General features: G+C 42.1%; 1 long non-coding RNA gene across 1 annotated transcript; it reads left to right on the top strand.

Moving 5' to 3' along the window:
- The first annotated feature begins 18,990 nt into the window (after positions 1-18,990).
- LOC141574876 (uncharacterized) lies at positions 18,991-45,498 on the top strand. The gene is made up of 6 exons (XR_012502005.1): positions 18,991-19,550; positions 24,255-24,824; positions 29,529-30,098; positions 34,803-35,372; positions 40,077-40,646; positions 45,351-45,498. It is a non-coding gene; the product is annotated as an uncharacterized LOC141574876 (long non-coding RNA).
- The last annotated feature ends 26,591 nt before the right edge of the window (positions 45,499-72,089 follow it).

Raw genomic sequence — 72,089 nt, 5'->3', positions numbered from 1 at the left:
CCTGCTTTGTCTTAACCCATGATTCAACAGTGATGTTAGCATTGGTATGCACTTGCTTTTCTGTGTCTTCTTCTGATCGAGGGTTTTCTGTTCCCCTGTCCTCTCAGACATTCACGAGTCCCATGCATTAAGTAGTCTTCTTAGGATTGACTTTAGTCAAGTTTTTATCTCATCCATTTAGTTTTCTGATACTATTGGGTTCTTCTTTAGAATTTCTCTTCCCCTTTTCTGGTATTCTGCCTTTTGTTATTCTGAGGCACAGTGGTTCATCTGTGTTTTCCTCACCTCCAATTTCAGAGCTTACTCTGGTATCATTTTGCTGTCTAGTTGTTTGAAATCTTATTTTTTGGGCCTTCCAATCTTTGGAACTGGAAATGGTACTTCTTGTTGCTTTAACTATACTTCTTTTACTCTACAGGTCAGGTACTGTCATGTATCTAATATAGACTTATAGGGCTTTGTTAAGTGCAAACTTTATACTCTTTGGTGTACACAATTCCAAGTTAGTTCTGTGAGGACAATTTTCCCTAGTCCTTGATGCCATGCCCTGTTCCAGTGTATGTGTTGGCTGGTATATCTCTAAATCCTGGTATTGACTTTGTTGTGATGAACACACCATACTGTTTCAGTTATTAGAACCTCATTTTTATTACACTAATCTCACAATTCTGAAAGGGCACAGGGCATTTCCTCTAGTGGAAATGAAGCTTCTATAGGTTTTCAGCTCTGCATTCTTCTGTATGTCATTTTCAAGTGTCTCCAAAACAGCCTACAGAGAGTGCGCTTGTACTTTCTACTGCCATGTGAATGTCCCAATGTTACCATTTCTTCCCAGAGCTTCTCTGTCTACAGAAACACCAGTGGAAGCATATGTATGGATGTCATACTTCAGGGCCTGCTGGGATGATCCGGCAGACCGACCTATGTGTCCACGTTGCAGTACCCTGTCATTGCTGTCCAAAATATAGCATCTGCATTTGGGTGATAATGCTGTAAGAAATGCTTCATCTTCTCATGCTGTGGACTTTGACCACTCTTCCTAGTTCTCTCATTCTTGAGTTATGGGATCACCAAGGCAACCACAGAGCTGTTCCCCATCCTCTGCCTCAAACCAGACTGTAATCCCAATCCAGGTTATGAATGTAGCCGTTCCTAAATCTTTTAATACTGATTTCAATCCCAACACACACAGGAACCCTCAGTCCAGATGCATGATACCTCTGATTGAGCCCCACACGTGCTCTATTGTGAAAATGTCAAATTGGGCCCTGGTCCTGCAGATGCAGTTGATGTGGCCTAAGGACATATCGATAATCTCAAACTCACGAGCCAGTGCAGTTGCTATCTCACAGTGTTCACAGTTCTCTTTGCTCTCTTGAAAGTACCCACCAAAACCCACAACGCACTCTAGATCCCTGATTTGTGCGAGAGCCATCATCTGTTGCCCTACTTCTCTTTTTCCGCTGCCTCTGCTTGCTCAGATTTGGCAGCTCGGATCTTGGTCTCAGATTCAATTGTGGGGATATTTTGAGCTGATTTCTTTGAGTTCTGTCAGCCATGCATCTGCTGTTCACTCTGCTAATTCTCAGTGCATTAACTTCAATCCCATGCCTGCTGCCCGCTTGAGAGTGTGCTTCCAAGTAAACAGAGTTTCATCTTTGATGCTGCATTACCAGAGGTCAGATCCTGCACTGCTTTCCATTCTCTACTTTGCCTTTTCCTGCTTCCGGTTTATCTGAGACCTCATCCTGACTTTGGAAGTAACAGAGCACTCTTAGGAAAGTGTCCTTGCCAAGGGCTGGGTGAGAGGTTGTTTAAAATATTTTGTGTATGGTAGCTAGTGAGAGCAGTTTGCACTGGTTCTCCTCCTACTGGGCATCGACAAATCAACACTTTTCACAAATAATTCACAGAAATTGGATATTTCTTTTGCTCCGTTTTTTTTACAGCCATCGTCCTTGGGTTTTTCCGAAGACTCCAGCTTTGACCATATGTTGACAAGGCAGTTGGAAACTTTAAGAAAGTTAACAGTATCGATTTACATGTTTTAGGATTTATATGAAAGTGAAGTTATTTTTTGAAAATTACCAAATCAACCTAGAAGCCAGACTTGACAATTTCTGTAAGATTTTGTCAGCTCTAAGGAAAAAACAGACAGACTCAATGTAAAATAGCAGTCCAAAAGTTTGAAGGGGACATGCCAACTCTTTTCTCTTGAAGCCTCCAACAACTAAGGGAACAATGAAATGCCTATTGGAACCATGAAATAACCCCCATCCTGGGTTTCCCTTGTGCACCTGGTGCCCTTTATTCCCAAAGACACATAATAGGCAATGTTGTCATTTCAAGGGTTAACATTCCTCTCTAGGAATAATCTAGAAAATCTAAACAGAATATACACATTTAGGCTTGATTCCAAAAGCACCTAGAGGCATTTATCTATGAGAATCCTGCTGCAGCTATGCTAGGCTATTGAGAACCTGGTGTTCTTCTATCAGTGCTGAGAAGCCTTAATCATCAGATCATAAAGGGTAATGCAATTTAACACAACCAAGTCTGCACCTCCAAGATATAGTGCACCCGGGGCTTAACGGAAGTGAATGAATGTCCACATAACTTGTGTTTTTAATGTGTTTGGCGAATTTTACTGTTCAGTACACTATCTGACTTCTAATATTTTCCTGTAATGTCTTGAAAAACTGAGGCCTAATACATATTCAAGTTCATTCAAAGATTCCCCTCACTTCCCACACACTATTCAGCCCAAAGTATACATAACCCCAGCATTTCCTGAATCTAGGCGAAGGTCATCATTTCTTTGTGTGAGCTAAGTATTCAATTCCTATCTATTTCAGTCGAGAGTATTTGACCTTTATGGAGTTCAATTTGTTCACATAGTGTGAAGGAGTAGGAACTCTGTTTGTAGTAGGGGCTTACTCTCCTCCTACTGGATTCATTGCAGCTCAGGTTCTGATCCTTCGAAATGGATGCCTGAGTGGAGTGGAGGGAAGAGCATGTGATTGATAGCTAGGCACAAACGTGGGAATAGGCTTACCTGGACTTGGTGCATTTCGGTCTGAATGATTCATAAATGTCCCTTGGGATGTGTGGATTCTCACGATCACTTTCAAGAACATGATCGCTTTTATCATATCTGCCATCTCTTCTCTTCAGATGTCAGGAATCTTGGACCCGTTCTTGGAGCAGAGAATCGAGTAAATTTCTCAAGGGCACGTTGACTCTCCGTATGTTTCTGCCAGTATCAGCGAGGTACTGTAGCTCTCATAAATGTCTTTCGAGCCTGGTATGCTCTAGAGATGTCTCCATGCCGATAATCTAAACTGTAGCAGAACAACTTTCATCAATGTGTCCGCACATCTCCTCAATCCATGCAGCCACTTTTTCTGCCAGCTTCTCTTCGTGTCTCCCATATAGTCGACCTCAACAGGACTGGGCAAGTCTGAAAATACCTCGGAGCCTCACCCGTAAGCTGATGACAGGCAGATCTTCCACTGTCTGCCCTTTCAGATTCTGGAAACTGACCCGTGAACTCAGGTCTTGGGGCAGCAGCAGTATCTCGAACTTAATCATTTGCTCGAACAAAAGGCATAAGCCAATCCCCACATAGGGCAGCAGACCCACCATCAAACTGATCCACCCACAGATTTCTGCCCGGTTTCCTTGGATCCACCAGCCGAAACAAGCCTCGTGGTACACACCAACATTCCACCTGGAATCCAACCGGTAACTGCCATCCCCAGTGGTTGATGCATCAAGTCCATGTTGGGGGTGATGCTGCATTAGATGAGAGTTTCCTAAATTATACGTGATTCTATCCAGAAGGGTCCCATGGTCTTTTTATCTTCCCTCTTTCCTTTTGTTCAGATCTGTATACACAATACAAATGGAGGGAAGTGTGTCGATGTTCAGTTTATGGATTCACACCTCTTTAAACTTTCTAACAGTTCACAGTACACAGAGACCCACTCAAGGAAACTCATGTTTGTGTAATATCCATTCACCAACATAACATATCCGTCTGTTGCTTTCTGCTGTAACACCCACACTCTCAGCACATGGATCCATTTGTTTCATCGGGGCTGAAATTCCTAGAAATGAAACCAATCCCAACGTGCACTTTCCTGTCTGTCTCTTTTGCACCTAGTTCAATTTTGCTGAGCGACTTGTCTTTGTTATAGGTTTCTGCCATTCTTCTCTACGTAGGGTAAAATTAGGCATTCGTTCATCCTATTGGAAGCCTTGTAAGTCTATATCCCGTTCTATGACCCACTCTTATTCAAAACCGTTATTTGTGTTGTCTCACTATATGCACTTCAGGATCAGTATCTATGAATATTAATGCACGCGTCTGTTTTATGAATACAAGTTTGTTGAGTAGATTGTAACTGCGGTAATAAGTCGATGCGTTCTGAATGATTCTTGACATCAGTTTGAGTATTTTGTCTTGAATAATCATGTTTGTTGGGTATATGTCAGCCAACTGTAAACTTTTTGTGTTTGTTTGTTTGTCTGATTGTTTGTTTTGCAAACACATTAGGCGATATATCTCTCCTTTTGCTTCAGTCAGACAGTCATGTAAGCTGATTCACTTAAGACTGTGCTTAACATCTCCTATGATTTCTTGCTACCCTCTCCCATCTTTAGGATTTTGATGTCCTCCTTGCCTTCTTCTTCTTACTTCTTTGCAACTCAGGCTCTTCTTGCATTTGCAATAATGGTTTAGTTATTTCCATTTTATCTTGCTACTTTTAAATTCAGGGTAGGATTCTCAATATTTGTTTTAGGATCAGTCTCTAAGTGCTGAATTCTTTTAAGAATGGCCGGTCAGTGAATTTCCCTAGCTCTGCCGTTGTTATAAACGGCGGTCATTTGGCATAGGCTACCCTAGATTGCAGCTTTTTCTCATTCAGGATATGGTCTATGTCCTGGCACTCCTCCCCGTGCTCAAAATTTCTGCCGAGATATCAGCTGAAACCCCTCTGGAGGTTCTGTTCTGACTAAGATGTTTCCTCGAGGTGCTTTGTATATCACTGTGATGATCATGAACTTTTTTTACTTGAATTCTACAGCTGCTTTTTGGTCTATTGGTATTCCACCTCTTTTGGATGCTGTGTACTTCCTGAATTCATATAGATGATACTTTCTTGGCTTTCAGCAAATTTCATTCTGATTTTTCTACAAATTCCTTTTCAGAAATTATTATTTTATCTCTTGCTTTTCCATTTGGGAATCCTATGAGCCCTATTCATACCTGCTTTGTCTTAACCCAGGATTCAACAGTGATGTTAGCGTTGGTTTGCACTTGCTTTTCTGTGTCTTATTCTGATCGATGGACTTCTGTTCCCCTGTACTCACAGTAATTCTCGAGTCACTCTGCATTATGTAGTCTGCATAGGATTGACTTTAGCCCAGTTTTTATGTCATTCATTGAGTTTTCTGATATTATTGTGTTCATCTTAGGGTTTCTCTTCCCCTTTTCTGGTATTCTGCCTTTTGTGAATCTGAGGCACTGTGGTTCATCAGTGTTTTCCTCACTTCCATTTTCAGAGCTTGCTCTCGTAACGTTTTGCCGTCTAGTTGTTTGAAAGCTTATTTTTTGGGCCTTCAATCTCTTTGGAACTGGAAATGGTACTTCCTGTTTCTTTTCATCTACTTCTTTAATCTTCATTTCAAGTACTATCATGTATCAAATATAGACTTATATGGCTTGCTTAAGTGCAAACTTTAGACACTTTGGTGTACGCAATTACATGGTATTTTTGTGTGGATAATTTTCCCTAGACCTTGATGCCATGCCCCGTAACTGTGTGTGTTATCTGGTATATCTCTAAATCCTGGTGTTGCCTTTGATGTGAAGAACACACCATACAATTTCAGTTATTAAAACATCGTTTTTATTACAGTAATCTCACAATTCTGAAAGGGCACAGGGCTCTTCTTCTAATGGAAATGAAGCTTCTATAGGTTTTCAGCTCTGCATTCTTCTGTATGTCATTTTGAAGTGTCTCCAAAACAGCCAACAGAGAGTGCGCTTGTATTTTCTACTGCCATTGGAATTTCCCAATGTTACCAGTTCTTCCCAGAATTTCTCTGTCTACAGAAACACCAGTGGAAGCATATGTATGGATGTCATTCTACAGGGACTGCTGGGATGATCCCGCAGACTGACCTATGTGTCCTCGTTGCAGTAAACTCTCAGTGCTGTCCAAAATATAGCATCTTTATTTGGGTAATTATGCTGTAAGGAATTCTTCATCTTCTCATGATGTGGAATTTGACCACTCTTCCTAGTTCTCTCACGCTTGAGTCATGTGTTCACGAAGCAACCAAAGGGCTGTTCCACATCCTCTGCCTCAAACTAGACTCTAATCCCAATTAAGGTTAAGAATGTAGCGGGTCCTAAATCTTTTAATACTGCTTTCAAACCCAATGCCCCCTGGAACCCTCAGACCAGATGCATGATTCCTCTGAGCCCCACATGTGCTCTATTGGCAAAATGTAAAATTGGACCCTGGTCCTGCAGATGCAGTGGATGTGGCCATAGGACATATCGATAAACTCAACCTCACGAGCCAGTGCGATTCCTGTATCACTGAGTTCACAGTTATTTTTGCTCTCTTCATAGTACCCACCAAAACCCACAATGCACTCTAGATCCCTGAGTTCTGTGAGAGCCATCATCCGAAGCCCTATCCCTCTTTTTCTGCTGCCTCTGCTAGCTCAGATTTCTCAGCTCGGATCTTGGTCTCAGATTCAATTTTGGGGATATATTGTGCTGATTTCTTTGAGTTCTGTCAGCCAAGCATCTGCTGTGCACTCTTCTAACACTCAGCGCATCTCCATCAATCCCATGCCTGCTGCCCGCTTGAGAGTGTGCTTCCAAGGATAACAGAGTTACACCTTTGATGCTCCATTACCACAGGTCAGTCCCTGCAATGGTTCCAATTCTCTACTTTGCCTTTTACTGCTTCCAGGTTTTCTGAGGCCTCATCTTGTCTTTGGATGTAACAGACCACTCTTCAGCAAGTGTCCTGTGCCAAGGGCTGGTTGATTGGATGTTTACAAAGTTTTGTGTATGGGAGCGAGTGAGAGCAGTTTGCACTGGTTCTCTGCCGACTGGGCATAGATAAATCAACACTTTCCACAAATAATTCACAGAAATTGGATATTAGTTTAGCTCCGTTTTGTTTACAGGCATGGTCGGAAGTTTTTTCCGAAGACCACATCTTTGAAATTAGGTTGATATGGCAGTTGCAGTCTTTAAGAATATTAATAGTATCGATTTAGGTGTTGTGGGATTTATATGAAATTGAAGTTAGTTTTTGAAAATTACCAAATCAACAAAAAGCCAGACTTGACAATTTCTGTAACTTTTGTCTTCTCTAAAGAAAAAACAGACAGACTCAATGTAAAATAGCTGTTCAAAAGCTTGAAGGGGTCATGCCAAGTCTTTTCTCTTGAAGCCTCCAACAACAAAAGGAACAATGAAATACATATTGGAACAATGAAATATCGCCCAACCTGCGTTTCCCTTGTGCACATGGTGCCCTTTACTCCCAATGACACATACTAGGCAATGTTGGCATTTCATGGGGTAACATAATTCTCTAGGCATATACAAGAAAATCAAAACAGAATATATACATTTAGGCTTGATTCCAAAAGCACCTAGAGGCATTTAACTATGAGAAACCTTCTGTAGCTATGCTAGGCTATTGAGAAACAGGTGTTGTTCTATCAGTGTTGAGAAGGCTTAATTATTGAATCATGTTGGGTAAAGCACTTTAACACAACCAAGTCTGTACCTCCAAGATATAGTGAAACCGGTGTTTGACGGAAGGGAACGACGGTCCACAAAACCTGTGCTTTAATATGTTCGGCGACTTTTACGGTTCAGTTCACTATCTGACTTCTAATATTTTCCTGTACTGTCTTGAGAAACTGAGGCCTAATATATATTCAAGTTCAGTCAAAGATTCCCCACACTTCCCACACTCCTTTCAGCCCAAAGAATACATAACCCCCGCATTTGCTGAATCTAGGGGAAGGTCATCATTTCTTTGTGTGAGCTAAGTATTCAATTCCTATCTATTTTAGTCGAGAGTATTTGACATTTAAGGATTTCAATGTTGTTCACCGAGTGTGAAGTAGGAGGAACTCTGATTCTAGTAGGGGCTTGCTTTCTCCTACTGGATTCATTGCAGCTCAGGTTCTGATCCTTTGAAATGGATGCCTGAGTGGAGTGGAGGGAAGAGCATGTGATTGATAGCTAGGCACCAATCTGGGAATAGGCTTAACTGGGCTTGGTGCATTTCGGTCTGAATGATTCATAAATGCCCGTTGGGATGTGTGGATTCTCACGACAACTTCCAAGAACATGAGCGCTTTTATCATCTCTGCCATCTCTTCTCTTTTAGACGTCCGGATTCTTCGACCCGTTCTTGGAGCAGAGAATCGAGTAAATTTCTCAAGGGCACGTTGAAACTCCGTATGTTTCTGCCAGTATCAGCGAGGTTCAGTAGGTCTCATGAATGTCTTTCGAGCCTGGTATGCTCTAGAGATGTCTCCATGCCGATATTCTCCACTGTAGCAGAACAAGTTTCATCAATGTGTTCGCACATCTCCTCAATCCATGCAGCCAGTGTTTCTGCCATCTTCTCTTCGTGTGTCCCATAAATTAAACGTCAACAGGACAGGGCACGTCTGAAAATACCACGGAGCCTAACCAGTAAGCTGATGACAGGCAGATCTTCCACTGTCTGCCCTTTCAGATTCTGGAAACTGACCCGTGAACTCAGGCCTTTGGGCAACAGCAGTATTTCAAACTTACTCAGGTTCCCGAACAAAAGACCTAAGCCAATTTCCACATAGGGCAGCAGACCCACCATCAAACTGATCCACCCACAGAATTCTGCCCAGTTACCTTGGATCCACCAGCCGCAACAAGCCTCGTGGTACACACCAACATTCCACCTGGAATCCAACCGGTAACTGCCATCCCCAGAGGTTGATGCATCAAGTTCGTTTTGGAGGTGATGCTACATTAGACGAGAGTTTCCTAAGGGAAATGTGATTCTATCCAGAAGGGTCCCATGGTCCCTTTCTCTTTCCTCTTTCCTTTTGTTCAGATCTGTATACAGAGAACAAACGGAGGGAAATTTGTCCATGTTCAGTTTATGGATTCACACCTCTTTAAACTTTCTAACATTTCACAGTACACAGAGACCCACTCAAGGAAACTCATGTTTGTGTAATATCCATTCACCCAGATTACATATACGTGTGTTGATTTCTGCTGAAACACCCACACTCTCAGAACATGGATCCATTTGTTTCATGGGGGCTGAATTTCCAAGAAATGAAACCAATCCCAACGTTCACTTTCCTGTCTGTCTCTTTTGCACTTAGTACAATTTCGCAGAGCTACTTTTCTTTGTTATAGGCTTATGCCATTACTTCCCTACGAAGCATAGTATATGGCATTCATTCATCCAGTTTGAAGACTTGTAAGACTATATCCCTTTCTATGACCCACACTTATTCAAAACCGTCATTTGTGTTGGGTCACGATATGCACTTCTGGATCAGTACCTATGAATATTAACGCACGCATCTGTTTCCTGAATACAAGTTTGTTGAGTACATGCTAGCCGTGATAATGGTTCGATGCGTGCTGAATGATCCTTGACATCACTTTGAGTATATTTTTTTGAATATTCATGGTTGTTTGGTATATGTCAGCCAACTGTAACCTTTTGGTGTTTGTTTGTTTGTCTGATTGTTTTTATGTTTTGCAAACACATTATTCCATGCATCTCTCATTTTGCTTCAGACAGACTGTCATGTAAGCTGATTCACTTAAGATAGTGCTTAAATTCACCTGTGATTTCCTGCTACCCTCTCAGATCTTTAGGATTTTGATGTCCTCCTTGCATTCTTCTTCTTACTTCTTTGCAACTCAGGCTCTTCTTGCATTTGCAATAATGGTTTTGTTATTTCCATTTCATCTTACTTCTTTTCTACTCAGGGTAGGATTCTCAATTTTTGTTTTAGGATCAGTCTCTAAATACTGAATTCTTTTAAGGTTTGCCAGTCAGTGAATTTCCCTAGCTCTGCCGTTGTTATAAACGGCGGTCATTTGGCATAGGCTACCCTAGACTGCAGCTTTTTCTCATACAGGATACGTTCTATGTCCTGGCACTCCTCCATGTGCTGCAAAATTGCTGCCGAAATAACAGCTGAAATCCCTCTGGAGGTTCTGTTGTGACTAAGTTGTTTCCTCGAGGTGCATTTTACATCACTGGGATGATCATGAACATTTTTTACTTGAATTCTATAGCTGCTTGTTGGTCTATTGGTATTCCACCTGTTTTGGATGCTGTGTAATTCCTGAATTCGTATAGATGATACTTTCTTGGCTTTTAGCAAGTTCCATTCTGATTTTTCTACAAATCCTTTTCAGATTTATTATTTTATCTCTTGCTTTTCCATTTGGGAATCCTATGATTCTTATTCTTACCTACTTTGTCTTAACCCATGATTCAACAGTGATGTTAGCGTTGGTATGCACTTGCTTTTCTGTGTCTTATTCTGATCGGAAGATTTCTATTCCCCTGTCCTCTCAGTCATTCACGAGTCCCATGCATTAAGTAGTCTGCTTAGGATTGACTTTAGTCAAGTTTTTATCTCATCCATTGAGTTTACTGGTACTATTGGGTTCTTCTTTAGAGTTTCTCTTCCCCTTTTCTGGTATTCTGCCTTTTGTGATTCTGAGGCATGGTGGTTCATCAGTGTTTTCCTCATCTCCATTTTCAGAGCTAACTCTGTTATCGTTTTGCCGTCTATTTTTTTGAAAGCTTATTTTTTGGGCCTTCAATCTCTTTGGAACTGGCAATGGTACTTCCTGTTTCTTTTACTATACTTCTTTTAATCTACAGGTCAGGTACTCTCATGTATCTAATATAGACTTTTAGGGCTAGGTTAAGTGCAAACTTTAGATTCTTTGGTGTAAGCAATTCCAAGTTAGTTCTGTGAGGACAAATTTCCCTAGGCCTTGATGCCATGCCCCGTACCTGTGTGTGTTGTCTGGTATATCTCTAACTCCTGGTGTTGCTTTTGATGTGATGAACACATCATACTGTTTCAGTTAGTAAAACCTCGTTTTTATTACACTAATCTCACAATTCTGAAAGGGCACAGGGCACTTCCTCTAGTGGAAATGAAGCTTCTATAGGTTATCAGCTCTGCATTCTTCTGTATGACTTTTGAAGTGTCTCCAAAACAGCCAACAGAGAGTGCGCTTGTAATTTCTACTGCCATGGGAAAGTCTCAAAGTTACCACTTCTTCCCAGAGCTTCTCTGTCTACAGAAACAACAGTGGAACCATATGTATGGATGTCATACTTCAGGGCCTGCTGGGATGATCCCACAAACCTACCTATGTGTCCTTGGTGCAGAAACCTGTCAGTGCCCTCCAAAATGTAGCATCAGTTTTTGGGTGATAATGCTGTAAGAAATGCTTCATATTCTCATGCTGTGAACTTTGACCACTCTTCCTAGTTCTCTCACGCTTGAGTCATGAGTTCACGAAGGCAACCACAGAGCTCTTCCGCATCTTCTGCCTGAAACCTGACTGCAATCCCAATCCAGGTTAAGAATGTAGCGGATCCTAAATCTTTTAATACTGATTTCAAACCCAAGGCCCCCTGGAACCCTCAGACCAGATGCATGATTCCTCTGAGCCCCACATGTGCTCTATTGGCAAAATGTCAAATTGGACCCTGGTCCTGCAGATGCAGTGGATGTGGCCATAGGACATATCGATACACTCAACCTCACGAGCCATTGCGGTTGCTGTCTCACTGAGTTCACAGTTATCTTTGCTCTCTTGATAGTACCCACCAAAACCCACAACGCACTCTAGATCCCTGAGTTCTGTGAGAGCCATCATCCGTAGCCCTATCCCTCTTTTTCCGCTGCCTCTGCTAGCTCAGATTTGGCAGCTCAGATCTTGGTCTCAGAAAAAATTGTGGGGATATTTTGTGCTGATTTCTTTGAGTTCTGTCAGCCAAGCATCTGCTGTGCACTCTTCTAACACTCAGCGCATCTCCTTCAATCCCATGCCTGCTGCCCGCTTGAGAGTGTGCTTCCAAGGATAACAGAGTTACACATATGATGCTCCATTACCACAGGTCAGACCCTGCAATGGTTTCCATTCTCTACTTTGCCTTTTACTGCTTCCAGGTTTTCTGAGGCCTCATCCTGTCTTTGGATGTAACAGACCACTCTTCGGCAAGTGTCCTGTGCCAAGGGCTGGTTGATTGGTTGTTTACAAAGTGTTGTGTATGGGAGCGAGTGAGAGCAGTTTGCACTGGTTCTCTGCTTACTGGGCATAGATAAATCAACAATTTCCACAAATAATTCACAGAAATTGGATATTAGTTTAGCTCCGTTTTGTTTACAGCCATGGTCAGAGGGTTTGTCCGAAGACCCCATCTTTGACATTAGGTTGATATGGCAGTTGTAGTCTGTAAGAAGATTAATAGAATCGATTTACGTGTTGTGGGATTTATATGAAATTGAAGTTAGTTTTTGAAAATTACCAAATCAACAAAAATCCTGACTTGTCAATTTCTGTAACATTTTGTCAGATCTAAGTAAAAAACAGACAGACTCAATGTAATATAGCAGTCCAAAACCTTGAAGGGGTCATGCCAAGTCTTTTTCTGAAGTCTCCAAAAACAAAAGGAACAATGAAATAATTATTGGAACCATGAAATAACGCCCAACCTGCATTTCCCTTATGCACGTGGTTCCCTTTAATCCCAATGACACATACTAGGCAATGTTGGCATTTCAAGGGGTAACATTATTCTCTAGGGATATACAAGAAAATCTAAACAGAATATATACATTTAGGCTTGATTCCAAAAGCACCTAGAGGCATTTAACTATGAGAAACCTGCTGCAGCTATGCTAGGCTATTGAGAACCAGGTGTTCTTCTATCAGTGCTGAGAAGTCTTAATCATCCAATCATGTAGGGTAAAGCAATTTAACACAACCAACTCTGCACCTCCAAGATATAGTGAACCTGGGTCTTGACTGAAGTGAACGACGGTCCACAAAACCTGTTTCCTTATTGAGTTTGGCGACTTTTACTGTTCAGTTCACTATCTGAGTTCGAATATTTTCCTGTACTCTCTTGAGAAACTGAGGCCTAATACATTTTCAAGTTCAGTCAAAGATTCCCCACACTTCCCACACTCCTTCAGCCCAAAGAATACATAAACCCCGCATTTGCTGAATCTAGGTGAAGGTCATTATTTCTTTGTGTGAGCTAATTATTGAATTCCTATCTATTTCAGTCGAGAGTATTTGGCATTTAAGGAGTTCAGTGTTGTTCACCGTGTGTGAAGGAGGAGGAACTCTGATTCTAGTACGGGCTTGCTCCCCTCCTACTGGATTCATTGCAGCTCAGGTTCTGATCCTTTGAAATGGATGCGTGAGTGGAGTGGAGGGAAGACCATGTGATTGATAACTAGGCACAAACGTGGGAATAGGCTTACCTGGGCTTGGTGCATTTCGGTCTGAATGATTCGTAAATGCCCCTTGGGATGTGTGGATTCTCACGACCCCTTCCAAGACCATGAGCGCTTTTATCATCTCTGCCATCTCTTCTCTTTTAGACGTAAGGAATCTTGGACCAGTTCTTGGAGCTGAGAATCGAGTAACTTTCTCAAGGGCACGTTGAAACTCCGTATGTTTCTGCCAGTATCACCGTGGTTCAGTAGGTCTCATGAATGTCTTTCGAGCCTGGTATGCTCTAGAGATGTCTCCATGCCGATATTCTCCACTGTAGCAGAACAAGTTTCATCAATGTGTTCGCACATCTCCTCAATCCATGCAGCCAAGTTTTCTGGCAGCTTCGCTTCGTGTCTCCCATAAAGTCGACATCAACACTACTGGGCAAGTCTGAAAATAACTCGGAGCCTCACCAGTAAGCTGATGACAGGCAGATCTTCCACTGTCTGCCCTTTCAGATTCTGGAAACTGACCCGTGAACTCAGGTCTTGGGGCAGCAGCAGTATCTCGAACTTACTCACCTTCCCGAACAAAAGACTTAAGCCAATCTCCACATAGGGCAGCAGACCCACCATCAAACTGATCCACCCACAGAATTCTGCCCAGTTACCTTGGATCCACCAGCTGCAACAAGCCTCGTGGTACACACCAACATTCCACCTGGAATCCAAACGGTAACTGCCATCCCCAGTGGTTGATGCATCAAGTTCGTGTTGGAGGTGATGCTGCATTAGACGAGAGTTTCCTAAGGGAAATGTGATTCTATCCAGAAGGGTCCCATGGTCCTTTTCTCTTCCCTCTTTCCTTTTCTTCAGATCTGTATGCACAGTACAAACGGAGGGAAGTGTGTCCATGTTAAGTTTATGGATTCACACCTCTTTAAACTTTCTAACAGTTCACAGTACACAGAGACCCACTCAAGGAAACTGATGTTTGTGTAATATCCATTCACCCAGATTACATATCCGTCTGTTGCTTTCTGCTGTAACACCCACACTCTCAGCACATGGATCCATTTTTTTTCATGGGGGCTGAAATTCCTAGAAATGAAACCAATCCCAACGTGCACTTTCCTGTCTGTCTCTTTTGCACTTAGTACTATTTCGCAGAGCTAATTGTCTTTGTTATAGGCTTATGCCATTTCTTCCCTACGAAGCATAGTATATGGCATTCATACATCTTGTTGGAAAACTTGTAAGACTATATCCCGTTCTATGACCCACACTTATTCAAAACCGTCATTTGTGTTGGCTTACAATATGCACTTCTGGATCAGTATCTATGAATAGTAATGCACGCATCTGTTTTCTGAACACAAGTGTGTTTAGTACATGCTAGCCGCGATAATGTTTCGATGCGTGTTGAATGATACTTGACATCACTTTGAGTATATTGTTTTGAATATTCATGGTTGTTTGCTATATGTAAGTCAACTGTAACCTTTAGGTGTTTGTTTGTTTGTCTGATATTTTGTATGTTTTGCAAACACATTAGGCCATTCATCTCTCATTTTGCTTCAGACAGACAGTCATGTAAGCTGATTCACTTAAGATAGTGCTTAAAATCACCTATGATTTCCTGCTACCCTCTCCCATCTTTAGGATTTTGATGTCCTCCTTGCCTTCTGCTTCTTACTTCTTTGCAACTCAGGCTCTTCTTGCATTTGCAATAATGGTATTGGTATTTCCATTTCATCGTGCTACATTTCTACTCAGGGTAAGATTCTCAATTTTTGTTTTAGGATCAGTCTCAAAGTGCTGAATTCTTTTAAGGTTTGCCGGTCAGTGAATTTCCCTAGCTCTGCCGTTGTTATAAACGGCAGTCATTTGTCATAGGCTACCCTTGATTGCAGCTTTTTCTCATTCAGGATATGTTCTATGTCTTTGCACTCCTCCCCGTGCTTCAAAATTTCTGCCGAGATATCAGCTGAAACCCCTCTGGAGGTTCTGTTCTGACTAAGTTGATTTCCTCGAGGTGCATTTTACATCACTGGGATGATCATGAATTTTGTTTATTTGAATTCTACAGCTTCTTGTTCGTCTATTTGTATTCCACCTCTTTTGAACGATGTGTACATCCTGAATTCGTATAGATGATACTTTCCTGGCTTTCAGCAAGTTTCATTCTGATTTTTCTACAAATTCCTTTTCAGAATTTATTATTTTATCTCTTGCTTTTCCATTTGGGAATCCTATGAGTCTTATTCTTACCTGCTTTGTCTTAACCCATGATTCAACAGTGATGTTAGCGTTGGTATGCACTTGCTTTTCTGTGTCTTCTTCTGATCGTGGGTTTTCTGTTCCCCAGTCCTCTCAGTCATTCACGAGTCCCATGCATTAAGTAGTCTGCTTAGGATTGACTTTAGTCAAGTTTTTATCTCATCCATTGAGTTTTCTGATACTATTGGGTTCTTCTTTAGATTTTCTCTTCCCCTTTTCTGTTATTCTGCCTTTTGTGATTCTGAGGCATTGTGGTTCATCAGTGTTTCCCTCATCTCCATTTTCAGAGCTAGCTCTGTTATCGTTTTGCCGTCTATTTTTTTGAAAGCTTATTTTTTGGGCCTTCAATCTCTTTGGAACTGGCAATGGTACTTCCTGTTTCTTTTACTATACTTCTTTTAATCTACAGGTCAGGTACTCTCATGTATCTAATATAGACTTTTAGGGCTTGGTTAAGTGCAAACTTTAGATTCTTTGGTGTAAGCAATTCCAAGTTAGTTCTGTGAGGACAAATTTCCCTAGGCCTTGATGCCATGCCCCGTACCTGTGTGTGTTGTCTGGTATAACTCTAACTCCTGGTGTTGCCTTTGATGTGATGAACACATCATACTGTTTCAGTTAGTAAAACCTCGTTTTTATTACACTAATCTCACAATTCTGAAAGGGCACAGGGCACTTCCTCTAGTGGAAATGAAGCTTCTATAGGTTATCAGCTCTGCATTCTTCTGTATGACTTTTGAAGTGTCTCCAAAACAGCCAACAGAGAGTGCGCTTGTAATTTCTACTGCCATGGGAAAGTCTCAAAGTTACCACTTCTTCCCAGAGCTTCTCTGTCTACAGAAACAACAGTGGAACCTTATGTTTGGATGTCATACTTCAGGGCCTGCTGGGATGATCCCGCAAACCTACCTATGTGTCCTTGGTGCAGAAACCTGTCAGTGCCCTCCAAAATGTAGCATCAGTTTTTGGGTGATAATGCTGTAAGAAATGCTTCATCTTCTCATGCTGTGGACTTTGACCACTCTTCCTAGTTCTCTCACGCTTGAGTCATGAGTTCACGAAGGCAACCACAGAGCTGTTCCGCATCTTCTGCCTGAAACCTGACTGGAATCCCAATCCAGGTTAAGAATGTAGCGGATCCTAAATCTTTTAATACTGATTTCAAACCCAAGGCCCCCTGGAACCCTCAGACCAGATGCATGATTCCTCTGAGCCCCACATGTGCTCTATTGGCAAAATGTCAAATTGGACCCTGGTCCTGCAGATGCAGTGGATGTGGCCATAGGACATATCGATAAACTCAACCTCACGAGCCAGTGCGGTTGCTGTCTCACTGAGTTCACAGTTATCTTTGCTCTCTTGATAGTACCCACCAAAACCCACAACGCACTCTAGATCCCTGAGTTCTGTGAGAGCCATCATCCATAGCCCTATCCCTCTTTTTCCGCTGCCTCTGCTAGCTCAGATTTGGCAGCTCAGATCTTGGTCTCAGAAGCAATTGTGGGGATATTTTGTGCTGATTTCTTTGAGTTCTGTCAGCCAAGCATCTGCTGTGCACTCTTCTAACACTCAGCGCATCTCCTTCAATCCCATGCCTGCTGCCCGCTTGAGAGTGTGCTTCCAAGGATAACAGAGTTACACCTTTGATGCTCCATTACCACAGGTCAGACCCTGCACTGGTTTCCATTCTCTACTTTGCCTTTAACTGCTTCCAGGTTTTCTGAGGCCTCATCCAGTCTTTGGATGTAACAGACCACTCTTCGGCAAGTGTCCTGTGCCAAGGGCTGGTTGATTGGATGTTTACAAAGTTTTGTGTATGGGAGCGAGTGAGAGCAGTTTGCACTGGTTCTCTGCCTACTGGGCATAGATAAATCAACAATTTCCACAAATAATTCACAGAAATTGGATATTAGTTTAGCTCCGTTTTGTTTACAGCCATGGTCAGAGGGTTTGTCCGAAGACCCCATCTTTGACATTAGGTTGATATGGCAGTTGTAGTCTTTAAGAAGATTAATAGTATCGATTTACATGTTGTGGGATTTATATGAAATTGAAGTTAGTTTTTGAAAATTACCAAATCAACAAAAATCCTGACTTGTCAATTTCTGTAACATTTTGTCAGCTCTAAGTAAAAAACAGACTGACTCAATGCAATATAGCATTCCAAAAGCTTGAAGGGGTCATGCCAAGTCTTTTTCTGAAGCCTCCAAAAACAAAAGGAACAATGAAATAACTATTGGAACCATGAAATAACGCCCAACCTGCGTTTCCCTTATGCACATGGTGCCCTTTACTCCCAATGACACATACTAGGCAATGTTGGCATTTCAAGGGGTAACATTATTCTCTAGGGATATACAAGAAAATCTAAACAGAATATATACATTTAGGCTTGATTCCAAAAGCACCTAGAGGCATTTAACTATGAGAAACCTGCTGCAGCTATGCTAGGCTCTTGAGAACCAGGTGTTCTTCTATCAGTGCTGAGAAGTCTTAATCATCCGATCATGTTGGGTAAAGCAATTTAACACAACCAAGTCTGCACCTCCAAGATATAGTGAACCCGGGTCTTGACTGAAGTGAACAACGGTCCACAAAACCTGTGTCTTTATTGAGTTTGGCGAATTTTACTGTTCAGTTCACTATCTGAGTTCGAATATTTTCCGGTACTGTCTTGAGAAACTGAGGCCTAATACATTTTCAAGTTCAGTCAAAGAATCCCCACACTTCCCACACTCCTTCAGCCCAAAGAATACATAAACCCCGCATTTGCTGAATCTAGGGGAAGGTCATCATTTCTTTGTGTGAGCTAAGTATTGAATTCCTATCTATTTCAGTCGAGAGTATTTGACATTTAAGGAGTTAAGTGTTGTTCACCGAGTGTGAAGGAGGAGGAACTCTGATTCTAGTAGGGGCTTGCTCTCCTCCTACTGGATTCATTGCAGCTCAGTTTCTGATCCTTTGAAATGGATGCGTGAGTGGAGTGGAGGGAAGAGCATGTGATTGATAGCTAGGCACAAACGTGGGAATAGGCTTACCGGGGCTTGGTGCATTTCGGTCTGAATGATTCGTAAATGCCCCTTGGGATGTGTGGATTCTCACGACCCCTTCCAAGACCATGAGCTCTTTTATCATCTCTGCCATCTCTTCTCTTTTAGACGTCAGGAATCTTGGACCAGTTCTTGGAGCTGAGAATCGAGTAACTTTCTCAAGGGCACGTTGAAACTCCGTATGTTTCTGCCAGTATCACCGTGGTTCAGTAGGTCTCATGAATGTCTTTCGAGCCTGGTATGCTCTAGAGATGTCTCCATGCCGATATTCTCCACTGTAGCAGAACAAGTTTCATCAATGTGTTCGCACATCTCCTCAATCCATGCAGCCAGGATTTCTGGCAGCTTCGCTTCGTGTCTCCCATAAAGTCGACATCAACACTACTGGGCAAGTCTGAAAATACCTCGGAGCTTCACCAGTAAGCTGATGACAGGCAGATCTTCTACTGTCTGCCCTTTCAGATTCTGTAAACTGACCCTTGAACTCAGGTCTCTGGGCAGCAGCAGTATCTCGAACTTACTCAGCTTCCTGAACAAAAGACTTAAGCCAATCTCCACATAGGGCAGCAGACCCACCATCAAACTGATCCACCCACAGAATTCTGCCCAGTTACCTTGGATCCACCAGCCGCAACAAGCCTCGTGGTACACACCAACATTCCACCTGGAATCCAATCGGTAACTGCCATCCCCAGTGGTTGATGAATCAAGTTCGTGTTGGAGGTGATGCTGCATTAGACGAGAGTTTCCTAAGGGAAATGTGATTCTATCCAGAAGGGTCCCATGGTCCTTTTCTCTTCCCTCTTTCCTTTTCTTCAGATCTGTATACACAGTACAAACGGAGGGAAGTGTGTCCATGTTCAGTTTATGGATTCACACCTCTTTAAACTTTCTAACAGTTCACAGTACACAGAGACCCACTCAAGGAAACTCATGTTTGTGTAATATCCATTCACCCAGATTACATATCCGTCTGTTGCTTTCTGCTGTAACACCCACACTCTCAGCACATGGATCCATTTTTTTTTCATGGGGGCTGAAATTCCTAGAAATGAAACCAATCCCAACGTGCACTTTCCTGTCTGTCTCTTTTGCACTTAGTACTATTTCGCAGAGCTAATTTTCTTTGTTATAGGCTTATGCCATTTCTTCCCTACGAAGCATAGTATATGGCATTCATTCATCTTGTTCGAAATCTTGTAAGACTATATCCCGTTCAATGACCCACACTTATTCAAAACCGTCATTTGTGTTGGCTCAAGATATGCACTTCTGGATCAGTATCTATGAATAGTAATGCACGCATCTGTTTTCTGAACACAAGTGTGTTGAGTACATGCTAGCCGCGATAATGGGTCGATGCGTGCTGAATGATCCTTGACATCACTTTGAGTATATTGTTTTGAATATTCATGTTTGTTTGGTATATGTAAGTCAACTGTAAACTTTTGGTGTTTGTTTGTTTGTCTGATATTTTGTATGTTTTGCAAACACATTAGGCCATACATCTCTCATTTTGCTTCAGACAGACAGTCATGTAAGCTGATTCACTTAAGATAGTGCTTAAATTCACCTATGATTACCTGCTACCCTCTCCCATCTTTAGGATTTTGATGTCCTGCTTGCCTTCTTCTTCTTACTTCTTTGCAACTCAGGCTCTTCTTGCATTTGCAATAATGGTTTTGTTATTTCCATTTCATCGTGCTACATTTCTACTCAGGGTAGGATTCTCAATTTTTGTTTTAGGATCAGCCTCAAAGTGCTGAATTCTTTTAAGGTTTGCCGGTCAGTGAATTTCCCTAGCTCTGCCGTTGTTATAAACGGCAGTCATTTGTCATAGGCTACCCTAGATTGCAGCTTTTTCTCATTCAAGATATGGTCTATGTCCTGGCACTCCTCCCCGTGCTTCAAAATTTCTGCCGAGATATCAGCTGAAACCCCTCTGGAGGTTCTGTTCTGACTAAGTTCATTTCCTCGAGGTGCATTTTACTTCACTGGGATGATCATGAATTTTGTTTATTTGAATTCTACAGCTTCTTGTTCGTCTATTTGTATTCCACCTCTTTTGAACGATGTGTACATCCTGAATTCGTATAGATGATACTTTCCTGGCTTTCAGCAAGTTTCATTCTGATTTTTCTACAAATTTCTTTTCAGAATTTATTATTTTATCTCTTGCTTTTCCATTTGGGAATCCTATGAGTCTTATTCTTACCTGCTTTTTCTTAACCCATGATTCAACAGTGATGTTAGCGTTGGTATGCACTTGCTTTTCTGTGTCTTCTTCTGATCGAGAGATTTCTATTCCCCTGTCCTCTCAGTCATTCACGAGTCCCATGCATTAAGTAGTCTGCTTAGGATTGACTTTAGTCAAGTTTTTATCTCATCCATTGAGTTTTCTGATACTAATGGGTTCTTCTTTAGAGTTTCTCTTCCCCTTTTCTGGTATTCTGCCTTTTGTGATTCTGAGGCATGGTGGTTCATCAGTGTTTTCCTCATCTCCATTTTCAGAGCTAGCTCTGTTATCGTTTTGCCGTCTATTTGTTTGAAAGCTTATGTTTTGGGCCTTCAATCTCTTTGGAAGTGGAAATGGTACTTCCTGTTTCTTTTACTATACTTCTTTTAATCTACAGGTCAGGTACTATCATGTACATAATATAGACTTTTAGGGCTTGGTTAAGTGCAAACTTTAGACTCTTTGGTGTACGCAATTCCAAGTTAGTTCTGTGAGGACAAATTTCCCTAGACCTTGATGCCATGCCCCGTACCTGTGTGTGTTGTCTGGTATATCTCTAAATCCTGGTTTTGCCTTTGATGTGATGAACACATCATACTGTTTCAGTTAGTAAAACCTCGTTTTTATTACACTAATCTCACAATTCTGAAAGGGCACAGGGCACTTCCTCTAGTGGAAATGAAGCTTCTATAGGTTATCAGCTCTGCATTCTTCTGTATGACTTTTGAAGTGTCTCCAAAACAGCCAACAGAGTGTGCGCTTGTAATTTCTTCTGCCATGGGAATGTCCCAAAGTTACCAGTTCTTCCCAGAGCTTCTCTGTCTACAGAAACAACAGTGGAACCATATGTATGGATGTCATACTTCAGGGCCTGCTGGGATGATCCCGCAAACCTACCTATGTGTCCTTGGTGCAGAAACCTGTCAGTGCCCTCCAAAATGTAGCATCAGTTTTTGGGTGATAATGCTGTAAGAAATGCTTCATCTTCTCATGCTGTGGACTTTGACCACTTTTCCTAGTTCTCTCATGCTTGAGTCATGAGTTCACGAAGGCAACCACAGAGCTGTTCTGCATCTTCTGCCTGAAACCTGACTGGAATCCCAATCCAGGTTAAGAATGTAGCGGATCCTAAGTCTTTTAATACTGATTTCAAACCCAAGGCCCCCTGGAACCCTCAGACCAGATGCATGATTCCTCTGAGCCCCACATGTGCTCTATTGGCAAAATGTCAAATTGGACCCTGGTCCTGCAGATGCAGTGGATGTGGCCATAGGACATATCGATAAACTCAACCTCACGAGCCAGTGCGGTTGCTGTCTCACTGAGTTCACAGTTATCTTTGCTCTCTTGATAGTACCCACCAAAACCCACAACGCACTCTAGATCCCTGAGTTCTGTGAGAGCCATCATCCGTAGCCCTATCCCTCTTTTTCCGCTGCCTCTGCTAGCTCAGATTTGGCAGCTCAGATCTTGGTCTCAGAAAAAATTGTGGGGATATTTTGTGCTGATTTCTTTGAGTTCTGTCAGCCAAGCATCTGCTGTGCACTCTTCTAACACTCAGCGCATCTCCATCAATCCCATGCCTGCTGCCCGCTTGAGAGTGTGCTTCCAAGGATAACAGAGTTACACCTTTGATGCTCCATTACCACAGGTCAGACCCTGCACTGGTTTCCATTCTCTACTTTGCCTTTTACTGCTTCCAGGTTTTCTGAGGCCTCATCCTGTCTTTGGATGTAACAGACCACTCTTCGGCAAGTGTCCTGTGCCAAGGGCTGGTTGATTGGATGTTTACAAAATTTTGAGTATGGGAGCGAGTGAGAGCAGTTTGCACTGATTCTCTGCCTACTGGACATAGATAAATCAAAACTTTCCACAAATAATTCACACAAATTGGATATTAGTTTAGCTCCGTTTTGTTTTCAGCCATGGTCGGAAGGTTTTTCCCAAGACCACATCTTTGACATTAGGTTGATATGGCAGTTGCAGTCTTTAAGAATGTTAATAGTATCGATTTACGTGTTGTGGGATTTATATGAAATTGAAGTTAGTTTTTGAAAATTACCAAATCAACAAAAATCCTGACTTGTCAATTTCTGTAACATTTTGTCAGCTCTAAGTAAAAAACAGACTGACTCAATGCAATATAGCATTCCAAAAGCTTGAAGGGGTCATGCCAAGTCTTTTTCTGAAGCCTCCAAAAACAAAAGGAACAATGAAATAACTATTGGAACCATGAAATAACGCCCAACCTGCGTTTCCCTTATGCACATGGTGCCCTTTACTCCCAATGACACATACTAGGCAATGTTGGCATTTCAAGGGGTAACATTATTCTCTAGGGATATACAAGAAAATCTAAACAGAATATATACATTTAGGCTTGATTCCAAAAGCACCTAGAGGCATTTAACTATGAGAAACCTGCTGCAGCTATGCTAGGCTCTTGAGAACCAGGTGTTCTTCTATCAGTGCTGAGAAGTCTTAATCATCCGATCATGTTGGGTAAAGCAATTTAACACAACCAAGTCTGCACCTCCAAGATATAGTGAACCCGGGTCTTGACTGAAGTGAACAACGGTCCACAAAACCTGTGTCTTTATTGAGTTAGGCGAATTTTACTGTTCAGTTCACTATCTGAGTTCGAATATTTTCCGGTACTGTCTTGAGAAACTGAGGCCTAATACATTTTCAAGTTCAGTCAAAGAATCCCCACACTTCCCACACTCCTTCAGCCCAAAGAATACATAAACCCCGCATTTGCTGAATCTAGGGGAAGGTCATCATTTCTTTGTGTGAGCTAAGTATTGAATTCCTATCTATTTCAGTCGAGAGTATTTGACATTTAAGGAGTTAAGTGTTGTTCACCGAGTGTGAAGGAGGAGGAACTCTGATTCTAGTAGGGGCTTGCTCTCCTCCTACTGGATTCATTGCAGCTCAGTTTCTGATCCTTTGAAATGGATGCGTGAGTGGAGTGGAGGGAAGAGCATGTGATTGATAGCTAGGCACAAACGTGGGAATAGGCTTACCGGGGCTTGGTGCATTTCGGTCTGAATGATTCGTAAATGCCCCTTGGGATGTGTGGATTCTCACGACCCCTTCCAAGACCATGAGCGCTTTTATCATCTCTGCCATCTCTTCTCTTTTAGACGTCAGGAATCTTGGACCAGTTCTTGGAGCTGAGAATCGAGTAACTTTCTCAAGGGCACGTTGAAACTCCGTATGTTTCTGCCAGTATCACCGTGGTTCAGTAGGTCTCATGAATGTCTTTCGAGCCTGGTATGCTCTAGAGATGTCTCCATGCCGATATTCTCCACTGTAGCAGAACAAGTTTCATCAATGTGTTCGCACATCTCCTCAATCCATGCAGCCAGGATTTCTGGCAGCTTCGCTTCGTGTCTCCCATAAAGTCGACATCAACACTACTGGGCAAGTCTGAAAATACCTCGGAGCTTCACCAGTAAGCTGATGACAGGCAGATCTTCTACTGTCTGCCCTTTCAGATTCTGTAAACTGACCCTTGAACTCAGGTCTCTGGGCAGCAGCAGTATCTCGAACTTACTCAGCTTCCTGAACAAAAGACTTAAGCCAATCTCCACATAGGGCAGCAGACCCACCATCAAACTGATCCACCCACAGAATTCTGCCCAGTTACCTTGGATCCACCAGCCGCAACAAGCCTCGTGGTACACACCAACATTCCACCTGGAATCCAATCGGTAACTGCCATCCCCAGTGGTTGATGAATCAAGTTCGTGTTGGAGGTGATGCTGCATTAGACGAGAGTTTCCTAAGGGAAATGTGATTCTATCCAGAAGGGTCCCATGGTCCTTTTCTCTTCCCTCTTTCCTTTTCTTCAGATCTGTATACACAGTACAAACGGAGGGAAGTGTGTCCATGTTCAGTTTATGGATTCACACCTCTTTAAACTTTCTAACAGTTCACAGTACACAGAGACCCACTCAAGGAAACTCATGTTTGTGTAATATCCATTCACCCAGATTACATATCCGTCTGTTGCTTTCTGCTGTAACACCCACACTCTCAGCACATGGATCCATTTTTTTTTCATGGGGGCTGAAATTCCTAGAAATGAAACCAATCCCAACGTGCACTTTCCTGTCTGTCTCTTTTGCACTTAGTACTATTTCGCAGAGCTAATTTTCTTTGTTATAGGCTTATGCCATTTCTTCCCTACGAAGCATAGTATATGGCATTCATTCATCTTGTTCGAAATCTTGTAAGACTATATCCCGTTCAATGACCCACACTTATTCAAAACCGTCATTTGTGTTGGCTCAAGATATGCACTTCTGGATCAGTATCTATGAATAGTAATGCACGCATCTGTTTTCTGAACACAAGTGTGTTGAGTACATGCTAGCCGCGATAATGGGTCGATGCGTGCTGAATGATCCTTGACATCACTTTGAGTATATTGTTTTGAATATTCATGTTTGTTTGGTATATGTAAGTCAACTGTAAACTTTTGGTGTTTGTTTGTTTGTCTGATATTTTGTATGTTTTGCAAACACATTAGGCCATACATCTCTCATTTTGCTTCAGACAGACAGTCATGTAAGCTGATTCACTTAAGATAGTGCTTAAATTCACCTATGATTACCTGCTACCCTCTCCCATCTTTAGGATTTTGATGTCCTGCTTGCCTTCTTCTTCTTACTTCTTTGCAACTCAGGCTCTTCTTGCATTTGCAATAATGGTTTTGTTATTTCCATTTCATCGTGCTACATTTCTACTCAGGGTAGGATTCTCAATTTTTGTTTTAGGATCAGCCTCAAAGTGCTGAATTCTTTTAAGGTTTGCCGGTCAGTGAATTTCCCTAGCTCTGCCGTTGTTATAAACGGCAGTCATTTGTCATAGGCTACCCTAGATTGCAGCTTTTTCTCATTCAAGATATGGTCTATGTCCTGGCACTCCTCCCCGTGCTTCAAAATTTCTGCCGAGATATCAGCTGAAACCCCTCTGGAGGTTCTGTTCTGACTAAGTTCATTTCCTCGAGGTGCATTTTACTTCACTGGGATGATCATGAATTTTGTTTATTTGAATTCTACAGCTTCTTGTTCGTCTATTTGTATTCCACCTCTTTTGAACGATGTGTACATCCTGAATTCGTATAGATGATACTTTCCTGGCTTTCAGCAAGTTTCATTCTGATTTTTCTACAAATTCCTTTTCAGAATTTATTATTTTATCTCTTGCTTTTCCATTTGGGAATCCTATGAGTCTTATTCTTACCTGCTTTTTCTTAACCCATGATTCAACAGTGATGTTAGCGTTGGTATGCACTTGCTTTTCTGTGTCTTCTTCTGATCGAGAGATTTCTATTCCCCTGTCCTCTCAGTCATTCACGAGTCCCATGCATTAAGTAGTCTGCTTAGGATTGACTTTAGTCAAGTTTTTATCTCATCCATTGAGTTTTCTGATACTAATGGGTTCTTCTTTAGAGTTTCTCTTCCCCTTTTCTGGTATTCTGCCTTTTGTGATTCTGAGGCATGGTGGTTCATCAGTGTTTTCCTCATCTCCATTTTCAGAGCTAGCTCTGTTATCGTTTTGCCGTCTATTTGTTTGAAAGCTTATGTTTTGGGCCTTCAATCTCTTTGGAAGTGGAAATGGTACTTCCTGTTTCTTTTACTATACTTCTTTTAATCTACAGGTCAGGTACTATCATGTACATAATATAGACTTTTAGGGCTTGGTTAAGTGCAAACTTTAGACTCTTTGGTGTACGCAATTCCAAGTTAGTTCTGTGAGGACAAATTTCCCTAGACCTTGATGCCATGCCCCGTACCTGTGTGTGTTGTCTGGTATATCTCTAAATCCTGGTTTTGCCTTTGATGTGATGAACACATCATACTGTTTCAGTTAGTAAAACCTCGTTTTTATTACACTAATCTCACAATTCTGAAAGGGCACAGGGCACTTCCTCTAGTGGAAATGAAGCTTCTATAGGTTATCAGCTCTGCATTCTTCTGTATGACTTTTGAAGTGTCTCCAAAACAGCCAACAGAGTGTGCGCTTGTAATTTCTTCTGCCATGGGAAAGTCCCAAAGTTACCAGTTCTTCCCAGAGCTTCTCTGTCTACAGAAACAACAGTGGAACCATATGTATGGATGTCATACTTCAGGGCCTGCTGGGATGATCCCGCAAACCTACCTATGTGTCCTTGGTGCAGAAACCTGTCAGTGCCCTCCAAAATGTAGCATCAGTTTTTGGGTGATAATGCTGTAAGAAATGCTTCATCTTCTCATGCTGTGGACTTTGACCACTTTTCCTAGTTCTCTCATGCTTGAGTCATGAGTTCACGAAGGCAACCACAGAGCTGTTCTGCATCTTCTGCCTGAAACCTGACTGGAATCCCAATCCAGGTTAAGAATGTAGCGGATCCTAAGTCTTTTAATACTGATTTCAAACCCAAGGCCCCCTGGAACCCTCAGACCAGATGCATGATTCCTCTGAGCCCCACATGTGCTCTATTGGCAAAATGTCAAATTGGACCCTGGTCCTGCAGATGCAGTGGATGTGGCCATAGGACATATCGATAAACTCAACCTCACGAGCCAGTGCGGTTGCTGTCTCACTGAGTTCACAGTTATCTTTGCTCTCTTGATAGTACCCACCAAAACCCACAACGCACTCTAGATCCCTGAGTTCTGTGAGAGCCATCATCCGTAGCCCTATCCCTCTTTTTCCGCTGCCTCTGCTAGCTCAGATTTGGCAGCTCAGATCTTGGTCTCAGAAAAAATTGTGGGGATATTTTGTGCTGATTTCTTTGAGTTCTGTCAGCCAAGCATCTGCTGTGCACTCTTCTAACACTCAGCGCATCTCCATCAATCCCATGCCTGCTGCCCGCTTGAGAGTGTGCTTCCAAGGATAACAGAGTTACACCTTTGATGCTCCATTACCACAGGTCAGACCCTGCACTGGTTTCCATTCTCTACTTTGCCTTTTACTGCTTCCAGGTTTTCTGAGGCCTCATCCTGTCTTTGGATGTAACAGACCACTCTTCGGCAAGTGTCCTGTGCCAAGGGCTGGTTGATTGGATGTTTACAAAATTTTGAGTATGGGAGCGAGTGAGAGCAGTTTGCACTGATTCTCTGCCTACTGGACATAGATAAATCAAAACTTTCCACAAATAATTCACACAAATTGGATATTAGTTTAGCTCCGTTTTGTTTTCAGCCATGGTCGGAAGGTTTTTCCCAAGACCACATCTTTGACATTAGGTTGATATGGCAGTTGCAGTCTTTAAGAATGTTAATAGTATCGATTTACGTGTTGTGGGATTTATATGAAATTGAAGTTAGTTTTTGAAAATTACCAAATCAACAAAAATCCTGACTTGTCAATTTCTGTAACATTTTGTCAGCTCTAAGTAAAAAACAGACTGACTCAATGCAATATAGCATTCCAAAAGCTTGAAGGGGTCATGCCAAGTCTTTTTCTGAAGCCTCCAAAAACAAAAGGAACAATGAAATAACTATTGGAACCATGAAATAACGCCCAACCTGCGTTTCCCTTATGCACATGGTGCCCTTTACTCCCAATGACACATACTAGGCAATGTTGGCATTTCAAGGGGTAACATTATTCTCTAGGGATATACAAGAAAATCTAAACAGAATATATACATTTAGGCTTGATTCCAAAAGCACCTAGAGGCATTTAACTATGAGAAACCTGCTGCAGCTATGCTAGGCTCTTGAGAACCAGGTGTTCTTCTATCAGTGCTGAGAAGTCTTAATCATCCGATCATGTTGGGTAAAGCAATTTAACACAACCAAGTCTGCACCTCCAAGATATAGTGAACCCGGGTCTTGACTGAAGTGAACAACGGTCCACAAAACCTGTGTCTTTATTGAGTTAGGCGAATTTTACTGTTCAGTTCACTATCTGAGTTCGAATATTTTCCGGTACTGTCTTGAGAAACTGAGGCCTAATACATTTTCAAGTTCAGTCAAAGAATCCCCACACTTCCCACACTCCTTCAGCCCAAAGAATACATAAACCCCGCATTTGCTGAATCTAGGGGAAGGTCATCATTTCTTTGTGTGAGCTAAGTATTGAATTCCTATCTATTTCAGTCGAGAGTATTTGACATTTAAGGAGTTAAGTGTTGTTCACCGAGTGTGAAGGAGGAGGAACTCTGATTCTAGTAGGGGCTTGCTCTCCTCCTACTGGATTCATTGCAGCTCAGTTTCTGATCCTTTGAAATGGATGCGTGAGTGGAGTGGAGGGAAGAGCATGTGATTGATAGCTAGGCACAAACGTGGGAATAGGCTTACCGGGGCTTGGTGCATTTCGGTCTGAATGATTCGTAAATGCCCCTTGGGATGTGTGGATTCTCACGACCCCTTCCAAGACCATGAGCTCTTTTATCATCTCTGCCATCTCTTCTCTTTTAGACGTCAGGAATCTTGGACCAGTTCTTGGAGCTGAGAATCGAGTAACTTTCTCAAGGGCACGTTGAAACTCCGTATGTTTCTGCCAGTATCACCGTGGTTCAGTAGGTCTCATGAATGTCTTTCGAGCCTGGTATGCTCTAGAGATGTCTCCATGCCGATATTCTCCACTGTAGCAGAACAAGTTTCATCAATGTGTTCGCACATCTCCTCAATCCATGCAGCCAGGATTTCTGGCAGCTTCGCTTCGTGTCTCCCATAAAGTCGACATCAACACTACTGGGCAAGTCTGAAAATACCTCGGAGCTTCACCAGTAAGCTGATGACAGGCAGATCTTCTACTGTCTGCCCTTTCAGATTCTGTAAACTGACCCTTGAACTCAGGTCTCTGGGCAGCAGCAGTATCTCGAACTTACTCAGCTTCCTGAACAAAAGACTTAAGCCAATCTCCACATAGGGCAGCAGACCCACCATCAAACTGATCCACCCACAGAATTCTGCCCAGTTACCTTGGATCCACCAGCCGCAACAAGCCTCGTGGTACACACCAACATTCCACCTGGAATCCAATCGGTAACTGCCATCCCCAGTGGTTGATGAATCAAGTTCGTGTTGGAGGTGATGCTGCATTAGACGAGAGTTTCCTAAGGGAAATGTGATTCTATCCAGAAGGGTCCCATGGTCCTTTTCTCTTCCCTCTTTCCTTTTCTTCAGATCTGTATACACAGTACAAACGGAGGGAAGTGTGTCCATGTTCAGTTTATGGATTCACACCTCTTTAAACTTTCTAACAGTTCACAGTACACAGAGACCCACTCAAGGAAACTCATGTTTGTGTAATATCCATTCACCCAGATTACATATCCGTCTGTTGCTTTCTGCTGTAACACCCACACTCTCAGCACATGGATCCATTTTTTTTTCATGGGGGCTGAAATTCCTAGAAATGAAACCAATCCCAACGTGCACTTTCCTGTCTGTCTCTTTTGCACTTAGTACTATTTCGCAGAGCTAATTTTCTTTGTTATAGGCTTATGCCATTTCTTCCCTACGAAGCATAGTATATGGCATTCATTCATCTTGTTCGAAATCTTGTAAGACTATATCCCGTTCAATGACCCACACTTATTCAAAACCGTCATTTGTGTTGGCTCAAGATATGCACTTCTGGATCAGTATCTATGAATAGTAATGCACGCATCTGTTTTCTGAACACAAGTGTGTTGAGTACATGCTAGCCGCGATAATGGGTCGATGCGTGCTGAATGATCCTTGACATCACTTTGAGTATATTGTTTTGAATATTCATGTTTGTTTGGTATATGTAAGTCAACTGTAAACTTTTGGTGTTTGTTTGTTTGTCTGATATTTTGTATGTTTTGCAAACACATTAGGCCATACATCTCTCATTTTGCTTCAGACAGACAGTCATGTAAGCTGATTCACTTAAGATAGTGCTTAAATTCACCTATGATTACCTGCTACCCTCTCCCATCTTTAGGATTTTGATGTCCTGCTTGCCTTCTTCTTCTTACTTCTTTGCAACTCAGGCTCTTCTTGCATTTGCAATAATGGTTTTGTTATTTCCATTTCATCGTGCTACATTTCTACTCAGGGTAGGATTCTCAATTTTTGTTTTAGGATCAGCCTCAAAGTGCTGAATTCTTTTAAGGTTTGCCGGTCAGTGAATTTCCCTAGCTCTGCCGTTGTTATAAACGGCAGTCATTTGTCATAGGCTACCCTAGATTGCAGCTTTTTCTCATTCAAGATATGGTCTATGTCCTGGCACTCCTCCCCGTGCTTCAAAATTTCTGCCGAGATATCAGCTGAAACCCCTCTGGAGGTTCTGTTCTGACTAAGTTCATTTCCTCGAGGTGCATTTTACTTCACTGGGATGATCATGAATTTTGTTTATTTGAATTCTACAGCTTCTTGTTCGTCTATTTGTATTCCACCTCTTTTGAACGATGTGTACATCCTGAATTCGTATAGATGATACTTTCCTGGCTTTCAGCAAGTTTCATTCTGATTTTTCTACAAATTCCTTTTCAGAATTTATTATTTTATCTCTTGCTTTTCCATTTGGGAATCCTATGAGTCTTATTCTTACCTGCTTTTTCTTAACCCATGATTCAACAGTGATGTTAGCGTTGGTATGCACTTGCTTTTCTGTGTCTTCTTCTGATCGAGAGATTTCTATTCCCCTGTCCTCTCAGTCATTCACGAGTCCCATGCATTAAGTAGTCTGCTTAGGATTGACTTTAGTCAAGTTTTTATCTCATCCATTGAGTTTTCTGATACTAATGGGTTCTTCTTTAGAGTTTCTCTTCCCCTTTTCTGGTATTCTGCCTTTTGTGATTCTGAGGCATGGTGGTTCATCAGTGTTTTCCTCATCTCCATTTTCAGAGCTAGCTCTGTTATCGTTTTGCCGTCTATTTGTTTGAAAGCTTATGTTTTGGGCCTTCAATCTCTTTGGAAGTGGAAATGGTACTTCCTGTTTCTTTTACTATACTTCTTTTAATCTACAGGTCAGGTACTATCATGTACATAATATAGACTTTTAGGGCTTGGTTAAGTGCAAACTTTAGACTCTTTGGTGTACGCAATTCCAAGTTAGTTCTGTGAGGACAAATTTCCCTAGACCTTGATGCCATGCCCCGTACCTGTGTGTGTTGTCTGGTATATCTCTAAATCCTGGTTTTGCCTTTGATGTGATGAACACATCATACTGTTTCAGTTAGTAAAACCTCGTTTTTATTACACTAATCTCACAATTCTGAAAGGGCACAGGGCACTTCCTCTAGTGGAAATGAAGCTTCTATAGGTTATCAGCTCTGCATTCTTCTGTATGACTTTTGAAGTGTCTCCAAAACAGCCAACAGAGTGTGCGCTTGTAATTTCTTCTGCCATGGGAAAGTCCCAAAGTTACCAGTTCTTCCCAGAGCTTCTCTGTCTACAGAAACAACAGTGGAACCATATGTATGGATGTCATACTTCAGGGCCTGCTGGGATGATCCCGCAAACCTACCTATGTGTCCTTGGTGCAGAAACCTGTCAGTGCCCTCCAAAATGTAGCATCAGTTTTTGGGTGATAATGCTGTAAGAAATGCTTCATCTTCTCATGCTGTGGACTTTGACCACTTTTCCTAGTTCTCTCATGCTTGAGTCATGAGTTCACGAAGGCAACCACAGAGCTGTTCTGCATCTTCTGCCTGAAACCTGACTGGAATCCCAATCCAGGTTAAGAATGTAGCGGATCCTAAGTCTTTTAATACTGATTTCAAACCCAAGGCCCCCTGGAACCCTCAGACCAGATGCATGATTCCTCTGAGCCCCACATGTGCTCTATTGGCAAAATGTCAAATTGGACCCTGGTCCTGCAGATGCAGTGGATGTGGCCATAGGACATATCGATAAACTCAACCTCACGAGCCAGTGCGGTTGCTGTCTCACTGAGTTCACAGTTATCTTTGCTCTCTTGATAGTACCCACCAAAACCCACAACGCACTCTAGATCCCTGAGTTCTGTGAGAGCCATCATCCGTAGCCCTATCCCTCTTTTTCCGCTGCCTCTGCTAGCTCAGATTTGGCAGCTCAGATCTTGGTCTCAGAAAAAATTGTGGGGATATTTTGTGCTGATTTCTTTGAGTTCTGTCAGCCAAGCATCTGCTGTGCACTCTTCTAACACTCAGCGCATCTCCATCAATCCCATGCCTGCTGCCCGCTTGAGAGTGTGCTTCCAAGGATAACAGAGTTACACCTTTGATGCTCCATTACCACAGGTCAGACCCTGCACTGGTTTCCATTCTCTACTTTGCCTTTTACTGCTTCCAGGTTTTCTGAGGCCTCATCCTGTCTTTGGATGTAACAGACCACTCTTCGGCAAGTGTCCTGTGCCAAGGGCTGGTTGATTGGATGTTTACAAAATTTTGAGTATGGGAGCGAGTGAGAGCAGTTTGCACTGATTCTCTGCCTACTGGACATAGATAAATCAAAACTTTCCACAAATAATTCACACAAATTGGATATTAGTTTAGCTCCGTTTTGTTTTCAGCCATGGTCGGAAGGTTTTTCCCAAGACCACATCTTTGACATTAGGTTGATATGGCAGTTGCAGTCTTTAAGAATGTTAATAGTATCGATTTACGTGTTGTGGGATTTATATGAAATTGAAGTTAGTTTTTGAAAATTACCAAATCAACAAAAATCCTGACTTGTCAATTTCTGTAACATTTTGTCAGCTCTAAGTAAAAAACAGACTGACTCAATGCAATATAGCATTCCAAAAGCTTGAAGGGGTCATGCCAAGTCTTTTTCTGAAGCCTCCAAAAACAAAAGGAACAATGAAATAACTATTGGAACCATGAAATAACGCCCAACCTGCGTTTCCCTTATGCACATGGTGCCCTTTACTCCCAATGACACATACTAGGCAATGTTGGCATTTCAAGGGGTAACATTATTCTCTAGGGATATACAAGAAAATCTAAACAGAATATATACATTTAGGCTTGATTCCAAAAGCACCTAGAGGCATTTAACTATGAGAAACCTGCTGCAGCTATGCTAGGCTCTTGAGAACCAGGTGTTCTTCTATCAGTGCTGAGAAGTCTTAATCATCCGATCATGTTGGGTAAAGCAATTTAACACAACCAAGTCTGCACCTCCAAGATATAGTGAACCCGGGTCTTGACTGAAGTGAACAACGGTCCACAAAACCTGTGTCTTTATTGAGTTAGGCGAATTTTACTGTTCAGTTCACTATCTGAGTTCGAATATTTTCCGGTACTGTCTTGAGAAACTGAGGCCTAATACATTTTCAAGTTCAGTCAAAGAATCCCCACACTTCCCACACTCCTTCAGCCCAAAGAATACATAAACCCCGCATTTGCTGAATCTAGGGGAAGGTCATCATTTCTTTGTGTGAGCTAAGTATTGAATTCCTATCTATTTCAGTCGAGAGTATTTGACATTTAAGGAGTTAAGTGTTGTTCACCGAGTGTGAAGGAGGAGGAACTCTGATTCTAGTAGGGGCTTGCTCTCCTCCTACTGGATTCATTGCAGCTCAGTTTCTGATCCTTTGAAATGGATGCGTGAGTGGAGTGGAGGGAAGAGCATGTGATTGATAGCTAGGCACAAACGTGGGAATAGGCTTACCGGGGCTTGGTGCATTTCGGTCTGAATGATTCGTAAATGCCCCTTGGGATGTGTGGATTCTCACGACCCCTTCCAAGACCATGAGCTCTTTTATCATCTCTGCCATCTCTTCTCTTTTAGACGTCAGGAATCTTGGACCAGTTCTTGGAGCTGAGAATCGAGTAACTTTCTCAAGGGCACGTTGAAACTCCGTATGTTTCTGCCAGTATCACCGTGGTTCAGTAGGTCTCATGAATGTCTTTCGAGCCTGGTATGCTCTAGAGATGTCTCCATGCCGATATTCTCCACTGTAGCAGAACAAGTTTCATCAATGTGTTCGCACATCTCCTCAATCCATGCAGCCAGGATTTCTGGCAGCTTCGCTTCGTGTCTCCCATAAAGTCGACATCAACACTACTGGGCAAGTCTGAAAATACCTCGGAGCTTCACCAGTAAGCTGATGACAGGCAGATCTTCTACTGTCTGCCCTTTCAGATTCTGTAAACTGACCCTTGAACTCAGGTCTCTGGGCAGCAGCAGTATCTCGAACTTACTCAGCTTCCTGAACAAAAGACTTAAGCCAATCTCCACATAGGGCAGCAGACCCACCATCAAACTGATCCACCCACAGAATTCTGCCCAGTTACCTTGGATCCACCAGCCGCAACAAGCCTCGTGGTACACACCAACATTCCACCTGGAATCCAATCGGTAACTGCCATCCCCAGTGGTTGATGAATCAAGTTCGTGTTGGAGGTGATGCTGCATTAGACGAGAGTTTCCTAAGGGAAATGTGATTCTATCCAGAAGGGTCCCATGGTCCTTTTCTCTTCCCTCTTTCCTTTTCTTCAGATCTGTATACACAGTACAAACGGAGGGAAGTGTGTCCATGTTCAGTTTATGGATTCACACCTCTTTAAACTTTCTAACAGTTCACAGTACACAGAGACCCACTCAAGGAAACTCATGTTTGTGTAATATCCATTCACCCAGATTACATATCCGTCTGTTGCTTTCTGCTGTAACACCCACACTCTCAGCACATGGATCCATTTTTTTTTCATGGGGGCTGAAATTCCTAGAAATGAAACCAATCCCAACGTGCACTTTCCTGTCTGTCTCTTTTGCACTTAGTACTATTTCGCAGAGCTAATTTTCTTTGTTATAGGCTTATGCCATTTCTTCCCTACGAAGCATAGTATATGGCATTCATTCATCTTGTTCGAAATCTTGTAAGACTATATCCCGTTCAATGACCCACACTTATTCAAAACCGTCATTTGTGTTGGCTCAAGATATGCACTTCTGGATCAGTATCTATGAATAGTAATGCACGCATCTGTTTTCTGAACACAAGTGTGTTGAGTACATGCTAGCCGCGATAATGGGTCGATGCGTGCTGAATGATCCTTGACATCACTTTGAGTATATTGTTTTGAATATTCATGTTTGTTTGGTATATGTAAGTCAACTGTAAACTTTTGGTGTTTGTTTGTTTGTCTGATATTTTGTATGTTTTGCAAACACATTAGGCCATACATCTCTCATTTTGCTTCAGACAGACAGTCATGTAAGCTGATTCACTTAAGATAGTGCTTAAATTCACCTATGATTACCTGCTACCCTCTCCCATCTTTAGGATTTTGATGTCCTGCTTGCCTTCTTCTTCTTACTTCTTTGCAACTCAGGCTCTTCTTGCATTTGCAATAATGGTTTTGTTATTTCCATTTCATCGTGCTACATTTCTACTCAGGGTAGGATTCTCAATTTTTGTTTTAGGATCAGCCTCAAAGTGCTGAATTCTTTTAAGGTTTGCCGGTCAGTGAATTTCCCTAGCTCTGCCGTTGTTATAAACGGCAGTCATTTGTCATAGGCTACCCTAGATTGCAGCTTTTTCTCATTCAAGATATGGTCTATGTCCTGGCACTCCTCCCCGTGCTTCAAAATTTCTGCCGAGATATCAGCTGAAACCCCTCTGGAGGTTCTGTTCTGACTAAGTTCATTTCCTCGAGGTGCATTTTACTTCACTGGGATGATCATGAATTTTGTTTATTTGAATTCTACAGCTTCTTGTTCGTCTATTTGTATTCCACCTCTTTTGAACGATGTGTACATCCTGAATTCGTATAGATGATACTTTCCTGGCTTTCAGCAAGTTTCATTCTGATTTTTCTACAAATTCCTTTTCAGAATTTATTATTTTATCTCTTGCTTTTCCATTTGGGAATCCTATGAGTCTTATTCTTACCTGCTTTTTCTTAACCCATGATTCAACAGTGATGTTAGCGTTGGTATGCACTTGCTTTTCTGTGTCTTCTTCTGATCGAGAGATTTCTATTCCCCTGTCCTCTCAGTCATTCACGAGTCCCATGCATTAAGTAGTCTGCTTAGGATTGACTTTAGTCAAGTTTTTATCTCATCCATTGAGTTTTCTGATACTAATGGGTTCTTCTTTAGAGTTTCTCTTCCCCTTTTCTGGTATTCTGCCTTTTGTGATTCTGAGGCATGGTGGTTCATCAGTGTTTTCCTCATCTCCATTTTCAGAGCTAGCTCTGTTATCGTTTTGCCGTCTATTTGTTTGAAAGCTTATGTTTTGGGCCTTCAATCTCTTTGGAAGTGGAAATGGTACTTCCTGTTTCTTTTACTATACTTCTTTTAATCTACAGGTCAGGTACTATCATGTACATAATATAGACTTTTAGGGCTTGGTTAAGTGCAAACTTTAGACTCTTTGGTGTACGCAATTCCAAGTTAGTTCTGTGAGGACAAATTTCCCTAGACCTTGATGCCATGCCCCGTACCTGTGTGTGTTGTCTGGTATATCTCTAAATCCTGGTTTTGCCTTTGATGTGATGAACACATCATACTGTTTCAGTTAGTAAAACCTCGTTTTTATTACACTAATCTCACAATTCTGAAAGGGCACAGGGCACTTCCTCTAGTGGAAATGAAGCTTCTATAGGTTATCAGCTCTGCATTCTTCTGTATGACTTTTGAAGTGTCTCCAAAACAGCCAACAGAGTGTGCGCTTGTAATTTCTTCTGCCATGGGAAAGTCCCAAAGTTACCAGTTCTTCCCAGAGCTTCTCTGTCTACAGAAACAACAGTGGAACCATATGTATGGATGTCATACTTCAGGGCCTGCTGGGATGATCCCGCAAACCTACCTATGTGTCCTTGGTGCAGAAACCTGTCAGTGCCCTCCAAAATGTAGCATCAGTTTTTGGGTGATAATGCTGTAAGAAATGCTTCATCTTCTCATGCTGTGGACTTTGACCACTTTTCCTAGTTCTCTCATGCTTGAGTCATGAGTTCACGAAGGCAACCACAGAGCTGTTCTGCATCTTCTGCCTGAAACCTGACTGGAATCCCAATCCAGGTTAAGAATGTAGCGGATCCTAAGTCTTTTAATACTGATTTCAAACCCAAGGCCCCCTGGAACCCTCAGACCAGATGCATGATTCCTCTGAGCCCCACATGTGCTCTATTGGCAAAATGTCAAATTGGACCCTGGTCCTGCAGATGCAGTGGATGTGGCCATAGGACATATCGATAAACTCAACCTCACGAGCCAGTGCGGTTGCTGTCTCACTGAGTTCACAGTTATCTTTGCTCTCTTGATAGTACCCACCAAAACCCACAACGCACTCTAGATCCCTGAGTTCTGTGAGAGCCATCATCCGTAGCCCTATCCCTCTTTTTCCGCTGCCTCTGCTAGCTCAGATTTGGCAGCTCAGATCTTGGTCTCAGAAAAAATTGTGGGGATATTTTGTGCTGATTTCTTTGAGTTCTGTCAGCCAAGCATCTGCTGTGCACTCTTCTAACACTCAGCGCATCTCCATCAATCCCATGCCTGCTGCCCGCTTGAGAGTGTGCTTCCAAGGATAACAGAGTTACACCTTTGATGCTCCATTACCACAGGTCAGACCCTGCACTGGTTTCCATTCTCTACTTTGCCTTTTACTGCTTCCAGGTTTTCTGAGGCCTCATCCTGTCTTTGGATGTAACAGACCACTCTTCGGCAAGTGTCCTGTGCCAAGGGCTGGTTGATTGGATGTTTACAAAATTTTGAGTATGGGAGCGAGTGAGAGCAGTTTGCACTGATTCTCTGCCTACTGGACATAGATAAATCAAAACTTTCCACAAATAATTCACACAAATTGGATATTAGTTTAGCTCCGTTTTGTTTTCAGCCATGGTCGGAAGGTTTTTCCCAAGACCACATCTTTGACATTAGGTTGATATGGCAGTTGCAGTCTTTAAGAATGTTAATAGTATCGATTTACGTGTTGTGGGATTTATATGAAATTGAAGTTAGTTTTTGAAAATTACCAAATCAACAAAAATCCTGACTTGTCAATTTCTGTAACATTTTGTCAGCTCTAAGTAAAAAACAGACTGACTCAATGCAATATAGCATTCCAAAAGCTTGAAGGGGTCATGCCAAGTCTTTTTCTGAAGCCTCCAAAAACAAAAGGAACAATGAAATAACTATTGGAACCATGAAATAACGCCCAACCTGCGTTTCCCTTATGCACATGGTGCCCTTTACTCCCAATGACACATACTAGGCAATGTTGGCATTTCAAGGGGTAACATTATTCTCTAGGGATATACAAGAAAATCTAAACAGAATATATACATTTAGGCTTGATTCCAAAAGCACCTAGAGGCATTTAACTATGAGAAACCTGCTGCAGCTATGCTAGGCTCTTGAGAACCAGGTGTTCTTCTATCAGTGCTGAGAAGTCTTAATCATCCGATCATGTTGGGTAAAGCAATTTAACACAACCAAGTCTGCACCTCCAAGATATAGTGAACCCGGGTCTTGACTGAAGTGAACAACGGTCCACAAAACCTGTGTCTTTATTGAGTTAGGCGAATTTTACTGTTCAGTTCACTATCTGAGTTCGAATATTTTCCGGTACTGTCTTGAGAAACTGAGGCCTAATACATTTTCAAGTTCAGTCAAAGAATCCCCACACTTCCCACACTCCTTCAGCCCAAAGAATACATAAACCCCGCATTTGCTGAATCTAGGGGAAGGTCATCATTTCTTTGTGTGAGCTAAGTATTGAATTCCTATCTATTTCAGTCGAGAGTATTTGACATTTAAGGAGTTAAGTGTTGTTCACCGAGTGTGAAGGAGGAGGAACTCTGATTCTAGTAGGGGCTTGCTCTCCTCCTACTGGATTCATTGCAGCTCAGTTTCTGATCCTTTGAAATGGATGCGTGAGTGGAGTGGAGGGAAGAGCATGTGATTGATAGCTAGGCACAAACGTGGGAATAGGCTTACCGGGGCTTGGTGCATTTCGGTCTGAATGATTCGTAAATGCCCCTTGGGATGTGTGGATTCTCACGACCCCTTCCAAGACCATGAGCTCTTTTATCATCTCTGCCATCTCTTCTCTTTTAGACGTCAGGAATCTTGGACCAGTTCTTGGAGCTGAGAATCGAGTAACTTTCTCAAGGGCACGTTGAAACTCCGTATGTTTCTGCCAGTATCACCGTGGTTCAGTAGGTCTCATGAATGTCTTTCGAGCCTGGTATGCTCTAGAGATGTCTCCATGCCGATATTCTCCACTGTAGCAGAACAAGTTTCATCAATGTGTTCGCACATCTCCTCAATCCATGCAGCCAGGATTTCTGGCAGCTTCGCTTCGTGTCTCCCATAAAGTCGACATCAACACTACTGGGCAAGTCTGAAAATACCTCGGAGCTTCACCAGTAAGCTGATGACAGGCAGATCTTCTACTGTCTGCCCTTTCAGATTCTGTAAACTGACCCTTGAACTCAGGTCTCTGGGCAGCAGCAGTATCTCGAACTTACTCAGCTTCCTGAACAAAAGACTTAAGCCAATCTCCACATAGGGCAGCAGACCCACCATCAAACTGATCCACCCACAGAATTCTGCCCAGTTACCTTGGATCCACCAGCCGCAACAAGCCTCGTGGTACACACCAACATTCCACCTGGAATCCAATCGGTAACTGCCATCCCCAGTGGTTGATGAATCAAGTTCGTGTTGGAGGTGATGCTGCATTAGACGAGAGTTTCCTAAGGGAAATGTGATTCTATCCAGAAGGGTCCCATGGTCCTTTTCTCTTCCCTCTTTCCTTTTCTTCAGATCTGTATACACAGTACAAACGGAGGGAAGTGTGTCCATGTTCAGTTTATGGATTCACACCTCTTTAAACTTTCTAACAGTTCACAGTACACAGAGACCCACTCAAGGAAACTCATGTTTGTGTAATATCCATTCACCCAGATTACATATCCGTCTGTTGCTTTCTGCTGTAACACCCACACTCTCAGCACATGGATCCATTTTTTTTTCATGGGGGCTGAAATTCCTAGAAATGAAACCAATCCCAACGTGCACTTTCCTGTCTGTCTCTTTTGCACTTAGTACTATTTCGCAGAGCTAATTTTCTTTGTTATAGGCTTATGCCATTTCTTCCCTACGAAGCATAGTATATGGCATTCATTCATCTTGTTCGAAATCTTGTAAGACTATATCCCGTTCAATGACCCACACTTATTCAAAACCGTCATTTGTGTTGGCTCAAGATATGCACTTCTGGATCAGTATCTATGAATAGTAATGCACGCATCTGTTTTCTGAACACAAGTGTGTTGAGTACATGCTAGCCGCGATAATGGGTCGATGCGTGCTGAATGATCCTTGACATCACTTTGAGTATATTGTTTTGAATATTCATGTTTGTTTGGTATATGTAAGTCAACTGTAAACTTTTGGTGTTTGTTTGTTTGTCTGATATTTTGTATGTTTTGCAAACACATTAGGCCATACATCTCTCATTTTGCTTCAGACAGACAGTCATGTAAGCTGATTCACTTAAGATAGTGCTTAAATTCACCTATGATTACCTGCTACCCTCTCCCATCTTTAGGATTTTGATGTCCTGCTTGCCTTCTTCTTCTTACTTCTTTGCAACTCAGGCTCTTCTTGCATTTGCAATAATGGTTTTGTTATTTCCATTTCATCGTGCTACATTTCTACTCAGGGTAGGATTCTCAATTTTTGTTTTAGGATCAGCCTCAAAGTGCTGAATTCTTTTAAGGTTTGCCGGTCAGTGAATTTCCCTAGCTCTGCCGTTGTTATAAACGGCAGTCATTTGTCATAGGCTACCCTAGATTGCAGCTTTTTCTCATTCAAGATATGGTCTATGTCCTGGCACTCCTCCCCGTGCTTCAAAATTTCTGCCGAGATATCAGCTGAAACCCCTCTGGAGGTTCTGTTCTGACTAAGTTCATTTCCTCGAGGTGCATTTTACTTCACTGGGATGATCATGAATTTTGTTTATTTGAATTCTACAGCTTCTTGTTCGTCTATTTGTATTCCACCTCTTTTGAACGATGTGTACATCCTGAATTCGTATAGATGATACTTTCCTGGCTTTCAGCAAGTTTCATTCTGATTTTTCTACAAATTCCTTTTCAGAATTTATTATTTTATCTCTTGCTTTTCCATTTGGGAATCCTATGAGTCTTATTCTTACCTGCTTTTTCTTAACCCATGATTCAACAGTGATGTTAGCGTTGGTATGCACTTGCTTTTCTGTGTCTTCTTCTGATCGAGAGATTTCTATTCCCCTGTCCTCTCAGTCATTCACGAGTCCCATGCATTAAGTAGTCTGCTTAGGATTGACTTTAGTCAAGTTTTTATCTCATCCATTGAGTTTTCTGATACTAATGGGTTCTTCTTTAGAGTTTCTCTTCCCCTTTTCTGGTATTCTGCCTTTTGTGATTCTGAGGCATGGTGGTTCATCAGTGTTTTCCTCATCTCCATTTTCAGAGCTAGCTCTGTTATCGTTTTGCCGTCTATTTGTTTGAAAGCTTATGTTTTGGGCCTTCAATCTCTTTGGAAGTGGAAATGGTACTTCCTGTTTCTTTTACTATACTTCTTTTAATCTACAGGTCAGGTACTATCATGTACATAATATAGACTTTTAGGGCTTGGTTAAGTGCAAACTTTAGACTCTTTGGTGTACGCAATTCCAAGTTAGTTCTGTGAGGACAAATTTCCCTAGACCTTGATGCCATGCCCCGTACCTGTGTGTGTTGTCTGGTATATCTCTAAATCCTGGTTTTGCCTTTGATGTGATGAACACATCATACTGTTTCAGTTAGTAAAACCTCGTTTTTATTACACTAATCTCACAATTCTGAAAGGGCACAGGGCACTTCCTCTAGTGGAAATGAAGCTTCTATAGGTTATCAGCTCTGCATTCTTCTGTATGACTTTTGAAGTGTCTCCAAAACAGCCAACAGAGTGTGCGCTTGTAATTTCTTCTGCCATGGGAAAGTCCCAAAGTTACCAGTTCTTCCCAGAGCTTCTCTGTCTACAGAAACAACAGTGGAACCATATGTATGGATGTCATACTTCAGGGCCTGCTGGGATGATCCCGCAAACCTACCTATGTGTCCTTGGTGCAGAAACCTGTCAGTGCCCTCCAAAATGTAGCATCAGTTTTTGGGTGATAATGCTGTAAGAAATGCTTCATCTTCTCATGCTGTGGACTTTGACCACTTTTCCTAGTTCTCTCATGCTTGAGTCATGAGTTCACGAAGGCAACCACAGAGCTGTTCTGCATCTTCTGCCTGAAACCTGACTGGAATCCCAATCCAGGTTAAGAATGTAGCGGATCCTAAGTCTTTTAATACTGATTTCAAACCCAAGGCCCCCTGGAACCCTCAGACCAGATGCATGATTCCTCTGAGCCCCACATGTGCTCTATTGGCAAAATGTCAAATTGGACCCTGGTCCTGCAGATGCAGTGGATGTGGCCATAGGACATATCGATAAACTCAACCTCACGAGCCAGTGCGGTTGCTGTCTCACTGAGTTCACAGTTATCTTTGCTCTCTTGATAGTACCCACCAAAACCCACAACGCACTCTAGATCCCTGAGTTCTGTGAGAGCCATCATCCGTAGCCCTATCCCTCTTTTTCCGCTGCCTCTGCTAGCTCAGATTTGGCAGCTCAGATCTTGGTCTCAGAAAAAATTGTGGGGATATTTTGTGCTGATTTCTTTGAGTTCTGTCAGCCAAGCATCTGCTGTGCACTCTTCTAACACTCAGCGCATCTCCATCAATCCCATGCCTGCTGCCCGCTTGAGAGTGTGCTTCCAAGGATAACAGAGTTACACCTTTGATGCTCCATTACCACAGGTCAGACCCTGCACTGGTTTCCATTCTCTACTTTGCCTTTTACTGCTTCCAGGTTTTCTGAGGCCTCATCCTGTCTTTGGATGTAACAGACCACTCTTCGGCAAGTGTCCTGTGCCAAGGGCTGGTTGATTGGATGTTTACAAAATTTTGAGTATGGGAGCGAGTGAGAGCAGTTTGCACTGATTCTCTGCCTACTGGACATAGATAAATCAAAACTTTCCACAAATAATTCACACAAATTGGATATTAGTTTAGCTCCGTTTTGTTTTCAGCCATGGTCGGAAGGTTTTTCCCAAGACCACATCTTTGACATTAGGTTGATATGGCAGTTGCAGTCTTTAAGAATGTTAATAGTATCGATTTACGTGTTGTGGGATTTATATGAAATTGAAGTTAGTTTTTGAAAATTACCAAATCAACAAAAATCCTGACTTGTCAATTTCTGTAACATTTTGTCAGCTCTAAGTAAAAAACAGACTGACTCAATGCAATATAGCATTCCAAAAGCTTGAAGGGGTCATGCCAAGTCTTTTTCTGAAGCCTCCAAAAACAAAAGGAACAATGAAATAACTATTGGAACCATGAAATAACGCCCAACCTGCGTTTCCCTTATGCACATGGTGCCCTTTACTCCCAATGACACATACTAGGCAATGTTGGCATTTCAAGGGGTAACATTATTCTCTAGGGATATACAAGAAAATCTAAACAGAATATATACATTTAGGCTTGATTCCAAAAGCACCTAGAGGCATTTAACTATGAGAAACCTGCTGCAGCTATGCTAGGCTCTTGAGAACCAGGTGTTCTTCTATCAGTGCTGAGAAGTCTTAATCATCCGATCATGTTGGGTAAAGCAATTTAACACAACCAAGTCTGCACCTCCAAGATATAGTGAACCCGGGTCTTGACTGAAGTGAACAACGGTCCACAAAACCTGTGTCTTTATTGAGTTTGGCGAATTTTACTGTTCAGTTCACTATCTGAGTTCGAATATTTTCCGGTACTGTCTTGAGAAACTGAGGCCTAATACATTTTCAAGTTCAGTCAAAGAATCCCCACACTTCCCACACTCCTTCAGCCCAAAGAATACATAAACCCCGCATTTGCTGAATCTAGGGGAAGGTCATCATTTCTTTGTGTGAGCTAAGTATTGAATTCCTATCTATTTCAGTCGAGAGTATTTGACATTTAAGGAGTTAAGTGTTGTTCACCGAGTGTGAAGGAGGAGGAACTCTGATTCTAGTAGGGGCTTGCTCTCCTCCTACTGGATTCATTGCAGCTCAGTTTCTGATCCTTTGAAATGGATGCGTGAGTGGAGTGGAGGGAAGAGCATGTGATTGATAGCTAGGCACAAACGTGGGAATAGGCTTACCGGGGCTTGGTGCATTTCGGTCTGAATGATTCGTAAATGCCCCTTGGGATGTGTGGATTCTCACGACCCCTTCCAAGACCATGAGCGCTTTTATCATCTCTGCCATCTCTTCTCTTTTAGACGTCAGGAATCTTGGACCAGTTCTTGGAGCTGAGAATCGAGTAACTTTCTCAAGGGCACGTTGAAACTCCGTATGTTTCTGCCAGTATCACCGTGGTTCAGTAGGTCTCATGAATGTCTTTCGAGCCTGGTATGCTCTAGAGATGTCTCCATGCCGATATTCTCCACTGTAGCAGAACAATTTTCATCAATGTGTTCGCACATCTCCTCAATCCATGCAGCCAGGATTTCTGGCAGCTTCGCTTCGTGTCTCCCATAAAGTCGACATCAACACTACTGGGCAAGTCTGAAAATACCTCGGAGCTTCACCAGTAAGCTGATGACAGGCAGATCTTCTACTGTCTGCCCTTTCAGATTCTGTAAACTGACCCTTGAACTCAGGTCTCTGGGCAGCAGCAGTATCTCGAACTTACTCAGCTTCCTGAACAAAAGACTTAAGCCAATCTCCACATAGGGCAGCAGACCCACCATCAAACTGATCCACCCACAGAATTCTGCCCAGTTACCTTGGATCCACCAGCCGCAACAAGCCTCGTGGTACACACCAACATTCCACCTGGAATCCAATCGGTAACTGCCATCCCCAGTGGTTGATGAATCAAGTTCGTGTTGGAGGTGATGCTGCATTAGACGAGAGTTTCCTAAGGGAAATGTGATTCTATCCAGAAGGGTCCCATGGTCCTTTTCTCTTCCCTCTTTCCTTTTCTTCAGATCTGTATACACAGTACAAACGGAGGGAAGTGTGTCCATGTTCAGTTTATGGATTCACACCTCTTTAAACTTTCTAACAGTTCACAGTACACAGAGACCCACTCAAGGAAACTCATGTTTGTGTAATATCCATTCACCCAGATTACATATCCGTCTGTTGCTTTCTGCTGTAACACCCACACTCTCAGCACATGGATCCATTTTTTTTTCATGGGGGCTGAAATTCCTAGAAATGAAACCAATCCCAACGTGCACTTTCCTGTCTGTCTCTTTTGCACTTAGTACTATTTCGCAGAGCTAATTTTCTTTGTTATAGGCTTATGCCATTTCTTCCCTACGAAGCATAGTATATGGCATTCATTCATCTTGTTCGAAATCTTGTAAGACTATATCCCGTTCAATGACCCACACTTATTCAAAACCGTCATTTGTGTTGGCTCAAGATATGCACTTCTGGATCAGTATCTATGAATAGTAATGCACGCATCTGTTTTCTGAACACAAGTGTGTTGAGTACATGCTAGCCGCGATAATGGGTCGATGCGTGCTGAATGATCCTTGACATCACTTTGAGTATATTGTTTTGAATATTCATGTTTGTTTGGTATATGTAAGTCAACTGTAAACTTTTGGTGTTTGTTTGTTTGTCTGATATTTTGTATGTTTTGCAAACACATTAGGCCATACATCTCTCATTTTGCTTCAGACAGACAGTCATGTAAGCTGATTCACTTAAGATAGTGCTTAAATTCACCTATGATTACCTGCTACCCTCTCCCATCTTTAGGATTTTGATGTCCTGCTTGCCTTCTTCTTCTTACTTCTTTGCAACTCAGGCTCTTCTTGCATTTGCAATAATGGTTTTGTTATTTCCATTTCATCGTGCTACATTTCTACTCAGGGTAGGATTCTCAATTTTTGTTTTAGGATCAGCCTCAAAGTGCTGAATTCTTTTAAGGTTTGCCGGTCAGTGAATTTCCCTAGCTCTGCCGTTGTTATAAACGGCAGTCATTTGTCATAGGCTACCCTAGATTGCAGCTTTTTCTCATTCAAGATATGGTCTATGTCCTGGCACTCCTCCCCGTGCTTCAAAATTTCTGCCGAGATATCAGCTGAAACCCCTCTGGAGGTTCTGTTCTGACTAAGTTCATTTCCTCGAGGTGCATTTTACTTCACTGGGATGATCATGAATTTTGTTTATTTGAATTCTACAGCTTCTTGTTCGTCTATTTGTATTCCACCTCTTTTGAACGATGTGTACATCCTGAATTCGTATAGATGATACTTTCCTGGCTTTCAGCAAGTTTCATTCTGATTTTTCTACAAATTCCTTTTCAGAATTTATTATTTTATCTCTTGCTTTTCCATTTGGGAATCCTATGAGTCTTATTCTTACCTGCTTTTTCTTAACCCATGATTCAACAGTGATGTTAGCGTTGGTATGCACTTGCTTTTCTGTGTCTTCTTCTGATCGAGAGATTTCTATTCCCCTGTCCTCTCAGTCATTCACGAGTCCCATGCATTAAGTAGTCTGCTTAGGATTGACTTTAGTCAAGTTTTTATCTCATCCATTGAGTTTTCTGATACTAATGGGTTCTTCTTTAGAGTTTCTCTTCCCCTTTTCTGGTATTCTGCCTTTTGTGATTCTGAGGCATGGTGGTTCATCAGTGTTTTCCTCATCTCCATTTTCAGAGCTAGCTCTGTTATCGTTTTGCCGTCTATTTGTTTGAAAGCTTATGTTTTGGGCCTTCAATCTCTTTGGAAGTGGAAATGGTACTTCCTGTTTCTTTTACTATACTTCTTTTAATCTACAGGTCAGGTACTATCATGTACATAATATAGACTTTTAGGGCTTGGTTAAGTGCAAACTTTAGACTCTTTGGTGTACGCAATTCCAAGTTAGTTCTGTGAGGACAAATTTCCCTAGACCTTGATGCCATGCCCCGTACCTGTGTGTGTTGTCTGGTATATCTCTAAATCCTGGTTTTGCCTTTGATGTGATGAACACATCATACTGTTTCAGTTAGTAAAACCTCGTTTTTATTACACTAATCTCACAATTCTGAAAGGGCACAGGGCACTTCCTCTAGTGGAAATGAAGCTTCTATAGGTTATCAGCTCTGCATTCTTCTGTATGACTTTTGAAGTGTCTCCAAAACAGCCAACAGAGTGTGCGCTTGTAATTTCTTCTGCCATGGGAAAGTCCCAAAGTTACCAGTTCTTCCCAGAGCTTCTCTGTCTACAGAAACAACAGTGGAACCATATGTATGGATGTCATACTTCAGGGCCTGCTGGGATGATCCCGCAAACCTACCTATGTGTCCTTGGTGCAGAAACCTGTCAGTGCCCTCCAAAATGTAGCATCAGTTTTTGGGTGATAATGCTGTAAGAAATGCTTCATCTTCTCATGCTGTGGACTTTGACCACTTTTCCTAGTTCTCTCATGCTTGAGTCATGAGTTCACGAAGGCAACCACAGAGCTGTTCTGCATCTTCTGCCTGAAACCTGACTGGAATCCCAATCCAGGTTAAGAATGTAGCGGATCCTAAGTCTTTTAATACTGATTTCAAACCCAAGGCCCCCTGGAACCCTCAGACCAGATGCATGATTCCTCTGAGCCCCACATGTGCTCTATTGGCAAAATGTCAAATTGGACCCTGGTCCTGCAGATGCAGTGGATGTGGCCATAGGACATATCGATAAACTCAACCTCACGAGCCAGTGCGGTTGCTGTCTCACTGAGTTCACAGTTATCTTTGCTCTCTTGATAGTACCCACCAAAACCCACAACGCACTCTAGATCCCTGAGTTCTGTGAGAGCCATCATCCGTAGCCCTATCCCTCTTTTTCCGCTGCCTCTGCTAGCTCAGATTTGGCAGCTCAGATCTTGGTCTCAGAAAAAATTGTGGGGATATTTTGTGCTGATTTCTTTGAGTTCTGTCAGCCAAGCATCTGCTGTGCACTCTTCTAACACTCAGCGCATCTCCATCAATCCCATGCCTGCTGCCCGCTTGAGAGTGTGCTTCCAAGGATAACAGAGTTACACCTTTGATGCTCCATTACCACAGGTCAGACCCTGCACTGGTTTCCATTCTCTACTTTGCCTTTTACTGCTTCCAGGTTTTCTGAGGCCTCATCCTGTCTTTGGATGTAACAGACCACTCTTCGGCAAGTGTCCTGTGCCAAGGGCTGGTTGATTGGATGTTTACAAAATTTTGAGTATGGGAGCGAGTGAGAGCAGTTTGCACTGATTCTCTGCCTACTGGACATAGATAAATCAAAACTTTCCACAAATAATTCACACAAATTGGATATTAGTTTAGCTCCGTTTTGTTTTCAGCCATGGTCGGAAGGTTTTTCCCAAGACCACATCTTTGACATTAGGTTGATATGGCAGTTGCAGTCTTTAAGAATGTTAATAGTATCGATTTACGTGTTGTGGGATTTATATGAAATTGAAGTTAGTTTTTGAAAATTACCAAATCAACAAAAATCCTGACTTGTCAATTTCTGTAACATTTTGTCAGCTCTAAGTAAAAAACAGACTGACTCAATGCAATATAGCATTCCAAAAGCTTGAAGGGGTCATGCCAAGTCTTTTTCTGAAGCCTCCAAAAACAAAAGGAACAATGAAATAACTATTGGAACCATGAAATAACGCCCAACCTGCGTTTCCCTTATGCACGTGGTGCCCTTTACTCCCAATGACACATACTAGGCAATGTTGGCATTTCAAGGGGTAACATTATTCTCTAGGGATATACAAGAAAATCTAAACAGAATATATACATTTAGGCTTGATTCCAAAAGCACCTAGAGGCATTTAACTATGAGAAACCTGCTGCAGCTATGCTAGGCTCTTGAGAACCAGGTGTTCTTCTATCAGTGCTGAGAAGTCTTAATCATCCGATCATGTTGGGTAAAGCAATTTAACACAACCAAGTCTGCACCTCCAAGATATAGTGAACCCGGGTCTTGACTGAAGTGAACAACGGTCCACAAAACCTGTGTCTTTATTGAGTTAGGCGAATTTTACTGTTCAGTTCACTATCTGAGTTCGAATATTTTCCGGTACTGTCTTGAGAAACTGAGGCCTAATACATTTTCAAGTTCAGTCAAAGATTCCCCACACTTCCCACACTCCTTCAGCCCAAAGAATACATAAACCCCGCATTTGCTGAATCTAGGGGAAGGTCATCATTTCTTTGTGTGAGCTAAGTATTGAATTCCTATCTATTTCAGTCGAGAGTATTTGACATTTAAGGAGTTAAGTGTTGTTCACCGAGTGTGAAGGAGGAGGAACTCTGATTCTAGTAGGGGCTTGCTCTCCTCCTACTGGATTCATTGCAGCTCAGTTTCTGATCCTTTGAAATGGATGCGTGAGTGGAGTGGAGGGAAGAGCATGTGATTGATAGCTAGGCACAAACGTGGGAATAGGCTTACCGGGGCTTGGTGCATTTCGGTCTGAATGATTCGTAAATGCCCCTTGGGATGTGTGGATTCTCACGACCCCTTCCAAGACCATGAGCGCTTTTATCATCTCTGCCATCTCTTCTCTTTTAGACGTCAGGAATCTTGGACCAGTTCTTGGAGCTGAGAATCGAGTAACTTTCTCAAGGGCACGTTGAAACTCCGTATGTTTCTGCCAGTATCACCGTGGTTCATTAGGTCTCATGAATGTCTTTCGAGCCTGGTATGCTCTAGAGATGTCTCCATGCCGATATTCTCCACTGTAGCAGAACAAGTTTCATCAATGTGTTCGCACATCTCCTCAATCCATGCAGCCAGGATTTCTGGAAGCTTCGCTTCGTGTCTCCCATAAAGTCGACATCAACACTACTGGGCAAGTCTGAAAATACCTCGGAGCTTCACCAGTAAGCTGATGACAGGCAGATCTTCTACTGTCTGCCCTTTCAGATTCTGTAAACTGACCCTTGAACTCAGGTCTCTGGGCAGCAGCAGTATCTCGAACTTACTCAGCTTCCTGAACAAAAGACTTAAGCCAATCTCCACATAGGGCAGCAGACCCACCATCAAACTGATCCACCCACAGAATTCTGCCCAGTTACCTTGGATCCACCAGCCGCAACAAGCCTCGTGGTACACACCAACATTCCACCTGGAATCCAATCGGTAACTGCCATCCCCAGTGGTTGATGAATCAAGTTCGTGTTGGAGGTGATGCTGCATTAGACGAGAGTTTCCTAAGGGAAATGTGATTCTATCCAGAAGGGTCCCATGGTCCTTTTCTCTTCCCTCTTTCCTTTTCTTCATATCTGTATACACAGTACAAACGGAGGGAAGTGTGTCCATGTTCAGTTTATGTATTCACACCTCTTTAAACTTTCTAACAGTTCACAGTACACAGAGACCCACTCAAGGAAACTCATGTTTGTGTAATATCCATTCACCCAGATTACATATCCGTCTGTTGCTTTCTGCTGTAACACCCACACTCTCAGCACATGGATCCATTTTTTTTTCATGGGGGCTGAAATTCCTAGAAATGAAACCAATCCCAACGTGCACTTTCCTGTCTGTCTCTTTTGCACTTAGTACTATTTCGCAGAGCTAATTTTCTTTGTTATAGGCTTATGCCATTTCTTCCCTACGAAGCATAGTATATGGCATTCATTCATCTTGTTCGAAATCTTGTAAGACTATATCCCGTTCAATGACCCACACTTATTCAAAACCGTCATTTGTGTTGGCTCAAGATATGCACTTCTGGATCAGTATCTATGAATAGTAATGCACGCATCTGTTTTCTGAACACAAGTGTGTTGAGTACATGCTAGCCGCGATAATGGGTCGATGCGTGCTGAATGATCCTTGACATCACTTTGAGTATATTGTTTTGAATATTCATGTTTGTTTGGTATATGTAAGTCAACTGTAAACTTTTGGTGTTTGTTTGTTTGTCTGATATTTTGTATGTTTTGCAAACACATTAGGCCATACATCTCTCATTTTGCTTCAGACAGACAGTCATGTAAGCTGATTCACTTAAGATAGTGCTTAAATTCACCTATGATTACCTGCTACCCTCTCCCATCTTTAGGATTTTGATGTCCTGCTTGCCTTCTTCTTCTTACTTCTTTGCAACTCAGGCTCTTCTTGCATTTGCAATAATGGTTTTGTTATTTCCATTTCATCGTGCTACATTTCTACTCAGGGTAGGATTCTCAATTTTTGTTTTAGGATCAGCCTCAAAGTGCTGAATTCTTTTAAGGTTTGCCGGTCAGTGAATTTCCCTAGCTCTGCCGTTGTTATAAACGGCAGTCATTTGTCATAGGCTACCCTAGATTGCAGCTTTTTCTCATTCAAGATATGGTCTATGTCCTGGCACTCCTCCCCGTGCTTCAAAATTTCTGCCGAGATATCAGCTGAAACCCCTCTGGAGGTTCTGTTCTGACTAAGTTCATTTCCTCGAGGTGCATTTTACTTCACTGGGATGATCATGAATTTTGTTTATTTGAATTCTACAGCTTCTTGTTCGTCTATTTGTATTCCACCTCTTTTGAACGATGTGTACATCCTGAATTCGTATAGATGATACTTTCCTGGCTTTCAGCAAGTTTCATTCTGATTTTTCTACAAATTCCTTTTCAGAATTTATTATTTTATCTCTTGCTTTTCCATTTGGGAATCCTATGAGTCTTATTCTTACCTGCTTTTTCTTAACCCATGATTCAACAGTGATGTTAGCGTTGGTATGCACTTGCTTTTCTGTGTCTTCTTCTGATCGAGAGATTTCTATTCCCCTGTCCTCTCAGTCATTCACGAGTCCCATGCATTAAGTAGTCTGCTTAGGATTGACTTTAGTCAAGTTTTTATCTCATCCATTGAGTTTTCTGATACTAATGGGTTCTTCTTTAGAGTTTCTCTTCCCCTTTTCTGGTATTCTGCCTTTTGTGATTCTGAGGCATGGTGGTTCATCAGTGTTTTCCTCATCTCCATTTTCAGAGCTAGCTCTGTTATCGTTTTGCCGTCTATTTGTTTGAAAGCTTATGTTTTGGGCCTTCAATCTCTTTGGAAGTGGAAATGGTACTTCCTGTTTCTTTTACTATACTTCTTTTAATCTACAGGTCAGGTACTATCATGTACATAATATAGACTTTTAGGGCTTGGTTAAGTGCAAACTTTAGACTCTTTGGTGTACGCAATTCCAAGTTAGTTCTGTGAGGACAAATTTCCCTAGACCTTGATGCCATGCCCCGTACCTGTGTGTGTTGTCTGGTATATCTCTAAATCCTGGTTTTGCCTTTGATGTGATGAACACATCATACTGTTTCAGTTAGTAAAACCTCGTTTTTATTACACTAATCTCACAATTCTGAAAGGGCACAGGGCACTTCCTCTAGTGGAAATGAAGCTTCTATAGGTTATCAGCTCTGCATTCTTCTGTATGACTTTTGAAGTGTCTCCAAAACAGCCAACAGAGTGTGCGCTTGTAATTTCTTCTGCCATGGGAAAGTCCCAAAGTTACCAGTTCTTCCCAGAGCTTCTCTGTCTACAGAAACAACAGTGGAACCATATGTATGGATTTCATACTTCAGGGCCTGCTGGGATGATCCCGCAAACCTACCTATGTGTCCTTGGTGCAGAAACCTGTCAGTGCCCTCCAAAATGTAGCATCAGTTTTTGGGTGATAATGCTGTAAGAAATGCTTCATCTTCTCATGCTGTGGACTTTGACCACTTTTCCTAGTTCTCTCATGCTTGAGTCATGAGTTCACGAAGGCAACCACAGAGCTGTTCTGCATCTTCTGCCTGAAACCTGACTGGAATCCCAATCCAGGTTAAGAATGTAGCGGATCCTAAATCTTTTAATACTGATTTCAAACCCAAGGCCCCCTGGAACCCTCAGACCAGATGCATGATTCCTCTGAGCCCCACATGTGCTCTATTGGCAAAATGTCAAATTGGACCCTGGTCCTGCAGATGCAGTGGATGTGGCCATAGGACATATCGATAAACTCAACCTCACGAGCCAGTGCGGTTGCTGTCTCACTGAGTTCACAGTTATCTTTGCTCTCTTGATAGTACCCACCAAAACCCACAACGCACTCTAGATCCCTGAGTTCTGTGAGAGCCATCATCCGTAGCCCTATCCCTCTTTTTCCGCTGCCTCTGCTAGCTCAGATTTGGCAGCTCAGATCTTGGTCTCAGAAAAAATTGTGGGGATATTTTGTGCTGATTTCTTTGAGTTCTGTCAGCCAAGCATCTGCTGTGCACTCTTCTAACACTCAGCGCATCTCCATCAATCCCATGCCTGCTGCCCGCTTGAGAGTGTGCTTCCAAGGATAACAGAGTTACACCTTTGATGCTCCATTACCACAGGTCAGACCCTGCACTGGTTTCCATTCTCTACTTTGCCTTTTACTGCTTCCAGGTTTTCTGAGGCCTCATCCTGTCTTTGGATGTAACAGACCACTCTTCGGCAAGTGTCCTGTGCCAAGGGCTGGTTGATTGGATGTTTACAAAATTTTGAGTATGGGAGCGAGTGAGAGCAGTTTGCACTGATTCTCTGCCTACTGGACATAGATAAATCAAAACTTTCCACAAATAATTCACACAAATTGGATATTAGTTTAGCTCCGTTTTGTTTTCAGCCATGGTCGGAAGGTTTTTCCCAAGACCACATCTTTGAAATTAGGTTGATATGGCAGTTGCAGTCTTTAAGAATGTTAATAGTATCGATTTACGTGTTGTGGGATTTATATGAAATTGAAGTTAGTTTTTGAAAATTACCAAATCAACAAAAAGTCAGACTTGACAATTTCTGTAACATTTGTCAGCTCTAAAGAAAAAACAGACAAACTCAATGTAAAATAGAGGTCCAAAACCTTGAAGGGGTCATGCCAAGTCTTTTCTCTTGAAGCCTCCAACAACAAAAGGAACAATGAAATACATATTGGAACAATGAAATAACGCCCAACCTGTGTTTCCCTTGTGCACATGGTGCCCTTTACTCCCAATGACACATACTAGGCAATGTTGGCATTTCATGGGGTAACATAATTCTCTAGGAATATACAAGAAAATTTAAACAGAATATATACATTTAGGCTTGATTCCAAAAGCACCTAGAGGCATTTAACTATGAGAAACCTGCTGCAGCTACGCTAGGCTATTGAGAACCAGGTGTTCTTCTATCAGTTTTGAGAAGGCTTAATTATTGAATCATGTTGGGTAAAGCACTTTAACACAACCAAGTCTGTACCTCCAAGATATAGTGAACCCGGGGCTTGACAGAAGGGAACGAAGTTCCACAAAACCTGTGCTTTAATATGTTCGGCGACTTTTAAGGTTCAGTTCACTATCTGACTTCTAATATTTTCCTGTTGTGTCTTGAGAAACTGAGGCCTAATATATATTCAAGTTCAGTCAAAGATTCCCCACACTTCCCACACTCCTTTCAGCCCAATAAATACATAAAACCAGCATTTGCTGAATCTAGGGGAAGGTCATCATTTCTTTGTGTGAGCTAAGTATTCAATTCCTATCTATTTCAGTCGAGAGTATTTGACATTTAAGGATTTCACTGTTGTTCACCGTGTGTGAAGGAATAGGAACTCTGATTCTAGTAGGGGCTTGCTTTCTCCTACTGGATTCATTGCAGCTCAGGTTCTGATCCTTTGAAATGGATGCCTGAGTGGAGTGGAGGGAAGAGCATGTGATTGATAGCTAGGCACCAATCTGGGAATAGGCTTAACTGGGCTTGGTGCATTTCGGTCTGAATGATTCATAAATGACCCTTGGGATGTGTGGATTCTCACGACTTATTCCAAGACCATGAGCGCTTTTATCATCTCTGCCATCTCTTCTCTTTTAGACGTCAGGATTCTTGGACCCGTTCTTGGAGCAGAGAATCGAGGAAATTTCTCAAGGGCACGTTGAAACTCCGTATGTTTCTGCCAGTATCAGCGAGGTTCAGTAGGTCTCATGAAAGTTTTTCGATTCTGGTATTCTCTAGAGATCTCTCCATGCCGATATTCTCCACTGTAGCAGAACAACTTTCATCAATGTGTTCGCACATCTCCTCAATCAATGCAGCCAGTTTTTCTGCCATCTTCTCTTCGTGTGTCCCATAAAGTCAACGTCAACAGGACAGGGCACGTCTGAAAATACCACGGTGCCTAACCAGTAAGCTGATGACAGGCAGATCTTCCACTGTCTGCCCTTTCAGATTCTGGAACCTGACCCGTGAACTCAGGCCTTTGGGCAGCAGCAGTATTTCAAACTTACTCAGCTTCCCGAACAAAGACTTAAGCCAATCTCCACATAGGGCAGCAGATCCACCATCAAACTGATCCACCCACAGAATTCTGCCCAGTTACCTTGGATCCACCAGCCGCAACAAGCCTCGTGGTACACACCAACATTCCACCTGGAATCCAACCGGTAACTGCCATCCCCAGAGGGTGATGCATCAAGTTCGTGCTGGATGTGATGCTTCATTAGACGAGAGTTTCCTAAGGGAAATGTGATTCTATCCAGAAGGGTCCCATGGTCCTTTTCTCTTCCCTCTTTCCTTTTGTTCAGATCTGTATACACAGTACAAACGGAGGGAATTGTGTCCATGTTCAGTTTATGGATTCACACCTCTTTAAACATTCTAACATTTCACAGTACACAGAGACCCACTCAAGGAAACTCATGTTTGTGTAATATCCATTCACCCAGATTACATATCCGTGTGTTGCTTTCTGCTGAAACACCCACACTCTCAGAACATGGATCCATTTGTTTCATGGGGGCTGAAATTCCAAGAAATGAAACCAATCCCAACGTTCACTTTCCTGTCTGTCTCTTTTGCACTTAGTACAATTTCGCAGAGCTACTTCTCTTTGTTATAGGCTTATGCCATTACTTCCCTACGAAGCGTAGTATATAGCATTCATTCATCCACTTTGAAGACTTGTAAGACTATATCCCTTTCTATGACCCACACTTATTCAAAACCGTCATTTGTGTTGGGTCACGATATGCACTTCTGGATCAGTATCTATGAATATTAATGCACGCATCTGTTTCCTGAATACAAGTTTGTTGAGTACATGCTAGCCGTGATAATGGGTCGATGCGTGCTGAATGATCCTTGACATCACTTTGAGTATATTTTTTTGAATATTCATGGTTGTTTGGTATATGTCAGCCAACTGTAACCTTTTGGTGTTTGTTTGTTTGTCTGATTGTTTGTATGTTTTGCAAACACATTATTCCATGCATCTCTCATTTTGCTTCAGACAGACTGTCATGTAAGCTGATTCACTTAAGATAGTGCTTAAAATCACCTGTGATTTCCTGCTACCCTCTCAGATCTTTAGGATTTTGATGTCCTCCTTGCTTTCTTCTTCTTCTTACTTCTTTGCAACTCAGGCTCTTCTTGCATTTGCAATAATGGTTTTGTTATTTCCATTTCATCTTGCTACTTTTCTACTCAGGTTAGGATTCTCAATTTTTGTTTTAGGATCAGTCTCTAAATGCTGAATTCTTTTAAGGTTTGCCGGTCAGTGAATTTCCCTAGCTCTGCCGTTGTAATAAACGGCGGTCTTTTGGCATAGGCTACCCTAGATTGCAACTTTTTCTCATTCAGGATATGGTCTATGTCCTGGCACTCCTCCCCTTGCTGCAAAATTGCTGCCGAAATATCAGCTGAAATCCCTCTGGAAGTTCTGTTGTGACTAAGTTGTTTCCTCGAGGTGCATTTTACATCACTGTGATGATCATGAACTTTTTTTACTTGAATTCTACAGCTGCTTGTTGGTCTATTGGTATTCCACCTCTTTTGGATGCTGTGTACTTCCTGAATTCGTATAGATGATACTTTCTTGGCTTTTAGCAAGTTCCATTCTGATTTTTCTACAAATCCTTTTCAGATTTTATTATTTTATCTCTTGATATTCCATTTGGGAACCCTATGAGTCATATTCTTACCTGCTTTTTCTTAACTCAGGATTCAACAGTGATGTTAGCTTTGGTTTGCACTTGCTTTTCTGTGTTTTATTCTGATCGAGGGATTTCTGTTCCCCTGTCCTCACAAATATTCTCGAGTCCCCCTGCATTATGTAGTCTGCATAGGATTGACTTTATCCCAGTTTTTATTTCATTCATTGAGTTTTCTGATTTTATTGGGTTCAACTTTAGACTTTCTCTTCCCCTTTTCTGGTATTCTGCCTTTTGTGATTCTGAGGCACTGTTGTTCACCAGTGTTTTCCTCACATCCATTTTCAGAGCTTGCTCTAGTAACGTTTTGCCGTCTAGTTGTTTGAAAGCTTATTTTTTGGGCCTTCAATCTCTTTGGAACTGGAAATGGTACTTCCTGTTTCTTTTACTATACTTCTTTTACTCTACAGTTCAAGTACTATCATGTATCTAAAATAGACTTATAGGGCTTGGTAAATTGCAAACTGTAGACTCTTTGGTGTATGCAATTACATGGTATTTTTGTGTGGATAATTTTCCCTAGACCTTGAAGCCATGCCCCGTAATTGTGTGTGTTGTCTGGTATATCTCTAAATCCTGGTGTTGCCTTTGATGTGATGAACACACCATACTGTTTCAGTTAGTTAAACCTCGTTTTTATTACACTAATCTCACAATTCTGAAAGGGCACAGGGCACTTCCTCTAGTGGAAATGTAGCTTCTATATGTTATCAGCTCTGCATTCTTCTGTATGTCATTTTGAAGAGTCTATAAAACTGCCGAAAGAGAGTTCACTTGTAATTTCTACTGCCATGGGAATGTCCCAATGTTAACAGTTCTTCCCAGAGATTCTCTGTCTACAGAATTACCAGTGGAAGCATATGTATGGATGTCATACTTCAGGGCCTGCTGGGATGATCCCGCAGACGGACATATTTGTCCTCATTTCACTACCCTGTCAATGCCGTCCAAAATGTATCATCTGCATTTGGGTGATAATGCTGTAAGAAATGCTTCATCTTCTCATGCTGTGGACTTTGACCACTTTTCTTAGTTCTCTCATGCTTGAGTCATGGGTTCACTGAGGCAACACCGAGCTGTTCCGCATCCTCTGCCTCAAACCAAAATGTAATCCCAATCCAGCTTAAGAAAGTAGCGGATCCTAAATCTTTTAATTCTGATTTCATACACAACGCCCCCTGGAACCCTCAGACCAGATGCATGATTCCTCTGATTGAGCCCCACATGTGCTCTATTGGCAAAATATCAAATTGGACCCTGGTCCTGCAGATGCAGTGGATGTGTCCATAGGACATATCAATAAACTCAACCTCATGAGTCAGTGCTTTTGCTGTCTCACTGAGTTCACAGTTATCTTTGCTCTCTTGAAAGTACCCACCAAAACCCACACTGCACTCTAAATCCCTGAGTTCTGTGAGAGCAATCATCCGTAGCCCTATCCCTCTTTTTCCGCTGCCTCTGCTAGCTCAGCTTTGGCATCACGAATCTTGGTCTCAGATTCAATTGTTGGGATATTTTGTGCTGATTTTTTTGATTTCTGGCAGCCACGCATCTGCTGTGTACTCTTCTAACACTCAGTGCATCTCCTTCAATCCCATGCCTGCTGCCCGCTTGAGAGTGTGCTTCCAAGTATAACAGTGTTACACCTTTGTTGCTCCATTACCACTGGTCAGACCCTGTACTGGTTTCCATTTTCTACATTGCCTTTTCCTGCTTCCCTTTTTTCTTTGGCCTCATCCTGTCTTTGTAAGTAACAGACCACTATTCCGCAAGTGTCCTGTGCCAAGGGCTGTGTGATTGGATGTTTACAAAATTTTGTGTATGAGAGCGAGTGAGAGCAGTTTGCACTGGTTTTCTGCCTACTGGGCATCGATAAATCAAAACTTTCCACAAATAATTCACAGAAATTGGATATTAGTTTAGCTCCGTTTTCTTTACAGCCATGTTCGGAGGGTTGGTCCAAAGACCGAATCTTTGACATATAGATGATATGGCAGTTGCAGTCTTTAAGAAGCTTAATAGTATTGATTTTCGTGTTGTGGGATTTATATGAAAATGAAGTTAGTTTTTGAAAATTACAAAATCAACCTAGAAGCAATACTTGACAATTTCTGTTACATTATGTCCTCTCCCAAAGAAAAAACACACAGACTCAAAGTAAAATAACAGTCCAAATGTTTAAAGGGGACATGCCAACACTTTTCTCTTGAAGCCTCCAACAACAAAAGGAACAATGAAATAACTATTGGAACCATGAATTAACCCCCAACCTGGGTTTCCCTTGTGCATGTGGTGCCCTTTACTCCCAATGACACATACTAGGCAATGTTGGCATTTCAAGGGGTAACATTATTCTCTAGGAATATACAAGAAAATCTAAACAGAATATATACATTTAGGCTTGTTTCCAAAAGCACTTAGAGGCATTTAACTTTGAGAAACCTGCTGCAGCTCTGCTAGTGTATTGAGAAACATGTGTTCTTCTAACAGTGCTGGGAAGGCTTAAACATCCGATCATGTTGGGTAAAGCAATTTAACACAACCAAGTCTGTACCTCCAAGATATAGTGAACCCGGGGCTTGATGGAAGGGAACGACGGTCCACAAAACCTGTGTCTTTAATGTGTTTGGCTAATTTTACATTTCAGTTCACTATCTGACTTCTAATATTTTCCTTTACTGTCTTGAATAACTGAGGCCTAATACAAAGTCACGTTCAGTCAAAGATTCCCCACACTTCCCACACTCCTTTCAGCCCAAAGTATACATAAACCCAGCATTTGCTGAATCTAGGAGAAAGTCATCATTTCTTTGTGTGAGCTAAGTATTCAATTCCTCTCTATTTTACTCGAGAGTATTTGACCTTTAAGGTGTTCACTGTTGTTCACCGTGTGTGGAGGAATAGGAACTCTGATTCTAGTAGGGGCTTGCTTTCCTCCTAACGGATTCATTGCAGCTCAGGTTCTGATCCTTTGAAATGGATGCCTGAGTGGAGTGGAGGGAAGACCATGTGATTGATAGCTAACAACAAACCTGTTAATAGGCTTACCTGGGCTTGGTGCATTTCGGTCTGAATGATTTGTAAATGCCCCTTGGGATGTGTGGATTCTCACGACCTCTTCCAAGGACATGAGCGCTTTTATCATCTCTGCCATCTCTTCTCTTTTAGATGTCAGGAATCTTTGACCCGTTCTTGGAGCAGTGAATCGAGTAACTTTCTCATGGGCACGTTGACACTCCGTACGTTTCTGCCAGTATCAGCGAGTTTCAGTAGGTCTCATGAATGTCTTCCGAGCCTGGTATGCTCTAGAGATGTCTCCATGCCGATATTCTCCACTGTAGCAGAACAACTTTGTTCAATGTGTTCGCACATCTCCTCAATCCATGCAGCCAGTTTTTCTGCCAGCTTCTCTTCGTGTCTCCCATAAAGTTGACGTCAACAGGAATGGGCAAGTCTGAAATTACCTCGGAACCTCACCAGTAAGCTGATGACAGGTAGATCTTCCACTGTCTGCCCTTTCAGATTCTGGAAACTGACCCGTGAACTGAGGTCTTTGGGCAGAAGCAGTATCTCAAACTTACTCAGCTTCCCGAACAAAAGACCTAAGCCAATCTCCACATAGGGCAGCAGAACCACAATCAAACTGATCCACCCATAGAATTCTGCCCAGTCACCTTGGATCCACCAGCCGCAACAAGACTCGTGGTACACACCAACATTCCACCTGGAATCCAACCGGTAACTGCTATCCCCAGTGGTTGATGCATCAAGTCAGTTTTGGGGGTGATGCTGCATTTGACGACAGTTTCCTAAGGGAAATGTGATTCTATCCAGAAGGGTCCCGTGGTCTTTTTCTCTTCTCTATTTCCTTTTTGTTCAGATCTGTATACACAGTACAAATGGAGGGATGTTTATTCATGTTCAGTTTATGGATTCACACCTCTTTAAACTTTCTAACATTTCACAGTACACAGAGACCCACTCAAGGAAACTCATGTTTGTGTAATATCCATTCACCCAGATTACGTATCCGTCTTTTCCTTTCTGCTGAAATACCCACACTCTAAGATCATGGATCCATTTGATTCATGGGGGCTGAAATTCCTAGAAATGTAACGAATCCCAACGTGCACATTCCTGTCTGTCTCTTTTGCACTTAGTAAAATTTTGCAAAGCTACTTTTCTTTGTTATAAGATTATGCCATTTCTTCCCTACGAAGCATAGAATATGGCATTCATTCTTCCTTTTGGAAGACTTGTAAGACTATATCCCGTTCTATGACTCACTCTTTTTCAAAACCGTGATTTGGGTAGGCTCACAATATGCACTTGTGGATCAGTATCTATGAATATTAATGCACGCATCTGTTTTCTTAATACAAGTTTGTTGTGTACATGCTAGCCGCAATACTGGGTCGATTCGTGTTGAATGATCCTTGTCATCAATTTGATCATTTGATTTTGAATAAACATGTTTGTATTGTATATGTCAGCCAACTGTAACCTTTTGGTGTTTGTTTGTTTGTCTGCTTGTATTGCAAACACATTATGCCATGCATCTCTCCTTTTGCTTCAGACAGTCATGTAAGCTGATTCACTGAAGATAGTGCTTAAAATCATCTATGATTTCATGCTATCCTCTCCCATCTTTAAGATTTTGATGTCCTCCTTGCCTTATTCTTGTTACTTCTTTGCAAATCAGACTCTCCTTGCATTTACAATAATGGTCTTGTTATATCAGTTTCTTCTTGCTTCTTTTCTACTCAGGGTAGGAATCTCAATTTTTGTTTTAGGATCAGTCTCAAACTGCTGAATTCTTTTAAGGTTTCACGATCAGTGAAATTCCCTAGCTATGCCATTGTTATAAACGGCGGTCATTTGGCATAGGCTACCCTAGATTGCAGCTTTTTCTCATTCAGGATATGGTCTATTTCCTTGCACTCCTCCCAGTGCTGCAAAATTTCTGCCGTGATAACAGCTGAAACCCCTCTGGAGGTTCCATTGTGACTAAGTTGCTTTCCTCGAGGTGCATTTTACATCACTGGGATGATCATGAACTTTGTTTATTTGAATTCTACAGCTGCTGGTTGGTCTATTGGGATTCCACCTATTTTGGACGCTGTGTACTTCCTGAATTGGTATAGATGATACTTTCTTGGATTTCAGCAAATTTCATTCTGATTTTTCTACAAATTCCTTTTCAGAATTTTTTATTTTATCACTTGCTTTTCCATTTGGGAATCCTATGAATCCTATTGTTACCTGCTTACTCTTAACCCATGATTCAACAGTGATGTTAGCATTGGATTGCACTTGCTTTTCTGTGCCATTTTCTGATCGAGAGATTTCTGTTCCCCTGTCCTCGCAGTCATTCAGGAGTCCCTCTGCATTATGTAGTCTGATTAGGATTGACCTTAGCCCAGTTTTTATCGCATCCATTGACTTTTCTGATTTTATTGGTTATTCTTTAGACTTTCTCTTCCCCTTTTCTGGTATTTTGCCTTTTGTGATTCTGAGGCCCTGTAGTTCATCAGTGTTTTCCTCACATCTATTTTCAGAACTTGCTCTGGTAACGTTTTGCCATCTAGTTGTTTGAAAGCTTATTATTTTTGCCTTCAATCTCTTTGGAACTGAAAATGGTACATCCTGTTTGTTTTACTATACTTGTTTTACTCTACAGTTCAAGTACTATCATGTATCTAATATAGATTTATAGGGCTTGGTTAAGTGCAAACTTTAGACTCTTTGATGTACGCAATTCCATGGTATTTCTGTGAGTACAATTTTCCCTAGACCTTGATGCCATGCTCTGGTCCTGTGTGTGTTGTCTGGCATATTTCTACATCCTGGTGTTGCCTTTGTTGTGATGAACACACTATACTGTTTCAGTTAGTAGAACCTCATATTTATTACACTAATCTCACATTCTGAAAGGGCACAGGGCACTTCCTCTAGTGGGAATGAAGCTTCTATAGGGTTTCAGCTCTGCATTCTTCTGTATGTCATTTTGAAGTGTCTCCAAAACAGCCAACATAGAGTGCGCTTGTACTTTCTACTGCCATGGGAATGTCCCAATGTTACCAGTTCTTCCCAGAGCTTCTCTGTCTACAGAAACACCAGTGGAAGTATATGTATGGATGTCATACTTCAGGGACTGCTGGGATGATCCCGCAGACCGCCCTATGTGTCCTCGGTGCAGTACACTGTCAGTGCCGTCCAAAATGTAGCATCAGCATTTGGGTGATAATGCTGTAAGAAATGCTTCATCTTCTCATGCTGTGGACTTTGACCACTCTTCCTAGTTCTCTCATGCTTGAGTCATGGGTTTACAAAGGCAACACAGAGCTGTTCTGCATCCTCTGCATCAAACCTGAGTGTAATCCCAATCCAGGTTATGAATGTAGCAGATCCTAAATGTTTAATACTGATTTCAAACCCAACGACCCCTGGAACACTCAGTCTAGATGCATGATACCTCTGATTGAGCCCCACACGTGCTGTATTCTCAAAATGTCAAATTGGACCCTGGTCCTGCTGATGCAGTGGATGTGGCCATAGGACATATCTATAATCTCAACCTCACATGCCAGTGCGGTTTCTGTCTCACTGAGTTCACAGTAATATTTGCTCTATTGAAAGTACCCACCAAATCCCACAACGCACTCTAAATCCCTGAGTTCTGCGAGAGCCATCATCCGTAGCCCTATCCCTCTTTTTCCGCTGCCTCTGCTAGCTCAGATTTGGCAGCTCAGATCTTGGTCTCAGATTCACTTGTGGAGATATTTTGAGCTGATTTCTTTGAGTTCAGTCAGCCAAGCATCTGCTGTGCAGTCTTCTAACTCTCAGCGCATCACCTTCAATCCCATGCCTGCTTCCCGCTTGACAGTGTGTTTCCAAGAAAAACAGTGTTTCACCTTTGATGCTCCATTACCAGGGTTCAGATCCTGCACTGGTTTCCATTCTCTAGTTTGCCATTTCCTGCTTCCGGTTTTTTGAGGCCTCATCCTGTCTTTGGAATTAACAGACCACTCAGGCAATTGTCCTATGCCAAGTGCTGGGTGAGTGGATATTTACAAAGTTTTGTTTATGGGAGCTAGTGAGAGCAGTTTGCACTGCTTTTCTGCCTACTTGACATCGATAAATCAACACTTTCCACATATAATTCACAGAAATTGGATATTTGTTTAGCTCCGTTTTCTTTACAGCCATGGTCGGAAGGATTGTCCTATGACTCCAATTTTGACATTATGTTGACAAGGCAGTTGCAGTCTTTAAGAAAGTTAATAGTATCTATTTACGTGTTTTGTGATTTATATGAAATTGAAGTTAGTTTTTGAAAATTACCACATCAACCTAGAAGCCAGACATCAATTTTTGTAACATTTTGTCAGCTCTAAGGAAAAAACCGGAAGAATCAATGTAAAATAGCAGTCCAAAATTTGAAGGGGACATGCCAACTCTTTTCTCTTGAAGCATCCAAAAACAATAGGAACCATTAAATACCTATTGGAACCATGAAATAACCCCCAACCTGGGTTTCCCTTGTGCACCTGGTGCCCTTTACTCCCAATGACACATACTAGGCAAAGTTTGCATTTCAAGCGGTAGCATTCTTCTCTAGGAATATACAAGAAAATGTAAACAGAATATATATATTTAGGCTTGATTCCAAAAGAACCTAGAGGCATTTAACTTTGAGAATCCTGCTGTAGCTATGCTAGGCTATAGAGAACCAGGTGTTCTTCTATCATTGCTGAGAACGCTTAATCATCCAATCATTTTGGGTAAAGCTCTTTAACACAACCAAGTCTGCACCTCCAAGATATATTGAAGCGGGTCTTGACGGAAGGGAAAGACGGTCCACATAACCTGTGTCTTTAATGTGTTTGTCGACTTTTACAGTTCTTTTCAATATATGACTTCTAATATTTTCCTGTACTGTCTTGAAAAACTGAGGCCTAATACATGTTCAAGTTCAGTCAAATATTCCATTCATTTACCACACTTCTTTTAGCCCAAAGAATACATAATCCCAGCATTTCCTGAATCTACGGCAAGGTCATCATTCCTTTGTGTGAGCTAAGTGTTCAATTCATATCTATTTTATTCGAGAGTATTTGACCTTTAAGGAGTTCTCTTTTAACGAGTGTGAAAGAGGAGGTACTCTGATTCTCGGAGGGGCTTGCTCTCCTAATACTGGATTCATTGCAGCTCAGGTTCTGACCCTTTGAAATGGATGTCTGATTGGAGTGGAGGGAAGAGCATGTGATTGATAGCTAGGCACAAACCTGGGATTCGGCTTACTTGGGCTTGGTGCATTTTGGTCTGAATGATTCATAACTGCCCCCTTGGTATGTGTGTATTCTCATGAACTCTTCCAATAACATGAGCGCTTTTATCATCTCTGCCATCTCTTCTCTTTTAGATATTAGTAATCATGGACCCATTCTTGGAGCAGAGAATCGAGTAAATTTCTCAAGTACAAGTTCACACTCAGTATGTTTCTGCCAGTATCAGCGAGGTTCAGTAGCTCTCATGAATTTCTTTCGAGCCTGGTATGCTCTAGAGATGTCTCCATGACGATATTCTTCACTGTAGCAGAAAAACTCTCATCAATGTGTTCGCACGTCTCCTCAGTCCATGTAGCCAGATTTTCTGCCAACTTCTCTTCGTGTCTCCCATTAAGTCGACGTCAACAAGAATGGGCAATTCTGAACGTACTTCGGAGCCTCAGCTTTAAGCTGATGACAGGTAGTTCTTCTACTGTATGCCCTTTCAGATTCTGGAAACTGACCCGTGAACTCAGGTCTTTGGGCCGCAGCAGTATCTCCAAGTTACACAGCTTCCCGAAACAAAGAATTAAGCCAATCTCCAAATAGGGTGGCAGCCACTCCATCACACTGATCCACCAACAGAATTCTGCCCAGTTACCTTGGATCCACCAGCCCCAACAAGCCTCGTGGTACACACCAACATTCCACCTGGAATCCAACCGGTAAGTGACATTCACAGTTGTTGATGCATTAAGTCAGTGTTGGGGGAGAGGCTGCTTTAGACGAGAGGTACCTAAGAGAAATGTGATTATATCAACAAGGGTAACATGGTCTTTTCTCTTTCTTCTTTCCTTTTTTTCAGATCTGTATACACAGTAAAAACGGAGGGAAGTGTGCCCATGTTCAGTTTATCGATTGACAGCTCTTTAAACTTTCTAACAGTTCACAGTACACAGAGACCCACTCCAGGAAACTCATGTTTGTGTAATATCCATTCATCCAGTATACATATCCGTCTGTTGCTTTCTGCTGAAACACCCACAGTCTCAGAACATGGATCCGATTTTTTCATGGGGGCTGAAATTCCTAGAAATGAAACCAATCCCAACGTGCACTTTCCTGTATGTCTATTTTGCTCTTAGTACAGTTTTGCAGAGCTACTTGTCTTTGTTATAGGCTTATGCCATTACTTCTCTACCTAGGTTAGAATATGGCATTCATTCATCCTGTTGGAATTCTTGTAAGTCTATATTCCTTTCTATGACCCACTCTTGTTGAAAACCGTCATTTGTTTGGGTCAAGATATGCACTTCTGGATCAGTATCTATGAATATTAATGCACGCGTCTGTGTTCTGAATACAAGTGTTTTGAGTACATGCTAGCCGCGATACTGTGTCATTGCGTGCTGAATGATCCTTGACATCACTTTGAGTATTTTGTTTTGAATAATCATGGTTGTTTGGTATATGTCAGCCAACTGTAACCTTTTGGTATTTGTTTGTCTGATTGTTTGTTTGTTTTGCAAACACATTAGGCCATGCATCTCTCCTTTTGCTTCAGACAGACAGTCATATAAGCTGATTCACTTAAGATAGTGCTTAAATCACCTATGATTTCCTGCTACCCTCTCCCATCTTTAGGATTTTGATGTCCTGCTTGCCTTCTTCTTCTTACTTCTTTGCAACTCAGACTCTTCTTGCATTTGCAATAATGGTTTTGTTATATCCATTTCATCATGCTACTTTTCTACTCAGTGTAGGATTCTCAATTTTTGTTTTAGGATCAGTCTCAAAGTGCTGAATTCTTTTAAGGTTTGCCGGTCAGTGAAATTCCCTAGCTCTGCCGTTGTTATAAACGGCGGTCATTTGGCATAGGCTACCCTAGATTGCAGCTTTTTCTCTTTCAGGATATGGTCTATGTCCTGGCACTCCTCCCCGTGCAGCAAAATTTCTGCCGAGATATCAGCTGAAACCCCTCTTGATGTTCTGTTGTGACTAAGTTGATTTCCTCAAGGTGCATTTTACATCACTGGGATGATCATGAAATTTGTTTATTTGAATTCTACAACTCCTTGTTGGTCTATTGGGATTACACCTCATTTGGATGCTGTGTACTTACTGAATTCTTATAGATGATCCTTTCTTGGCTTTCAGCAAGTTTCATTCTGATTTTTGTACAAATTCCTTTTCAGAATTTTTTGTTTTTTCTCTTGCTTTTCCTTTTGGGAAACCTATGAGTCCTATTCTTTCCGGCTTTGTCTTAACCCATGATGCAACAGCGATGTTTACGTAGGTTTACACTTGCTTTTCTGTGTCTTCTACTGATCGATTGATTTCTGTTCCCCTGTCGTCACAGTCATTCACGAGTCCCTCTGCATAATGTAGTCTGCATAGGACTGACTTTAGCCCAGTTATTATCTCACCCATTGAGTTTTCTGTCATTATTGGGTTCTTCTTTAGACTTTCTCTTCCCCTTTTCTAGTATTCTGCCTTTTGTTTTTCAGAGACCCTGCTGTTCATCAGTGTTTTCCTCACTTCCATTTTCAGTGCTTTCTCTGGTAGCGTTTTGCCGTCTAGTTGTTTGAAAGCTTATTTTTGGGGCCTTCAATCACTTTGTAACAGAAAAAGGCACTTCCTGTTTTTTTTTACTATACTTCTTTTTCTCTACTCTTCAAGTACTCTCAGGTATGTAGTGTAGAATTATATGGCTTGGATTTATGAAAACTTTAGAGTATTTGGTGTAAGCAATTCCATGGCTTTTCTGAGAGGACAATTTTCCCTAGACCTTGATGCCATGCCCTGTTCCTGTGTGTGTTGTCTGTTATATCTCTAATTGCTGGTGTTCCCTTTGTTGTGATGAACACACCATATTATATCAGTTAGTAGAACCTCATTTTTATTACGCTAATCTCACAGTTCTGAAAGCGCACAAGGCACTTCCTCTACTGGAAATGAAGCTTCTATAAGTTTTCTGGTCTGCATTCCTCTGTATGTCATTTTAGAGTGTCTCCAAAAGAGCCTATACAGAGAGTGCGCTTGTACTTTCTACTGCCATGGGAATGTCCCAATGTTACCAGTTCTTCCCAGAACTTCTCTGTCTACAGAAACACCAGTGGAAGCATATGTATGGATCTCATACTTCAGGGCCTGCTGAGATGATCCCGCAGACCGCCCTATTTGTCCTCGGTGCAGTACCCTGTCAGTGCCGTCCAAAATGTAGCATCTGCATTTGGGAGATAATGCTGTAAGAAATGCTTCATCTTCTCATGCTGTGGACTTTGACCACTCTTCCTTGTTCTCTCATCCTTGAGTCATGGGTTCATGAAAGCAAACACAGAGCTGTTCCGCATCCTCTGCCTCAAAGCAGACCTTTATCCAAGTCTAGGTTACGAATATAGCAGATCCTAAAACTTTTAATACTGATTTCAAACCCAACGCCCCCTGGAACCCTCAGACCAGATGCATGATATTTCTCATTGATCCCCACACGTGCTGTATTCGCAAATTATCAAATTGGTCCCTGGTCCTGCAGATGCATTGGATGTGGCAATAGGACTTATCGATAAACTCAACCTCACGCTCCAGTGCGGTTGCTGTCTCACTGAGGTCACAGTTCTCTTTGCTCTCTTGAAAGAACCCACCAATACCCACAACGCACTCTAGATCCCTGAGTTCTGCCTGAGCCATCATCCGCAGCCCTATCCCTCTTTTTCCACTGCCTCTGCTAGCTCAGATTTGGCAGCTCATATCTTGGTCTCAGATTCGCTTGTGGGGATATTTTGTGCTAATTTTTTGAGTTCTGTCAGTGAAGCATCTGCGGTGCACTCTTCTAACTCTCAGCGCATCACCTTCAATCCCATGCTTGCTGCCTTCTTGAAAGTGTGCTTCCAAGGTAAACAGTGTTTCATCTTTGATGCTCCATTACCAGAGGTCAGATCCTGCACTGGTTTCCATTCTCTACTTTGCCTTCCCCTTCTCCCAGGTTTTCTGAGGCCTCATCCTGTCTTTGGAATAACAGACCACTCTACGGCAAGTGTCCTGTGCCAAGGCTTGGGTGAGTGGATGTTTACAATGCTGTGTGTATGGGAGCGAGTTAGAGCAGTTTGCACTGGTTCTCTGCCTACTGGGCATCGATAAATCAACAGTTTCCACATATAATTCACAGAAATTGGATGTTTGTTTAGCTCCGTTTTCTATACAGCCATTGTCCGAGCTTTTGTCTGAAGACTCCTGCTCTGAGGCTAGGGGAGGCTGGGTCACACGTTTCCCTCCATCCCCAGCCCAGCTGGAAGCCTGAAAGATGCCCAGGTCAGCCCTTGTCCCATTTTCAGCCCTGCTCCACCCTGGCCTGTCCAAATGCCACATGGCCCTGTCACACATCTGGCTGGCAAGCGTTCCTTGTGGTAGAGCATCTATCCCCTCTTCTCCGCATTTGCCCCCTGCCTGGTGCCCCTCTATATCTGCCCTCCTGCTCTCCCGGCCTTTCAGCGCCATCTCCCCTCCTCCTCCCCATAGTGTCTCAGCGTTTTCCTGCCTTTGGTGAGATGGGGCCATTTCTCTCAAGGGTCGTTTTAAATATTCAGATTTTTAAATTTTTATTTTATTGAATTATAGTCAGTTTACAATTTTGTGTCAATTTCTGGTGTACAGCTCAATGCTTCAGTCATAGAATAACATTCGTATATTCATTTTCATGTCCTTTCTCAACATGAGCTACTACAAGATTTTGACTATGGTTCCCTGTGCTGTGTGGTATAAACTTGTTGCTTTATTTTATATTTACCACTCACTGTCTGCAAATCTCGAACTCCCAGTCTATCCTTTCCCACCCTGTTCCCCTCTGATAACCATGAGTTTGTTTTCTAAGTCTGTTTAATTTTAGATTCCACATGAGTGTTGTCATATGGTGTTTTTCTTTCTTTCTGGCTTACTTCACTTAGAATGATGTTTTCCAGGGCCATCCATGTTGCTCAAAATGGCATGATATTATTTTTTATGGCTGAGTAGTATTCCATTGTATACATGAGACGGCTTCTGTATCCAGTCATCTGTTGTTGGACATTTAAGCTGTCTCCATGTCTTGGCTATTGTAAATAGTGCTGTGAACATTGGGGTGCTGGTGTCTTTCTGTATTAATGCTTCCTTTGGATATATGCCCAGGAGTGGGATTATTGTATCATATAGTAAGTGTATTTTTAGTTTTTTGAGGACTCTCCATACCATTTTCCATAACTGCTGTACCAAACTACATTCCCACCGACAGTGTACAAGGGTTCACTGTTTTCCACACCCTCTCTAGCATTTACCATTTGAATATTCATGCTTTAATTATTTTATTGCAGCAGCAACATGTAAGAATGAAAAAGTGGCATCCTGGTGGCTGGGGGATGAGACTGTGTGTGTGTCCCTGTGCATGTGTGTATGTTCCTGTATGTGTGTACGTGTCCCTGTGTGTACATGTGTGCCCTCCATGTGCCTGCATGGGGGTAGGGAGTGGGGCTGGAGCCTGTGTGTGTGACTGACATCTCAGGCACATGGGCCTGGAGGGGTGTGCGAGGCTGTGATGCTGGGCTGAGAGGCTGTTACCTGACCAAGGCCTCACAGCCCATCTTGGGGCCCAGGGCCCCACCCTTGCTTCCAGGCCTGTCACCAATCAGCTGGGGTGTCCCCTGCCGTGACACAGGGCTTGGAGTCCTGACCCTAAGGGCCCCACAACTTCCCTCAGGAGGAGGGGTCTCTGGGGCAGGAGGAGGTGGCTGAGCTTGGCATGAGGAGGGGGGAGCAGGGAATCCAATGGGGTGAGC

The sequence above is a fragment of the Camelus bactrianus genome, chromosome 23, assembly GCF_048773025.1.
Source record: "Camelus bactrianus isolate YW-2024 breed Bactrian camel chromosome 23, ASM4877302v1, whole genome shotgun sequence".
In the NCBI taxonomy this organism is placed as follows: Eukaryota; Metazoa; Chordata; class Mammalia; order Artiodactyla; family Camelidae; genus Camelus; species Camelus bactrianus.
Note: the sequence above shows the minus strand (reverse complement) of the source record. Positions and strands in the feature narration are given on the sequence as shown.